We start from the raw sequence: 72089 nt of genomic DNA on the forward strand, positions 1-72089 counted from the left end.
AAGAGAGGGCATACGGGACACAAAACTCCTCAACAACTCCTCAAGAACTTTTTGTGATTTATGAAGTAAGTAGACAATATTGGGCATATGTAACATTTAATGGTCTAGTAACTTGTGTATAGCAGAAAGTAACTTAGACATAGTGAGCATTTCATTAAGAATAGATTCCTAATGAGCATAGCAAGGGTGCTTGGATGGAGAGAGAAACAAAATCATAACACCTAGTTAGATATGCATGAACAATACTTCAAAAAGAGAGAGAGAAATTAAGCTATTCACAACAGTTGAGGACCGGATTTACATGGAGCTGGTCCCCCCTCCAAAAGGCTTTGTATTATAGGTTTCCCCCATGAAGGGAGACATTTTACAATGCAATACTTTGTGTTCCTTCAACAACTTGCTGGTGCAATGAAGATGGAAGCTTCAAGCACCAAGCATACACTTGAAAACACAACATCAGTTCCCTCATGGTCTCAGACCCAAGACCTCACACACCTTCGAAGATGGTGAGAGCTAGCGGGGTATGAGAGTAGATCTAGAGGAAGTAGGAGTATTCTTACGAGAAATAAGTATGTCTCCTCACATAATCACTCATAATAGCTTAGCACAGCTTAGTAATTAGCATGGTAGAGGAGATGAGCATGCATTGAAGCTTGGGCTCTTGGTTGGATTTTCATCACAAAGCCAAGAGTTGTTGGTGTATGCCTCCCTTCTCAAAAGCTTGGAGAAGATGATGAGGTTTCCATTAAATCTTGGAGAAGGACAGAGAGTTCTTTGCTCCACACATGAGTTGTGTGAGTGTGTGTGTGTGTGTGTGTGTGTGTGTGTGTGTGTGTGTGTGTGTGTGTGTGTGTGTGTGTGTGTGTGTGTGTGTGTGTGTGTGTGTGTGTGTGTGTGTGTGTGTGATAATGCCTATGAAAATTCAGCCCCCTCTCTCTCTCTTGGTCGACCCCTCTTGCTATTTCCTCATGCTGGCATCCCATTGGCCCCTGTAAAGCTTAGCCAATCATAAATTAGAAGCATAATTGCTAGTCGTGTCACATGTGTCCCCATTTCCCCTTTTGTGAGAGCTTTAGGTATTTAAATATCTCAATTAAACTCTCATTGGACCTCTTAGTCTTCTGGCCAATAAGAATTAGGCAAGCCACTGGACTGCTGAATGTTCATTGGAGCCCTTGGTAGACTGTCCAATAGTCTTCTACAGAGATTAATTTCTATTGGTTCTTTTATCAAGTGTTTTTTAATGAATTAAACTAAATTTACTCTAGCTTAATTCTCATTGGTCCACCTCTATGGCCATCCAATAGGATTTGAATGCATTTTGGGGGCAACTGGGCTAGGAATCTGACATGTGTCCACTATGCCCTTTGTGTAAAGGGAATCCTTGAGTGTGTGTGTGTGTGTGTGTGTTCTCTCACCTTTTCTCTCTCTTCCCCTACCTTTAGGGCTCGCCCTCTCCCATCTAGGGATATGTGAAGACTTTATGATGTTCACAAAAGCATCCAATTCTGTTTAGCTTGACCATTTGGACTTTACCTTTGAATTTTGGAACCTTAGCATTTTGGAAGTCTTAATGGACTAAACCCTAAGGTCTTTGAAGCACCATTCATGCAATTTTTCTTTTGCATATGGCCCCCCTTTGAATCCCTATTTTCCCTCATTTGGATCCCTACTGTGACCGGTTTGCCAGCCTAACCAATATTCTAGCTTTTTCTTCCTTGGTACTTCCCCATATTAAATGATCAGTTTAACATGAGAAAATCATTTAGAAGAATTAGATATTAGTTATTATGATAGCATACATGTGGACTAGGGCTTTGTTTTATTTCAACAACCCCTCACTTACAATATGATCATGAATTCTTTTGTGTCTAGTGTAGCAGAATTGAAATGGTGAAGATCTAGAATTTACACTTCCACAAAATTTTACTTCTTTCCTTGTGTTGAGGATTGCTACTTAGCCTGAGAGATGGTTCCTTTCATTTCTCTGAAGAGAGGGAATGAGAGAGAGAGAGAGAGAGAGAGAGAGAGAGAGAGAGAGAGAGAGAGAGAGAAATTGAAAGGAGAATGGCACTCGATGGGGTCCCAACCAACCTTCTCAAGGACCCCCACACAATTGTCGATGAGGTATTTTCAATTGATGACATAAATGTAAAGTACACACATGCAATACCTCAAGTGCAGACTCTATTGATTTGGATGGGGAATGTCACCGTGGTAACTCTTCAAAATGATGCAACTCTAGGCTGATTTGATGCACCTTTGGGTCCATCTCAATGAGGGTTTGTTGATGGTCACTAAGGGGTAGATGTGGGGCTGATTTATGCTCCCGATGTGAGAGGAAACAAGGGCTTAAAGCTGGCTGCAAAAACACAAGAAATTTTTCGCGTAAAGTAGGGATACAAACCTAGATTTTATGAAGTAGATGATGGGCAGCAATAAGAGCACTCGATGCGGAGACAAAATGGCCAAGGAGAGGATCAATGGATTGTTGAAGGTCTAGGCAACAATGGAAACGCTAGCAGTGACAGATCCAGGTTGGGTCCCCGATGAGGGGAAGGGTTGGAATCTAAAAACACACAGTTGAATTGTTGATCCGAGCAATTTGCTTGTGGTAGAGTGCCAAAATACCAGGAAATTGCTCCTCGAGCAAGTACTGTGCTTTTTGAAGTACACCACATTTGGCATACATGTCAACCAAGGCATTGGCAAGCACAACGCTTCCTCTCAAGAGCCCAAGAATAACAATATCGTTGTGAATTCTTTTTTTTTTTGGATCAACATCTTGAGTGGTGCAACATACCTTGAAGATGCAAGCGAGTGATTGCAGGTGGAGAGATGCCATCACTTTGCATCTGCTGAAAAAAACCCACAACTTCATGACCTTGGCCCCAATTGTCATATCCTGCAATCATTGGATTCCAAGGGACAACATCCTAGAAAGGTAGCTCCTGAAGCACTACCTTTGCTTTTCCAAGCACGACATTTTATTTCAATAACCCATGACTAACAATATCATTGTGACTTCTATTGCTCATATCAGTGTCTTTGTATTGCATCATGCCTTCAAAATACGAGCGTAGGTAATTTCATATGGAGAGATGGCCTCACTTTGCATCCTTTGAAAATAGCCCAAAGCTTCCTAGCACTACCCCTATTTGGCATATCCCACAATTAGAACACTCCCAAGAGAGGACATACATGACATGGAACTTCTCAAGCACTTTCTGTGCATTCTAAAGTGCACCACATTTGGTAGACATGTTGACCAAGTCATCACCAAGAACTATGTTTTCTTTCAATAGCCCCTGACTAAAAATATCATTGTGAATTATTTTGCCCATATTAGTTTCTTGCATAGTGCCACACCTTCAAAATGCAAGCATAGTTAATTGCATCTGGAGAGATGCACTTAGTTATCATCCTCTTAAAACAGGCTAGAGCTTCCTTATCGTGCCCCTATTGGGCATATCCCACAATCAAAACACTCCAAGAGAGGGCATAAATGATAGGAAATTCCTCAACACTTTTGTGATTGTTGAGGTAGACAACATTTGGGATATATGTTGACCATGCCATTGCAAAGCACGATGTTTTCTTTCAACAGCCCATGATCAACAATATGATGGTGAATTCTTTTGCCCATATTAGTGTATTGCATAGTGCAACATGACTACAAGACAAAACAATAGGTAATTTCATTTATGTTTTCTTTGAGCAATCCCTGAATAACAATATCATCGTGAATTCTTTTGCCTAGATTAGCATCTTCAATGGTGCCACATGCCTTCAAGATTCAAGCATAAGGTATTGCACGTGGAGAGATTCCCTTTCTTTGCATCTACTAAAAATATCTTAGAGATTCATAGCCTTCAAGATGCAAGCAGAAGTGATTGCATGTGGAGAGATGCCCTTGCTTTGCATTCACTAAAATTAGCCCAGAGCTTTCTGGCCTTGCCCCCATTTTTGGCCTATCCTGCCATCAATGAATTCCAAGAGACAAGACTTGGGATAGGTAGCTCTTCAAGCACTTTCCATGCTTTATGAAGTGCACCACATTTGGTGTACATGTCAAGCAAGGCATTTCCAAGCACGATCATTTTGTTCAACTGCCCCTACCTAACAATATCATTCAAATTCTTTTGCTCATATCAGTTTCTTGCGTAGTGCCACATGCCTTCATAATGCAAGCATAGGTAATTTCATTTGGAGAGATGCCCTCACTTTTCATCCTCTAAAAACAGCACACGGCTTCTTGGATGGCCCTAGTTGGGCATATCCCGCAATCAAAAATATCCAAGAGGGGGCATCCCTGATTGATGGGAATGGGATCGTTCTAGCTAAGGTGGGTGATAGACAAACATTGTGCACACAAGTGAGTGTGTGTAGGCTAGATTGTTACTCAAGAAAATTATGTTCCAAGATAGATTAACTTGCACTCATAAACAAGATCTTGAGTAGTTTGCTAACCCATCACAAGCTCACCATACACAAGAGACATTTAATGCAAACTTGTACAATCTAGTGACTCTAGGACAAAGCCCATACCTTACAATCCTCCCCTTGAGGTTCGGATTAGGACAATACATTGAAGATTTTTTATCCTAAGGATGACACATGGGATCCACATAGAACGACAATACATATCCACAAAGGATGACATATCCATAAAGGATGAAAAAAGGAAGTCCCCCTCTTGAAGTAGAGAGGCTACAATCTTCAGATTATATCATCATAGTAGACAAGGTTGTTCTCACCTTTGTCTTTGTCTTCTTTTTTATCCTCCACCACCACATGAGCTGATCCTCTTACAGGTTTCTTGCCTTTGTAGCTTCTACTATTGCCTACTGCCACCACTCTAGCTTTCTCCACTTGAGTAGCATCAAGAAGGAGGATGCCCCTTCTTACCACATTTGTTGTCAGATTTTTTGGTGTAGGAATCCTTTCTATATGTCCCATTCTCACACAATCATAACTCTTCTTTATACTTGATGATGATGTTGAACATCCTCCCCTTGGTGATGATAGGACAAAATCTCCTCTTGATGATGTTGATGAGCCCTTTTTCTTCTTCTCTTCTACTTGAAGAGAATTGATGACGTCTTGAAATGCTAATAATACTGATGCAAAAGAACTATTGATGCGGATGATAATGTTGTTGTTGCCAATTTTCTCTCCCCCTGAAGTAGAATTCCCAAATTCCCCCATGGTCCTTGGAGTGGTCTTGCACTTGGAGATTTTCTAAGGACAGTGTCTTGACTCTGTACAAGTACACGATGACATTATTCTCCTTAATAATAGATGTAGTGACATGCATTGCAAAACATTGAGCTTGGCTGCAAGATTTTCAATTTTAATGCATACTTTAAAACTTCTCTTCAATGTGAAGTACCTCTTCACTTGTGTGAAGTCACCCTTCACAATCTCTAGTTGCTTTATCTCGATGCCTTCCACTTGGAGCTCTTGAGAGCTATGTACAAAAAACTACCTTTGAAGCCTCGTGCTTGTAGAATTTTGCTTGTGGGAGAGATCCCTTGGTGAGCTCTTTGAAGTTCTTGAATTTTCTTTGTTGCAGCTCGATGGGACTGGGCTCTAGAAGTGCCCAGACTAAAATGATCTTCCCCATGGGACTGCTCCCCTTGGAGGGTCTAGATTTTGGAGTAGTGGGGCCGCGCCCTAAGCAAAGGAGCTTTGGCGTGACTCAAGCAGGCAACACGGTTAGGCTCTAGCCAACGGGTAGGTAGTCAGACAAGTGTGGGAAGCGTATCGAGTAGACGGGTGAGGCTCCAAAAAAAGAGTTGAATGCGTGATCAGTCACCTACGGACCCGATAGTGCAACAAAGTGTAATTTATCACGTAGCTCAAATCTGCTCACCTTGCTCAATTGCTAAAATTTTGATATTGACCCCACGACCTTGCCGTGCCAAGGATAAACTTCCCAATTTAAGATAACCAACAAGGCTTGTGCCTTTAGGTGATGAAATCCTCCAAAAATATCTTCAAAGAGCCCGCTTTGGTAGTGTCTCACACATACAAGAATGCTCACAGAATAAGACACACACACACACACACCTAAATATAGCCTATTAAATGGATGAGGCCTGAGGGATCTTGATGTCCGATTGGAGTGCTTGAGGGCTCTACGGGAAGCTTGCAACAAGAGCTTTAAAGTGAAGTGAGCAAAGCTTGGTGATATCGAAGAGATGAAAACTACAAAAAATTGACACCAAAAGATTACCTAAATTCAAATGCACAAATGGATACTAATCATCTCCCTAATCAAGCCTACCTATTCATGTAGGGTAGTGGCCTCTTGGGGGTGCCAAGGGCATGCCCACATATAGCTAGATTATGCCTTAACAAGTGAGAGATGCAACTACTTATGGAAAATACCAATGGACCGTACGGATGATAAGAAATGCTAATCACTCTAATGGATATGCTAATCACTAACACACAAATGCATAACAAAAAACCTAGCCAACACACCATAGCTCTAATACCGCTTGATGAGAATGGGATCGTGCTAGCTGAGGTGGGTGATAGACAAACATTGTGCACACAAGTGAGTGTGTGTAGGCTAGATTGTTACTCTAGTGAATTAGGTTCCAAGATAGATTAAATTGGACTCAGAAACATGATCTTGAGTAGTTTTCTAACCCATCACAAGCTCACGAGACATGTAATGCAAACTTGGAATGGTTGTTTATTCATCAATGGAGCTCTAAGTAGCTCTATAGATTTGACGCCATTACATGTGTGATAACCCCACTCTTCTCTCATTCACTCACACTCTAGTGACTCTAGGACAAAGCCCATACCTTACACGGATAGGTAGCTCTTTAAGTACTTTTTAGGCTTTTTGAAGTAGTTGACCTGTGGCATACATCTCAACCAAGGCATTGCCAAGCACAATGTTTTCCTTCAATAGCCCCTAACTAACAATATGATCGTGAATTCTTTCGCCCATATCAGTGTCTTGTGTAGTGCTACATGCCTTTAAGAAGAAAGCGTAGTTGATTTCATGTACTTTGTCTTTCTACAATCCCTCATTAACAATATCATCGTGAATTGTTTAGCCTGGATCAGCATGTAGAGTGGTGACACATGCCTTCAAGATAAAACGTAAGTGATTGTATATGGAGAGATGCCCTCACTTTGTATTGACTGAAAAAAGCCCAAAGCTTCCTGGCCTTGCTCATGTTTGACATATCCTGCAATTAATGAATTCCAAGAGACAACATCCCAGATAGGTAGCTCCTCAATCACTGTATGTACTTTTTGAAGTACACCACGTTTGGCATACATATCGACCAAGGCATTGCCAAGCACGACGTTTTCTTTCAACAAGCCCTGACTAAAATTATCATCGTCAATTCTTTTCTCAATATCAGTGTCTTTCATAGTGCCACATGCCTTCAAAATGCAATTCTAGGTAATTCCATCTAGAGAGATGGCCTCACTTCGCATCCTTTAAAAACAATCTTGAGCTTCCTGACACTGCCTCTATTGGGCATATCCCACAATTAGAACACTCCAAGAGAGGGCATAGGTGATAGGCAACTCCTCAAGCACTTTTTGTGTTAAATACTTAAGTTTCAAAGCTTTTAAAAAAAATCTTCTTATTTGGAGGACCATTTGAATTTATGGATGAAAATTTTGGGACAATTGCTTCTCGAGTAGCCCATCAACTTTCATTTTGAGCTATATATTGTATTGTGATGGGACTTATTGGCAATAAATAGAGTACTTTAAAACATTGAAAAGTATATAAAATTATCACTTTTTAGTGAGATTGTGAATGGATGGAGTGAAAACTAAGCAACAAGTACCGTCATCGTTGCTATGCGTAGTAATTCTAACTTTTTTTTGTAGGATTGTGAATACATGAAGTCAATGTACTAAGCAAAGGACCCTTATTAGCCTTGCTCCACACTGGCTAAATCAAACTCCTTGAGTTCCTAGACCATGTTGTATCCCATGTGACAACATGTGCCAAATAAAACCCTACAAGTGGGTCCATAACTGCAAAATGCAGAAATTTATTGTGGACACTAAAGCCCAAATTTCTTAGCTCTTATGTGACCTTGTCATCTGACTAAAGAGCAAAAATGGATGAAAACATAGTAGTTGATTCGTCCAACTTGAAAAATTTAAGCAAAACATATGAAAAATGGAAAGAAACCAAATTATTTGCGCACTTGGAGGTTGAACATAATGTTCACTTACCTGTAGTCAAAGGCACCTGCCTAAATTTCCCGCCTGCAAAGGCCTGGGAGCACTAGTTTGAAAATTAGTAAAATGCAAGTAATATTGTACATGTAACCTTGGGTGTTGCCGTTGAAATCCAAACCCCTTGGTTAAAAACAACCTTGCCAAAACCGCTTGGTTAGATTGTTGTATAGAAATTGCTCAACTAGCAACCAACAATATCTTAATTCAACTTTGGAAGTTGAAACTATCCACGAGCCCTTGGAAGCTTATGGATTTCTTTCCTGGAAAGTACAAGTGTGAAGATCCAAGAATTGACTATAACACTTAATAAGTGCTTTAGTAATCACGAGATGAGTCCTACCCCCAACGTTGGACTCATATAGACACGCATAGTGCTAGAGGTAAAATAGGAGATCCACTGAAGTGGGAATCGTATTCTCAACTAGATATTTTTTTAACCCAAAAATCCATAATCTTGGGTTTTTGTGAACAACCGTGTTGTCTGAAATGCTGGCTTTATCTATACACCTTGGTAAAGATAAGCCCTTATGAGTTTAACACGTTCAAAAACTCAACTTGATTTTCACACTCAAAGTGTGTAGTGCTAAAAGAATGTCCAATAATGGCACGACTCTTGCTTGTCCAGTAGAATCGATGGGTGCTCAACTAGATAGAATTGTTCGATCTTGAAATCAATCACGGTTGGACTACAAATAGGTGGCTCTTAGCCATGCCAAAATAGGTGGTAATAGATGGCGCTTAGCCCTTCTTGTTGGCTTGTAGCCCTTCCTGTTATTGTATTGATATAGAAAGATTTCAATAAAATCATGCCTAGTTGCACCTTTCCTGCATAGAAGTTGGGAAGAGAGAGAGAGAGAGAGAGAGAGAGAGAGAGAGAGAGAGAGAGAGAGAGAATGATGTGGGCTGAGGAAGAACCCTTATTCGAATGTGTTGTATGCCCCTTGCATATGATCCCGTGCATACCATGTCTGTGTCTCAGCTTATTCTGTAAGCGTACAACTACACGCCCTCGTAGAGAGAGGCTTATCTAGTGTGATAGTGGAAGCGTATACAATGATGGAGTATCATACGTCCATTGTACTAGTATGCCATGCATACATATGAAAAAATAGAATAGTAAGCCTTGGGCTTCAATGACAGTCTCAACCATGTGAGCCCCTGGTATACGTGCCTTGTACAATTACACTAGCATGGATACATCACAGTGCAGCATTGCAAAATCTATGAGCTTATATCCACATAGTGCTAAAGATGTGTGCCATTATTGTTGATCAAAAGTCAATCAATAATATCTTTGGACATAAGATAAGCCTTGCTTCGCATGAAATCTAGCAAAGCACTTTGTTTGTACAACAATTGTGTATGTAGTCTGCCCAAGCACGTTGCTTTAGAGAGCAAAGAGATTTTTTGCAAAAAGAAAATTAAAAAATAGAGAAAACAAACATAACTTGACATTTACTAACCTTGTTGCGCCCTTGTGACCAGATGTTTGGTAAATCTCTTGAACCTGGCTCATAGCCATATGTACTGCTCAAGAGGTAGCGCATTTATCAAATAAACCCTCGTGGGATGTAAAAATATGCAAACATCGTGGCAAGTTTTCCCAAGTTCATATGCTAAGCACATAGTCAGAACTGTGGAAACCGTGATGCCAAATACCAAAAGGGAAGCCTTGCTTCACAAAAGTACTCATGGAGGTCTGGCGTGCATAGCTAACAGAAGTCAACCGTGTCGAACATTCACATATAATTGACCTTGTCGAATTGAACAAAAAAAATACTTGCAAGTGATATACCTCGTACCTGCTCGGCTTGCTTATTGTATTCCTGAAGATTTTGTAGACGAAGTTGTGCTCCCGTGATATCTTAGAAAACTCGTCGGATCACACATGCCGACAATGAATGGATCATATCCGCACCTGAGTGCATCATGGATAGACAACTTGCCTAGAAGTCAAGCTCTAACAACTTGCTGAACAACTTCTTGGAATTGTGGTTAATGGTCGGCCTTGCCGAGTACCTATGCCTCCTTCAACAAGGCTAGCAATAGGCCGTGCCGATCACCATGCGATTCTGCGGCCTACCATGCCTTGACCTTTGCTAGGCATGGGAAGGAGTCGTGCTTTTAAACGAGATCATTTCTCACTCAAGCCTTGGTTGACGTTTGACGTGCTCCTGGCGGCTAGCCTTGCCATCGTAATAATACATCTACTGTTTGTGAAGAGATGTCCTACTTCCATATGTCAATGCACCTTGTATGACGTGCATGCATAATGTGATTGCATGTTGAATCCCGGATTCAACCGATGCATGAAAACTTTGCCGATCATGCTCGTGTGCATGGTTGTGTTCCTTGGTCATCTTGAAGCTTGCAACGAAGCTGGAAAAATTTGCAGACTCAAACTGTAACGGCACCTTGCCAAATCTTCCATGCCACCCACCGAGCCGTGGGTACGGCCTCTACAAACCGCCCATGTTAACCAACCAACCTGCAAAAGCTTGCCGCGGGTGAGGGCCCTTAGTTGGGATTGCCCAAAGTTAGGGCGCCCTGTTGAACAATGAAATAGAAAACCTGTAAAACGACGATGGCGGCCGTATGCAGGATGGTGTCTCGCCTACACTGCTCTGTAGAAAGCTCGGGAGCAGGCGGTGTAGAAACGAGCCAGGCTGCCACGCTCCGCGTGCTCCCAACGAGCTCATCCTCGCACGATTCCATGCCGAGCGCGTCTCCTCTTGGTGCATGCAAGGACATGTTCCCACGGTCCTCGTTGGCCGATTTCGCACTGTATAACCAAGGGGCCATGCCCACAACGCCCCTGCTTTCATGTCGACCTCGACCTCGACCTGCTTTTGCAAAATTGAGCATGCATGGCATGCAAGCACGCTCTTCCTCCTCCTTCTAGGCGTGAGAGAGAGAGAGAAAGAGAGAGAGAGAGAGAGAGAGAGAGAAATCTCCATAGCCTTGCATAGACGAGAGAGAGAGAGAGAGAGAGAGAGAGAGAGAGAGAGAGAGAGAGAGAGAGAGAGAGAGAGATGAATAAAGCCATGCAAGGCCATCTTTCCCGCCTCCTCCATAGTTCCCCTCCCTTGAGATCTGAAACCAATGTAAAGCCCGGGGAACTGCCTTGGCTGGATTCACCGCCCAATCTCCCTTATATAGCCCCTAGCTACTGAATCCCCTGTTCCACACTGGCAGCCGACCACTTATTGACCCAGGTCCGTGACCTCGCCTGGATATGCCCTTGGCAAGACACCCTCTCTTCCCAAAGGGCATCCCCACCATCCTCATATCTCTATAAGCATCTTACATGCAGTACTTGAATCATGACTATACATATGTTGATTCAGATGTACTTGGCATATGGGTTACAAGAGGAAGACACAATTGTTGGTCAAGAGGAAAACACTTCAGGGTGGAATGTGTTTATAGCATAAAAATTTGAATGTGGAGTAATGGAAGAGTTCCAACGAGCAAGTCAACACTGCTTATTATTAGATGTGGATTAGCTATAAGAGAGCTTGGGTACTACCAATGCTATAAGAGATCATCAAGGTTAATAGCTAGCTAGGGATTTTTGACATGCTTGTATTGGGGGAGGGACATTAGTGTTCACCAAACACTTTTTTCGAAAGGAAACCAATGGAAAAAAGGAGAGGATTAGAAATCTCCCGATTTTTATTGAAAACTTTAGTGTTCCTTTTTGGTTTTTACACTAAAATCCTCCAAATTCAACAAGGTGACCCTTCAAACTAGCCAAAAAGTTTCAATTTTTGTACTTTCAAAATACACTAAAGATCGGTTTTATGTGAGCGTTGTTATGTAGACCATTCTTTCCAACAAGGAGTGGCAACATTCACACAACAAACAACACCTTCATAGCTTGCACATAGAGAGACTGAGCACATGCAATGTATCCGATGTCAATCACTATGCACTACCGGCAAATATTGTTGCATATATCGAGCGTGCAAGTTGTTTCTAGGTGTTGGAGAGAGAGAGAGAGAGAGAGAGAGAGAGAGAGAGCACTAAAAATGTCTTCTAACACAATGCAAAACATTGCAGGCCAATGAAGGATCCTCCCGCCAAGCAACCGGTGCATCACCAACAGTGAACGTTAGGACGAAGGTCTCTTAGTCTCGATGGCGAATGTTCTCTATTTTCTAAAATAGAAAGCACATTAAGCATTCATTCTCTAAAATTGAAAGCTAACTTGCATCATCTCAGATTCCTGTGATGTGGGTGTCTTGTTTGACCCTTATCTCAGTCTATAACTTTTTATTGTTTTCTTGATTATTGTCCTAGTAATTTTCTTGGTTACTAAACATAATTAGCCACACAAAGAATAGGTTGTTACTAATGAAAATTAGGAAGGCTATTAATTAAGATGTTTTCGTAGCTCTGTGTCTGTGTGTGTGTGTGTGTGTGTGTGTGTGTGTGTGAGAGAGAGAGAGAGAGAGAGAGAGAGAAGAGAAGCAAGGAACAAACGGAATTTTTCTCATCTAAACGCAGGAGGTAGCGAGAGAGTGATAGAAAGAGAAAGGGGACCTCGACGCTTGTCCTTTAAATTGTGTGTGTGTGCGCGTGTGAGAGAGAGAGAGAGAGAGAGAGCTTCTTATAACAAGGAGGGCGCCTGCGCCTGGAAATCGGTCAGTCAGGAGTAAGAGGAGGAGGACTAACTAGCATGGCAATGGGGGACTACATGCAGAGGGTAGGGGCGAGGACAATGGTGATGGGCGCGATGCTGGGAGTAGCGGCAATGATGTTGATGCAAGCGGGGCAAGGCAGAGCAGCGGCGGAGGTAGCGTCGGAGGCGGCGGAGAAGGCTGCGCTGTTGATCATCAACGAGTCGAAGGTACCGGTAAGAGTGAGCGCCGCCACCGCCAACGAGGCGGTGGAGGTGGAGGTGGACGGCGATGGCAGCGCCACTATGTGGGTAAGCAGCCTCAACCCCGTCAACCTCACCGTCACCAACCTCCTCTCCAACGCCTCCGCCTCCTCCGTTTTCAGCCTTCCCAACACTGCCGACATGGCTACGCTCATCATTGCCACATCCACTGTCCTCAACAACGCCGCTGTTCTCTTGGGCCCCTTTCTTCGAGCCTATGGCCCTCTCATCCTCGCTTACTTTCTCGCCTAATCTCGAGTGCCCTATCTTGAGCATGTAATTCTGCCCCCTTTAACAGAAGATTGCTCGTGTGTGTGTGTGTGTGTGTGTGTGTGTGTGTGTGAGAGAGTGAGTGAGAGAGAGAGAGAGAGAGAGAGAGAGAGAGAGGCATTCAGTGTATTTTGAAGTAAGTAAAATTGCCAGATCTCATTAAGCAAAGCTTCATGTTAACGGGCTACTCTTTGAGTGCACACTCGTCTATTCAGTTTCATACTTTCTTGGTACCATTGTCTAGTTCACAAAGTAAAGCAAGTAGGCAAACTTTGATGGTACAGGGAGAGGACAAGAGAGCCTCATGACTAAGTGGGGCGAAGGGGATCAAGAGCCGAGAATTCCCACACACGAGAGCGGAGCAGATCACAATCGTGAGTCATGTCACCTTAAAAATTAAACCTAACCATAAATTAACCCCTTAAATCCAGACAATGTCTTTTGGCTTACAATAAAGGGGTTTAAAAATGGACAAAGGCACAACATGTGTGCGCAGGTGAGATGGCTAGTTCAATTGGGTTCAAAACCGAGTGGTGGTAGCTTGATTTTTTATGCTATCCTAGTTTAATCTCGCCCCGGTTTTCGTGTTGCCCAGGTTTACTCCACCTCGGGATCCCCCCTTGGACTTCCGAGCCGTTGATCCCTTCACACACACACACACACACACACACACATCTTCTTTCCCCTTTAATGCTATGTGTCCTTAGTGTCATGGACAAGAGTAGATAGTATAAATATTTATATTGTAACGTAAAAGAGAGCTACCATAAGAAGTGTATGATTCTAAGACAGACCAGATCTAAGTGTATGATTCTAAGAAGTGTATGTCTTGGTTCGTGGCCTGGCTTGGGCTCAGCAGGTCCGGTGATGTATTTTTTTGGTTTTCTTAATATAATCTTTCCACCCACCTATTGTGAGTTTTGGAAAAAAAAAAAAAAAAGTGTATGATTCTCTCATCTTTTGTCCATAGATGTGCATTTTCTTAGTGAAAGATTTTTTTATTATGTGTGTCTTGACCATAAAGTGGAAAAAAAGATATGTGTCGTTGTTCCAAATGAGATATTAGGTCCATGTCATGCCATTGCTTCCATGTGAGTAGATAAGACCACAAATGGAGGCAAGAGGAAAACATGCATTGTTGGAATAAGCCCAAATACTTTGGATTTATTATAGACACCTTTATCCTGTTAGTAAACCTTCTAAATTTACCTCAAATATATAGCTAAAGTAAGGATAATCTAAAATTCACCTTGAGTGGGGCTCCAAATGTACTAAGTCCATTTGAAAACTCTCTCTTTTTTGTATACATTATCTTTGTGTTATTGGCATGTTAAAACATGCCTAGAGAGAGAGAGAGAGAGAGAGAGAGAGAGAGAGAGAGAGGCTATTTACATAGGTAGTGGTTTATTCGAACCAAGAAGATAGACCTAGGGCAATATCAAGAAGAAGAGACACAGAATCCGCCTTTGCTTCAATTGCAAACACCTCAATGTCCCTATTGTGCATATCTATATGAAAATTTTGAAATCAATTTATCCCATTTACCAAGAGGTACTTGAACATAAGCCAAAATGCTAGAAATTTCAACTGGGGCATGTGTAACGATCATTGGCAGAATCATTTTTGGCTTCTACAACACATAGCCAACAAACTTTCTTGTGATTTTAAACGAAAGAAATACATGGAACTTTTTCACGACGCATGTCACAAACAAGGTGAGGGATCACCGGGGCTTGCTAATGAAAGGAACCATGAAGATGGTAGGGGAAGGTGGCGGGAGTTGTTTACACGGGCAGGAAGTGAAAAGAGCGGGGGCTAATACACACATACTTAGGGTAGTGGAAGCAACAAGTAAATAGTGGAGTGGTCTTACCAAAATGTGAAGCTAGTCCTTGTTGCTATGCTAGGCAACGAATTTGTAGGCAACGCCAAAGTTGAATTGTAGATCGTTGTGTAGTGAGTTATATGATATGTCATGTTGTGTGTGGAGAGAAGGTTAGAAATAACAAGGTATCGGCATGGTGTAGTTTTGTTTCTTGGAGACAAGAATGTGTGAAGCCATTAAGTTATCATCATGAATAAGATTTTTGTAGTGTTTCTTAAGAGATACAATGTAAAGAATTGTATTCTCAAGTGATTGTCGGGTAGAGAGCGGAAGTCAAGTTGTGAAGGTTGCCAAGTGGCTCGTGTTTTGAGGCGGTGCAACTCATCTGAAATTGATTGGTCTACTTTAATATGGGTGGAAGTTAATTGTGTTAGGAGCTAAAGGTGACTAGGATCTCTTATGCGAGAGAGGGCAACATACACACGACCGTGACTTCAAATGTTGGCTCGATCAAAAGCCAAGGTGTCTAGTGTCAAGCCTTGTGCATGATGTATGGCCCTAGCAGCTGCAGGTTGAATTGCGAATTGTGTTCTAGTAATAGGGTTTAGGAAGTTTTATTCCTGTTTGAAATTCATGTGTTATTTTTTGGTTTGGTGTCCATTCTTTATCTATTGATGTATTGTATAATTGTTGGTTTTCATATCTAGCTTTCTAGTCTACTTTAGTGGTTTGAAAGTGAATCCAGATGGTTTGTGTCATGGAGCTACGTGTCATTGCTTTGAATATGCCGTCGTCCCCATTAACCGGGCCATTTAGAATGTCAATATTTCCAACACAAATTTTCCCAATAAGCCCTGGCTTTAAGTGAAGTTTTTTTTTGAAGACATGTAAGTCAACTTTGGATCTATCGGTATTTGAATAGTTTTGTTGCAATTTTTTGCCCTTGTGTCTTGTGCCTCAATAGACATTGGTGTCCATATGGTAGTGTTAAAAATATGTTGGTTGTGTAGATATTTATCTTTGTTTGGATAGTAAAGGTGGGATAGCATGGTTGGATGAGGTACTCTGTGCATGTATGATAGGTTTATTTTGATTATATACATCTTTCCATGTGAGTCCATCTGTTAGATGTTGTTGGTGGAAACCAAAGACATTGATCCCTATAATAATTATTTGGGTTCTTGTGGCATTATATTTGACATATCGTAGAATTTTTGGTTTGTTACATTTTTCGTATGTGTTGTTTGTTGTAGTGTATGTAGAGGCAAATTCTGCCAGTGATATGTGTTCAAGCCGTGCACGGTAATTGTCTATGCTTATTTTGTAAAATATTTTTGTGATGGTCGGATCTATGTGTTGTAGAAGATGTTTTCACTTGAGAAGCATTGTTCTTTTGTGAGGAGGGTTTGTGTTAACAAATATAAATTCTTGAGTTGCATTGTAGAGAGGTAGAGAAAGTGCAATATACACTGCTTGTTGTGAGCTTATTTGTTGTGTGTTTAGTATTGTGCTTTCTACTTTTTGAAGTCTATCAAATGTAGTTGCATTGTTTTGAACACAAGAAACAAATTACTCCTTGATTGCTTTGATGAGTGTGTTATCAAATTTTGTTATATATGAGGTGCAGTAGGTAGCTGCTCCATGTGCATTTAAAATGTATTGTATATCTGAATTCGCATCCCAAAGCTTTGAAATGGTTGGATTGAAATTATTTGCGTAAATATATTTGATATTTTTTTTCAATATAAGTGTGGGACATGAGATTGTGGATGCCATATCTTGGATGTATTCCTCAAAGCAAAGGTCCATAGATAGGAGCCACTGTTTGAATGTAATATTTGCTTTATAATCTAGTAGTAATAGAATATCTTTCATTTGTATATGTTTCTTTTTATTATTGTCATAAAAACTAATATCTAACCAACCCAAATGATTTTCTCATATTAAACTGATCACTTAATGTGGGAGAATACACGGGAACAAGGGTTAAGATATATACATGTGCTTATAGATCTATCCCAAGGCGGGGCCAATGGTAAAGGGTCCCAAATGAGAGATGGTCTATCAAAGAGCAAGGCTAACCAATGGAGCATAAGACCTTAGGGTTAGCTTCATTGAAGACCTCCAATAATGTGTGTAAAAGTCCTTTGACCTTAGGTAAGCTAGGGCTGAGCTTGAGGTGGGAACCCGGCCCAAGCTCGAGGTACTTGTCCTGCTTGAGGTGCTTGTCGTGCTTGAGGTTCTTATCATGCTTGAGGTGCTTGATTAAGATGCTTGATGTGCTTGACTGGCTCCATGCTTGAGGTGCTTGACTTGCTACATGATTAAGGTGCTTGAGGTGCCTTGAGATGCTTGCCTGAGATGCTTGTGGGAACACCCCCTAGTTCAAGTGCTTTGTCATGCTTAATGACTAAGGGGCTTGCTCATCCAAAGTCAAAAAGATCCCTACAAGGAGGGGGGCGTGCCCTACAAGGGGGGGGGGATGAGAGAGAACACACACACACACACACATAAGGGAAGCCCCAGCTTGAAGAGGCAGCAAGGACACTTGTCAAGTTCCTCCTCATGGTGTGCCTGAAGCCTATTGGTTGGCCACCCAAGGGGTCCAATAATAATTTAGGATATTTAATTAATTTATTTTTCATTTATCAAGTCTTCTCTCTCAAAGGGGAAAGGGGGACACTTGTCCCAAAGGCTACCCTTGTTGCTTGTAATGGCTCCTGCTTGTGATTGGCTAGGCCTGGAGGGGTCCAATGAGCTTCCATCATGAGCTACAAGGGGGGGTCGACCATGCAAGCTAGGGGGTTGCTTAGGGGGTATACTCACCCACACGTACACACAAACACTCTCATGGTGTGCTATGCAAAGTGCAAGAGCTCCATCTCCTTCTCCAAGCTCCTTGAGAAGTTGAGAGCCTACACCAACTCTCTTGGCTATGGAATGCAAATCCAACCAAGAGCTATGCTTCAATGCTTAAGCTTGTCATCTCCTTCTTCTCCATTACTATGCTATTATGTATGCTAGCAACAAGAGTATGATAAGTGAGGAACTACTTCTTTCTCCTATGAAATGTTTCTTCTTCCTCTTCCCTACCCTCATTCCCTGCTAGCTCTCCCCACCTTCGAAGGTGTTTGAGGTCTTGGGATTGAGGCTTGGGATAGTTAATGCTTTCTACAAGTGCATGTTTTTCTTATTGCAAGAAGGCTAATGGTTTATTGCAAGTAGATTAATTGTATTGCAAGGTAGATTAATTATTGCTTTAAGCACAAGTTGATGCATAAAAGTATACATCTTCATACATTCAAATGATTTAGGGAACATAAAGATTAATGATGTTCACAAGTTCTTGATTGTTTTCAAGCTAAGATTGATTGTTGAAACTATGCAAAATCTTGGTGTGTGAACCTTCCATCTCCATATTGCCAAAGAGGTCTCAAGGAACACAAAGATTGTATTGTACCAAGTCTCTCTTAATGAGAGAATCTATAATACAAATGCCTTTTGGAGGGGGGACCGGCTCCACATAAATCCGGTCCTCAACTATTGTCATATTCTCTACACTCTCTCTCTTGCAAAAGTATTGTTCATGCCTAGTTAATTAAGTGTTATGATAGAGTTGCTACTACCAATTAAGTTCACCCTCTATGCTCTCAAAATTGCTCACTCTAATTCTCTTAATTCCGCTATTCTCTAAGTTCATAGGTCATTCCCATTACAATTATTGTATTGAATGTTGATATGTTGAGAGTGAAAAGGCTCCAAAATCATAGTTAAAGGCATTGGGTAGCGAGGAAAGTCAAATTGGCATCCTTTGCATCTTCTGAAGCAAGCTTTCCTATGTTTGTGTGCTTGAATTTCTTATAAATCTATAGGAAGAAGCATGGAATCATTTGTTATGTACTTATCAATGAAATGCACAACATATTCATTGGGATGTTTTCCATAAATAGGATCATTTTTATCCATAGTAGCCCATGATCATGCTGGCTACCTCGGCTCTGGAACTCGGTTACAAAAAAGTAATCTTTGAGTTTTCCTAATATTGTTGTATCCTTGGCCAGTAAACTCTCCATTCTGTTAAAACGGTTTAGGTAAAAGCAGGCTATTGTTACACGGCCACCTCGGACCAACTCTTATATATATGATGTTGTTTGTGTGCTTGTAGGCACAATTGGGTTGAGTTTAGCAAGTGCTGCAATCAAAGGTTTCCAACGTTTCTCACAGCTGCAAAAAATGTAACAAAGAATGTTGGGGCCCAAGTGTCTAATTGTAGCGAAGGCACTTTTTTTCAATTTCTCTTTATAGTCAGATGATGTTCGCAATGCCTCAAAGTCACGATATCCAAGTTGAGAAGACAAGATCTTCTCAATGTTAGTATCTCCAACAACTTGTGCAGCCACTAGTTGATTGTGATTTAGCTTGCCTTTGCGCATACGGATCCAAATGGACCCCATGTTTTTTTGAGTCATTACTTTGACTGTTTTGAAAAAAAGATTCTCTATATTTAGGAAAAATCTTCTATCGCTGTGCATAAATTCCCATTGAGCCACATGCTGATACCTATGCTTAGCAAGTGTGTGGTATTTATGGGACTCATCATAAAAATAGTAGGAAAACTAAGCTCTTCACAATATTCATCTTTGAAAATACTCAAAGAACTATTTCCCTCAAAAGGAGCTACAAAGAAGACTTTGTCGTTATGATCTACTACTTGCACGATGACTCAATTCCATGGAGCATGACATCTGTGGCTAGATAATCTTCTTCTGGTGGTTGATTGTCGTTGACAAAGTCATTAGGTAGAGGGTACTACAGACTATGAAAATGACTTAGCCACTCATTATTTAGAGTAATTCTTTTGTTCTTGTATAAAGATGTTTGCAATAGTTGAGTAGTGGCTTTCATGGTAAGCAATGGGCGAACAACTTCCGAAAGGTAGCAATGGTTGTACTCGAGATGGTGCAATACCCACTAGTATCGAGGCTTCATCATGAATGAACCTCGGCAATATTTGTTGTGTTTTCTCCAAGGATGCCAAAATGTTAACAATGCTACCTCGTAATCCAAACTGACCATCGTATGTAAGCTCCCCAATTTTGGGAAAAGGTAGCTGATACTAATAAAGAGACTTTCTATATGATTTAAGTTGTCCATTGCATCCAAGGGGGAGTTAAATTCTATGGATTCAATTGAGTGAGAAATGCACCATGGTCTTGCCTTGTACTCCCGTAGGAAGTGCATACATAGTTCTCATGTATCTCGTTGGTTCTAGATCTCCCAAGTGTTGATCTAGGCCCCTTTTGAGCTAATTATGAAAAAACATTAAACGGCCACATTTAGGACATTGATATAAAGAGACATTGTTCACTATTATTATATACTATTCTATAGCTTTGTCTGGTGGGGAGGCTTTCTCAATGTCTATGTGCAAGGCAATCATGAGGTGTAACTATTTTTCAAGTTTTTTTATTTTTGTTGTTATTGCACCTATTTCTAGGGTGGTTCTAGCACCCAAGCAAGCAAATTTCCTCGTCGCGATGGAAATAGGGACTTCATTTGGTTGTTGGAGAAGCAAAACTTTCAATGATTCTGTTTCTTTTTTGTCGATACTTGCGTTTGCGTGAGTACCAATTCTCCCCCAAGTTAAAAAATAGGCAATTACTTCTATCGACGATGACAATTTTGTGAAATGTTGTTGAATTGGCTCCACCATTGAATGTTGTCCTTTTTTTGGGTGAATATATTGGCACACCATAAATATGAACCTCGCATGGAATACTAAATCTGACGGAGAATACATGGATAATATCAAGCATAATACCAATAGATGATGTATGACTATCCAATACTTGAATCAAAATCGACGAATCATGTCTTTTGGAAATCAAATGCGCCAAAAAAGGTAACATTGGCGTTCGCTCCAAAGATACTCTCATCGCATCTATTATGGTGCTCTTAATTTATTGCAATGACGAGTGCGACTTGATTACTTTATTGAACACGAGGAAAATGTCATTATTGTATGGGTGACTAGCTAGGAAAGCAATATCGATATCATTCTGAATAAGTGATTCAAAAAATGTATCTTGGTTGCTTGAGGAACCCATGTTTGTATATGATAGCTGGAAAAAAAAAAAACACACACACACACACACACACAGATGACAATCTACAAGATGAGTAATGGATGAAAGCAATATAATATAAAGAGTGTTGTTTTTTGTGTGGTGGTGATGGAGCTTCAATATTGTAGAGGAGGAGCGCTACTTTGTTCCTTCTACAAAAGACGTGACAAGACCTAACTTGTTGACGATGAATTGACCAGTACGAACAAGTGAGCTAGCATCTCACACACATCTAGTACATCAAAAGTGTATAAATCAACAAAGTTTTTGTCAAGATGCAACACTTTGTTAACTACATCACCCACTGAGAAAACATCAATTGGGGAAGCCTTGTTGGTCAAAATCTTTCCTTCAAGCTTGGGCACCAGAACAATAGTTGTAGCTTCTGAGAAAATAGAGCAAAAGTCTGCCTCTTATTGGTGATGAATCTTAGTAAATTTGCATTGACCACAAAAACGTTCCACCAAAATAGAATTCACATTCACAAAGTTCCAGGTACCACTCACCTACATATAGCCACTTGACAAGATAGAGCTTTCTGTGACCTATTATGGTAAAAAAGGAAAAGTCAGAGCAATACTTACTTCTTGATTGTCACCAACATCAAGAATGTGGGCCTTATATGCTTCCTCCAAACATTTCTTTGAGACGAGGACTTTTGACGCGTGATAGTATAGTAATATCCAAGACTGAGAGTGTATTGCTTTGACCTGTGAAGGAACCAATGTTTTGGGCAACAATCGTAGGATGCACATCTGTCTTAAGAGTACACAAGATAGTGTGGTAATCGTGTTTGTATGCATTCACAAAGCTAAGCTACGCTGGTAAGAAAGGAAAAATATTAGAAAGCAACAAATCTATAAAAGGGAAAAGATAAGGTAGGCTTACAACAATGGCACGATCCTCAGCTGAAATCCCATCCGTAACTCAAGATCACCCTGGGAAACACCAGCTTTTAAAGTGCTAGCATGCCTCTGTATAACAAAAAAGGCTACAGTTCCAAAGTACATATGAGTACCTTGTGCATGCAAGGATTGTGCCTCATCCAAAAATTGATGCACATTAGTCTCTAGGTAGAAACTAAGATTGACTTCAAAACGCTTTGTCTTCTCTACAACCATGGAATTGTTGAAAAGTCTTGTATACTTACACATTGTCAATGTGCACAAAGTCTCCTATACTAATATTGTCAATGAAATGTGAAATAAATTGGTTGCTAACAGCACAAGTGATGGTATCAGTGTTGAGTGTATCAACTAGGTCTACCTTAAGGTAGCACATATACTTAGCCGCCTTTTGAACTTTGTTTGTAAGTCCGATATCCGTTCAATATGCACCCCTCAAATGCGAAAGGAGGGCAAGTCTAAGTGATGTCAACAATGCGCAATAGCGGAATCTTAGTGGGAATATAAGGCACAAGAGAAGATGAACTAGTGGGCACTACATCCTCATGATGGCATTCAACAATAGTATGAGTGGTTGGCTCATCTAGTTTGGTAACCTCTCTAAAGATATTGTTTTTTAGAGCTATAATCGATGGACCCTCCACACAAGGTTTGGCTGCCACAACAAAAACAAAACTCGTAAGGGATGGACACAACAGTACAATATCTATGCTACTTAAGCAAACCTTACTTAGTTCTGTGATCTCCTCATAAGTTTTGAAAAGCATACGTGCTATCGCACCACTTTGGACCACATGTTTGAGGGATTTGGGCCCAATGCCAAGAGCTTAAGAAACATCAAGCTTAGGTAGGCTCGAAGCGGCTCTTGTGTGGAGAGGAAGCACGTGATCAAGAATGAGGCCACTGCCCACTTCCAAGAATGACACAGCTATGTCATGATGCACTATTTTGTTCAATTTTGGAAGAATAGAAAGTAAAATTGCATTATTGCTAACCATACATTGAGTATTTTCTATAAACTATCAAGCTTTTGAATCACCATCTTCAAACTCCATCAAGTGGACATCACTAGATTCATCACACATAGGTTTCACGCTGTCATCATTGCCATCCTAATGTTCATAGAGTGGATTTGGTGAGGAGTAAGAAGCAACCATAGTAAGCGAGAATGATAAATAACAATCACACAACTATTACTTGATTTGTTTAAAAGAAGCAAAGGGAAAAGAACATCCTTTAGCTAAAGGGTAAATAAGTTCATATACAACTACATTCACAGGAACCTTAGGATCAATACGGGAGCGGGATACTCTAGAACTAACTTTTGCACAAACATTACCACTTATCAAAACTTTTACATGGATTTGACACATATTTAGACACCTGCAAGCGAAAGAAACATCAAATTCAAAGGCATTAATGAACTAGTGGATAGAGCTAGACCAATGAGAAGGGGTGCCCCTACTTTATCCATTCACACTACTTCTTGTCCATCCACTATGCAATTTGAGGTGGCAAGCTGAGTTAGGCCCAAGAGTGTGTGTTGGTGGTCTAGGCTCCCCATGATGTCCATGGGTTGAACACTAAAAATTTAGCCAATGAATGAGAGAGAGAGAGAGAGAGAGAGAGAGAGAGAGAGTAGTGGGTCGTCGTGACGGACGTCTGCAGCATAGCTCATTGGTACTAACATAATGTCAATACTCAGGGAAGTGACTCAAATGGGGCACGGAGACTCTTTGAGATCGTCAATCTCAAGAAGTGAACCTTAACAAGCAAACACAACAACTCTACAAGCAAACCAACACTCAATGATCAGGGAAATCTGCCTATGTCCTTTCTCACAACTCTAGGTCATCACACCATTTGGACACTCGAATGGACTCGAAATGCAATGAAACTTTAGGAGGAAGTATAGGACACCTAGGGGCACAATCCTACCAAGTTTGGTCGCAATTTGAGAAGGTATCAAAATCATGATCCAAATTGCAACAGAACTATCCAGAAAGGTCACCCTATGGTCTAAGAACACTCTCTGATGGTCAAAATGACTATAAACAATGATTTAAGCACTCAAATCTGCATTTACATCTCACAGACATATAGTCGTGAACGTCAACAAAACTGACAATGCTTACACTTGAATTAAAGAGCAAAGAGAGAGAAACACAATCTAAGTGTCTGAATCGAAAACGGATTACCAAATCATTAGCTGTAATGATTACAAGTTTGGAGCAGCTTATAGCTTGAGCGTACGTTTTTACAGCTCCTTGTTCTTCTCTAAAGATAAGCCCCTTTTTCACATTAAGGTAATTGATCTTTATACCTAGGGCATTCTAAATGGCCAATGGCTGGCCGGCTCACACGGACCTTTACAAATATCATTACAGCATTACAACTCAGGGGATTGATCCACTACTTTGGAATTAGGATTTACACTGAGTATTACTACACTAGCTCGAACAATTAATAGAGTACAAATGTGATGTCCAGCTACGTGTCCAATCAGGTGGGCGCCCATTCGGTTTGTCCTCAAACACACACACACACACACACACACACACACACACACACACACACACACACACACACACACACAGATAGAGAGAGAGAGAGAGAGAGCAAAACTAACTCTCTCTCCCTTGTGTTGCTGCAGGTGTGTCACTGTGTGTGTATGTCTGCTGATCTCACCACCGACATGGCTGTGATTTGCACTCTCTTGTAGAGAACTTTGAAGCCCGTCTTCTCCACAATATCGCACAGGTTGATAGCCCGCATCACCATCGTGCTCTTAATGCTCGTGGAACATCACCACCGATCTAGCTCTCACTCTGTGTGTATTGCCGACCTCACCACCACCTGGCCACGCATTGTGCTCTCACAGAGAATTATGAAGGCCGCCTTCTCCACAGTCATCACACAGCTTGCATCACATTCACGTTGTTAATGACCGCCTTCACCTAAAGGTTCTAAAAATATTCCGTAAACTGTGGCCGTCCACATGGACGCTATCCGTGAATTTTGCCTAACCCAGCCCAATACTAAGGCCTTTCTTCAACAGGCCAAAAGCTTAGCCCAACATTGTTGGAATTAGGGTTGCAGGAAAACACGTACAACTTGGAGAAGATGAAGAAAGCTCAAGGCACACAATAGAGAGTGTTTTACTTAGTGCGTAATGGAAAGATAGATAGCCCTAGATTGATGGGTGTATATACAATGCACGGGGGAAAAAACCTCCTAAAGAGGGAAAAAATGCCCCGGCGGTCCTAGTGTGTTCACACACATCACTACCACATTTATATGGTAACAAATCTCCCTTTGAGTGATCCGGTGAACGAGAGCTGGAACATGAGTAAAGGGAAGTTCCATGCCCTGAGGACATGATCAATCTACAAAGGGGAGTAAGCCCAAAGCTTTGCGAAAAGCTTTGAGCTTCTCACGATCTGCAAGGTTGTCCTATGTTGGCACATAAGCCAAGTTGGTCTCTCCTGCTGAGAGCCTCTCCCTGACATAGTGGTAATGCACCTCGATGTGATTTGTGCAAGCATGAGAAATTGGGTTCCTCGCAACTGCCAATGCACTCTGATTGTCAGTGTAGATAGTGTTGGTAGTGTCCTATCCAACACCCTAATCAGTCATAAGGCGTTTGAGCCATACACACTCAACCGTAGCTGTGAAGACTGCCTTGTACTTAGCCTCACAACTAGAAGTGGCCACAGTAGGTTTCTTCTTGCTCAAGCGTGATATACATGAACTGCCAAGCATGAAACAAAAACAACTTGTGGACATTGTGTCAAAACAACCAACCCAATCTGAGTCTGAAAAAGCATGTAAGTCTAGCGGAAATGATCCCCCCTTGGGATAAAGCAAACCAAGATGTAAAGTGCCACTAAGATAGCAAAAAATCCTCTTGACAACCTGCCAATGCTTAGACCCTGGGCTATGCGTAAATCTGCTGACCTGTGAGATTGCAAACTAAATATCCGACCTCGTGTTGCATACATAAATGAGGCATCCAATAGTAGTTTGGTAAAGAGTGGCATCTGCAGGATCACAAGCATCATGAAGACTCAAATTTAAACCTCTTTCCATGGGAGGGGCAATAGGTTTTCCATCCTCAAGTCCAAACTTACATACCAATACCTTTATGTAACTTTTCTGACACAAGGCAATAGCACCATCACATTGCTTAAACTAGATACCCAAGTAATGATGCAATATCCCCAAATCTTTCATCTTGAAAGTAGCATTCAAATCAGCCTTAAATTCAGCAATGTGCCTCTCATTTGGTCCAGTGATCAACAAATCATCGACATAAAGAACCACAATGAGAAGTACATCACCCTCACGCGTTACATACAATGTGCTTTCTGTTGGACTGTTACGAAAGCCTTGTTTGACCAAATGAGTGTCAGCTTTCTCATACCAAGCACGAGGAGATTACTTCAACCCATACAAAGCCTTCTTACATCTGCACACTTTGTCCTCTTGTCCTTTCTTGACAAAAGGCTGCGTTACATAAACTTCCTCAAATATGTCACCATTCAAGAAAGCAGTAACAATGTCTGATTGATGTACATCCGAACCAAAATGAGCTTCCAATGCACATAGAAAACGCACAGTAGTCATACGACAAGTGGGAGCAAAAGTCTCTTCATAATCTATGCCTTTTTGTTGTGCATAACCCTTTGCAACAAGTCCAGCCTTATGGCGATCGATCTCACCATCCGGCTTGCATTTCAACTTGTAAACCCACTTCCTACCAGTGGACTTTTTGCTAGGAAGAGAATCACATAAAGTCCATGAGTCATTTTCTATAAGTGCATCATATTTTGATTGCATGGCAGCCATCCAATTTTTTGAATTCTGTGCTTCATCAAAAGACAGAGGCTCCTCAACATCATGTAAACTAGACACAGCCAAAGCATAACAATCTGTTGCATAAGATGCATGGCGAGAGCCTGAACGAGTACGACTAGACAAAGGTGCATCCAATTAACTGTCACGCAATGTATACATTAGTCATTTTGGCATACCTCTAGCCTGCTCATTTTCAGCCCTTTCCTCATCAAGTACATCATGTACATCTGCATCAGTAATAGGCTGACTTGTAACATTTTTGGAAACCCCCCTAGGCTATACATTTGCCTCATTGGAATTTACATTCGAGCTTCCACCATTGAAAAGAGGCAACAAAGTGTCATAAATGTCCTGTGAGCTTACATTACTATCTCTAGTACATGACAGCAAGGGTAACATCTTCTACAAACACTACATCCCATGAAACCAAAATACACTTTTTTTGTGGATGATACAACCTGTAACCTTTGCTTTCAGCACTATAACCAACAAAAATACATTTGATAGGCTTATCATCCAAGTTTTTGTGTTGTGTTTGTGGCACCAAAGCATATGTCAACAACAAAAAACACGCATGTGCTCAATAGAAGGCTTTCTTTCATGCCATGCTTCATATGGAGTAATAGACTGCAAAGATTTTTTAGGACACCTGCTAAGTACATAAGTGGCACACATGATGACCTCAAGCCAAAAAGAATGCGGCAAAGCTTGACTTTTGACCATACATCGTGCCATTTCCCTGAGTTACCTATTTTTCGTCTTAGCAACACCATTTTGATGAGGTGTATAAGGCACTGTACATTGGTGTTTTAATTCACGACTAGCCAAAAATGCATTAAATTCATGAGACATATACTCCCCCCCTCGATCGGAACGGAGGGTGCCCATAGTACATTTCGAGACATTTTCAACCATAGCCAGAAATCGTTTGAAGCACATAACTTTGGACTTTTCTTTAAGAGGAAATACCCATGCATGCTTGGAGTAATCATCAATGAAAGTCACGAAGTAAAGGTAATTGCCCAAGGACGGAGTTTGCATGGGCCCACAAACATCACTATACACAAGCTGCAATCTGCATGTGGCCTTAACTGAACCATGCTTTGGAAACTTCAAACGATACATCTTACCCAAAATACAGCCTTCACAAACATGTTTGACAGGTGCTTCAAGAGGCGGCAAAGAAGCAACCATATTAGATTTCTGCAAACGCAGCAAACTGGCAAATTCAGATGACCATAACGTGCATGCCAAAGTTTTGCATCTGAAATTGCTCTTGAATCTACTAACTGCATTTGCAAAATTTTGTCCACACTTGTCATACAAAGTGAGCTTATACAGCCCACAACACAAAAGGCTAGATTCAACAATTTCATCACCAAAACTGAGATCATGAATTGTACATCGGTCATCCATAAATTTGACTACAAGTCCAAGTCTAGCAAGTGCAGTACATACAAAAGATTTTTCTTGATCCAGGTACATAAAGTGATTCAACAAGTGTGAAAGAACTGTTGTTTGTAGCAGTAAGCACAATCTTTCCAACTCCCTGAACCGGATAAGAGGCATTGTTGGCACAAGTGACTAAATTCCCATGAGGGACAGACTCGAGAGAGGTGAACAATTCACGATGTGAGGTAATGTGCTTTGTAGCACCACTATCGAAATACCATGCATGTGAATCTGCAGCAACTGACATGCATGAATCATGGACAACAGGATTGTAAGTGCACTCTGCACTAAAAGCCCATTCTACATCAACATCAACATCACAGTCTCTTTTAACAGAAGACTCAACAATGGCTGCATTTGTAGTGGAACCAGCATTTGCAGTGGAACCACCCTCTTTCTTCTTAGCCACTTTGGCCTTCAACTTAGGACACTGCTTGATCAAGTGATCATTAGCTTTACAATAATGGCAACACATCTTCTTTTTGTCCTTATCACCAGAATTTCCAGACGAATTGCTGCCAGCAGAAGCATTAGGAACAGGTGATTTTCCACTCGCAAAAGAACCATAAGAAGTGGTTGCATTGCTGTTACCACCCTTTCTTTGAGAAGCAATAAAAGCATGTTCAACTGCACGCTATCTAGTCTTGTTTTTTTCTGGAAAGTGACTCTTGCAACAGCAATGTGCACAATGCATCAAACTTGACAACTTCAGGATTTGCTTGGGTCAAATCTCTAAGTACTAGCAAAAGTCTGGTAAGAATCTGGTAAGGCATCAAGAACAGTCTGCACAAGTAAACTGTCTGAAATGACTTCACCTCTAGAAATAAGTTGCTTATTGATATCCTTAACACCAGCAAGAAAAGTGTCCATATCATCTTCCTAATGCATAATCTTCGACTCCAGCTCTTTACGCAGCAATGAAATTTTTGCCTCGTTGCGGCTTGCATAAAGAATCTTCATAGGGCAATTATTTGCAAAGTGCTCAAATTTGTTACATTCAAAGCACGTCCCAAAGTACGTCTTGAAATTAAGCGGTATAGTAATAAGCCCAGTTCCGACATTAATCACCATGCTCTTTGGTGGTGACTTAGAAATATTCCAACCTATACAAACTTTTTTGGAGTATTTGCCAAGTCCTCTCTTGTTAGAAACAAACAAGGGGGTTCCTAGTTGACTGGAAAGCAACCTAATGTTATCCCAAAGTCAACTTGGCAGACTTGCAAACTCGACCCAGACTGGATGGATCCCCTGAGACACTCCGCTAAATCAAATACTGGTTTCCAGGGACCACACACCCAATGGTCTTGTTAAATATCAAGGGGCCTTTCTCCAGGATCTTTTACATGCCGGAGACCTCCTTGAATCTAACTGAGCAGAAGCCCTTGGCTAGGTAAGTGGTATTTCAATTGCACCCCCCCCCCCCCCCCCCCCCCCCCATGTCCTTGGATCCGTTCAAATCTATTAGGGACTCTCCCACTAAAGCCAAACACAAGCATAAGCTTAGTTTGCATGGCTAGCGGAATCGCGACAGTGATAGCCTCCGCAACCTCCACTTGATGTTGCAGAGACTTCTTTAGAGCACTATAGGCTCGATCTGCCAGGCCTTCTTCGAGAAGCCCAATGCATTCTGCTTGGGAGCAAGTTCTTTAGTTATCGTTTGGGCTGCATTCTAACTAACATTTTACTTCTTTTAGCTCTTGTTCAAGCTGAGCTTTAACATTCTTCAATTTTTCCAAGCCTCCCTCACTTGATGCCTCAATAACCAAAAACTAAAACTAAAAATCTATTTGCCAAAAACTACAATGGATAAAAGGGATGAAGAATCAAAGCCAATTCAAATAGCCTCTGAATTTTGCTTTAATCACAAAGGTGATAAATTAGGAAGCGATAAAGTTGCAAAATTGACTATCGAGATATTTGCAACGAAGTTATCCTTCATATGTACAATATTTTAATCAAGCAATACGACCTCGTGAAGGTACATGGAGGCAACACCTTCCCAGAAGGTCGCCCATCCCTATACCGTTTCTATGCATGTGCACATAACTACAATTTTCCACAAATTGATGTAACCATCCAAATCTCAACACCTTCCTAAAAGGTCACCTATCCCTATATCATTTCTACCCATGCGCACATACCTACAATGTTTCATAAATTGATTCAACCATCCAAAGTCCAAAACTTGTGTTAGGAGTCTAATCAAGATATGTAAACCTCATAGCTAAGGACCAATTATGGTTCCCCATCAAAGAGAAGTAGAAAATTTGTAGCGCTAAAGCTTTTGCTTGTCAGCAAAATAGCAAGAATATTCCATTTTCTCAATAAAGTCTTTAGCGCTTTCATTCACTTTACCATGAAACTCTAGAAAACTAACTGCCATATCTCCCAAAACTTGCAAAGTCGAGATAACTTGAAGCAATTCCTCAATGGCAAGGACCAAAATATTGTCAGGCAAACAAAAGGAGAGGCACCTCTATAGCAATGTCTCCCAAAAGTGCTCAACACATCAACTTAGCACCAAGAACACACCAAAAGAACTTTAACCCAAAATACTAAATATCAATGATCCTCTATGAATTTATTGGCAAACGCTCGCCCAAAAGACACACTGGAAGGTTGAAATACTTATCCAAGCATAAAAACCACAATTTCAAAATGTACACATCCCACTAAACATGGAGGCTTTCACAACTCTCTGTACTATATAGTAGGAAACAATTTTTTCTTTTTAAGCCACAACTCCAAAAGGGATGCTTAAAGGCTTGAAAAATATTTTTCTCTCTACAAACATAAGTACTAATATTATCAAATTCAAACTTTCATACAACTATGAACAAAATTGACACGAATAGAAGCTAATATAACATGACTACACGTAGAGAAGGATAGTCAAGGGCAAAAACTAGCATGAGAAAGCAATAGAGAGACGCAATTGTGAGTGCGCGGATGCGGTGCGTGTGCGGAGAGTGAGAAGGAGAGAGAGGGAGACAGAGAGCAGGACACAAGATGTGGGTGGAGCTCCCAAATCTCACTGTATGAGCACCATGTGAAAATGTGAGTGAGAGCTCCTTATTCTTTGTAAGTATAAAAAATAAGGAGATAAATGTGGGCAGTCGGACACTGGTCGGCGGACATAGGCAAATCACGGTGAGGCACACCGCCTTACCTAACATTCTCCCACTAAAAGTTGTGTGCCAATAAGTGGCGAGAAAACTAGCCTACAACTAGTATATACAAGAGGTGAGAGAAGACGACTCTCAACCTATGCCCACTGGCTCACTCCAAACATGCTCTAGTGTAGATGCAACATGCATACCACTAGGACTAGAGCTACGATGACACTCATGATGCAGGTATCAAGTGACGACCTGCATGGCTCCACAATGCACAATGCCAGTGTCAATCATTGCACGACTGACAACTCCCACTGCAGATGCACCAACCGCATAAGCAAGATCAGGTCTCGAGACCAAAATTCAGACATGAGAGACCCAAAAGCCGATGAAACATGCACTATGTGTACCAACCTATCCCTGTCAGCAACCTCAGTGCCATATGCATCCTCATAAGGAACCACCTGACTATGTATCACCATGTCAGCATCATCTGACAAAGACATGTTCGCTGAGAATGACTGCAAAACCGAAAAATCAGCACCACTGCAATCACACACAGTTGTTTGAAGGACAATGTCGCCCTCAAACGTATCAGACGCATCATAGAACAATGCATCAATCTCTGGCTCAATTGATGTCACCTCAAATGATGACTGACAAAGCTGTGCATCCCCATAGATACCACTGTCTGCGTGAACATCACCACAAGACAAATGCACAACCTGCTCTCCATGCAGCACATCCGCAAAAGAGACACGTATCGTCTCTCGCTTCAAACATGGCTGCAAATACACAGAGACTACACCGCCTCGTGTGTCAGAAATATGCAAAGGGTATACTAGACCACTCCTAGCACCTCCAGCTATCACCAGTGATCCCCTATGCATCTGAAATGATCGCTCTCTAAGTAGTACACAATGTCCACTACTTTGCAACTGACGCACTGAAATGAGACTCTGACTGAGTCCTGGTACATAACGTACATCTCGTAGCGTAAGGAATTCACCGCTAGGCAAGGACATGCATACATCTCCAGCACCCTGTATGTCATATGCTGAACCATCAGCAAACTGCACACAACCAAGTCTCCCACGAGAGAAAGAGCAAAACAAATCACGACGTGGCGTCACGTAAAAAACTGCACACTCGTCTAGTAGAAAACGCGTAGACAATGTGCTATCCCAAGACACAAAGTAGTCTGAAGGCAAACTAGACTCAAAAGTGACATGCCCGTCACATGCATACTCTCTAGCATCTGTCCTCATAGTAGCACCATGCATCTGCCTCTTTCGCTGCCTCATACACCTGAAGCAACGACACCTAATATGTCCATCATGGCCGCAGTGCCAACATGTCAGTCGCGATCGTGAACGAGAACCGCCTTTAACCTAAAGCGTCTCCATGCCAAAAGTATGGCAAACAATGCTCGAGATCACAAGACTCTCCCACCTGAGAGCAAACCACTGTCTCAAGCAAAGAAAGATACACAACTCCTCACTCTTGCGAGAGTGGATACAAAAACACAAAACTGTGTCCAAACTGACAAAACCTGTCAAAGTGAGAGTAAATACTCAATCACAAACTATGGCGAGAATCTGGAAAAAATCCAGCAGAGTTTCCCGTGAAAACTGAGCAAAAACTCAAGTACAATCTCTACCATAAACCATAACACTACTCAATGCCAATGAGTAGAAATGCCAAAATGGCTCCACATTTTCACATACAATGGCAATCCGTACTCAACGTATATCAACGGAGTGACCGCGCATAAGCAAGCGCCAAAAAAATTTGCAATCCGAAAACTTGATCAATGCGAAAACAATGCTCTCAAAAGAGCTCACTGGCACTTGAAAGTGCTCGCCAAAATGCATATATAATGGGCATCAACTATGCACCATAACCATATGAAAACCCATTCACAAAGACCATGAATCCAAGCACAAAATCTATGCCAAAGTATCCTGTGAAAACCAGTGAAAGAAGCTCCACCTGTGTACTCCAAAAAATTGTGTCTCTCAAGAGACCGCTTCGATGGTGTGTAAACGCCTCCGTACTTCGTTGCCCAAATCTACCAAAAAATCCTCAAACCACAAGCTCTGCACAAGCTCAAATTGCGTCTTCAGCTCAGAATTTATACACCTAACTTTGAGCACCTACCGTGCTTCCAAAAGTGCATCAAACTCGCATACTATGCGAAAACAAAAAACCTACAATTTCTATATACAGTCAGTCTGAGCTGAATATCAACAAAACGGTGAGGAATTTGCAAAACATTTCTTCTGCAAAGTTGTAGACCGCGTCAAAACGGATGAGCATCGTGGACAAAATTCTCAAATCTGCATTCTACAAGGAGAAAAAAGAATCTGAAAACAGTGCTGCTGCGCACACAATTTTTAGGGCAGCACCTTCACTTACACACAATCTTCTACACTCCTTTCTGAGCTTCCACAAGAGCATACATCACTCTCAATTGAGCTCACAAGCTCCCATTGCATTTCAGAAAGCTTCCAAGCTGTCTTAATCTCTCCACCGCCGAGAGCGAGCGAGCTATCGCCTCGAAGCTCCCGTCGTGCTCTCTGTGGTCACCATAGCTCTGATACCAATTGTAAGTGCGCGGATGCGGTGCGAAACAATGTGTCCAAAATGCACACGAAGTAAAAATTTGGACCATGTTGCCATCTCTTACATAATAAACCAATGACAATGCTATGGTGGATATCAAAACATAGAAAATTTCATGCCATAGAAATATTATATGCACATCTTCTTGTAACTTTTGGTCATACATGTTTTGTTAGCTCAAGGTGAACCACTCATTTGTAGGTGGTCTTGCATGCTTGCCCCTCTCCAAATGCTTAATTCATGTTTCAATTGCTTCACTTACTTCTAAATCTTAAAAAGGGAGTGCCAAAACATACAAACTTGGCTTCTCATGAAACTGAAAATCTATTAGCCCAACAATATCCCAAAGGGTGACCCAACCGCGGCTCTATTTGACACCATCATTTTTAAGAGGGGATCTACGGTCCCAAATAATTGTTTATTGTGGGTCGTTCGATTCATATGGAGGAAAAAAGAAGAGTATGGTAGGATTAGACCTCGTAACCTCCCCCTCCCAATTCTATTGCTTTACCACTACACTATTGCACGCATTTTGAAAGGCATGGAGGATGATAGCATTACATTTTGTAGTCCTAGCTGCCCGTCATGATCTCTAGTTCACATTAAGTTTACTTCAAGTTTACATCTAGTTTACATGCAAGTTCACAACGAGTTTACATCTAGTTTACATCAAGTTCACATTCGGGATGAACGGCTGTAATCTTCGCCGAAAAGCAAAGCCGATTGAAAATCGTACATCCCCTCAAAAAAAATGAGGGTGTCCATCGTTGCTACGCATGGGCACATAACTACAATGTTCCACAAATTGATTTAACCATCCAAAACCCAAAACCTTTTAGGTGTTCAAGAGTCCAAGCCTCATAGCTAAGCAACAGTGATAGTTCACAAATTGGGCGTACGCCAACATCTCTTTAACTAATTAGTCAGTAGGGGAGAAGAGAGGGCAGAGGATCAAACTGCCCATTTGCAAACATGGGCTCATAGCTAAACGGTAACGCCATTGCCCTCAGTAATGCATTAGAGACTGAACAATCAAAACAAAGAATCAATGATAAAATGAGACAAGGCTCTTCATCTTTTCAGTTAGATCTGCTCTTCACCATCATCGTCATAGCCAGTTCGCTCTGCTCCTCATCAGAGTTATTATGCTAAATTTTTTGTCATAATACAAAAGCATTACCATGTACATTAGCTGAAGTATGGGCCTAACATCAAACAAATCTAAAAGACATCTTCAATTGCAAGTAGCTCGCCAATTGCAAGTATAAATAGACAAGAAGGCTGTGTGATTTCACTTTTGCCAACCCTTCCTTACTAACAGGAAGGCTTTGTGATCTTAGCCTGCTAACCTAACTTGAACAGCTTTGAGGGACTGCCTTCGTCGCCGCCGTTTCCCTTCGGGGGTGTTAGATTTGGCAGTGGGAGAGGCTATGCTGAAGCTTTCCATTACCTCTCGCTCTACCTCTGATCGCCCTATGCCCCCTGATAGCCGTCTACTTTTGCCAATTGCGAGGAATGGCCGCGGTGACATGGCCATGAAGCTTGCTTGCCCTTCACCAAAATTTAAGTGGATTGCCAAGTTCTCATCACCGTCGTCAGCCAGCAGAGGCACCCCTTTACCTTTCTTTCTTGCTGAGCTCTTCTTTCGCCTGCTTGAGGGAGCTCTATAATGCAGCATTTCCTCGTGCGGCTTTCTGCAGCTCAGCAGCTTAACTGCAAATGGGTGCTCTGCAGTAAAACATTCGGGCAGGTTTGACTCACTGCCCTTCATGAGCGCAACGTTGCCATTATTTACCTGCACACGGAAGTTGAACAATACTACCAATCTTAAAGGCCAACTGCTTAATCATTTGAAAATGATGTACAGGTCAAGAAAGGGAGGCATTACCAGTTGCAAAAGTGCAGCAAAAGTTCTTGCAACTTCATGTTTTTCAAGCCCGGCTACTATGTCGGTGAACGGTTTTTGAACATCACTAGGACCTTCATCACCATGATCCTCCAAGGACAATCTATCCAATATCCTCTCACCATAAGCATGTATGTCAAAGGGTGGATGAGCCTCCTGGTTGTGTACATGAAAGACGATTAGAATGTGTATATGCACGACTGAATGCATATACTTTACAATGTATGAGCAATACTTTACCTGTATAGCAAGATGTTTCTCGATCTTTTTGTTCCAACTAACAACCCGGTTTGCTAATTCAGTAAGCTTTTCTGACTCAGCATGTTTTTTCAGCACAGCATCCTGCAAAAGATTATGGAAGGATGAAGACACTTCACAATAAAAAAAAGGCAGTGTCATTCAAAAACGTAAAAACCCATGAACTCAAGAAAGGAATTTATGATGCAAGAACCAAGAGAAAGTGCTCTTTAAACTCTTAATCTGTATCAGCTATGGTTGTTTTCCTACATGTTGGCACACATGGCATAAACATGATAAGCTTGATAGCATGGTTTTTCTCTCGTTATAGTTGTAATATGGGTACTTTGTCTGTGCTCATGAGTCTCCAAGTAGGCACTACTAATCAAAACGGTCCAGCGTAAAGAAGCAGGGCATGATCATCTTTCTTGCACTGAACTCGCACCCACAAAACAGCAAGAGTCGAGTCGTTGAGACAAAAGAGGATTGCATTTCAGATCTCTGCTTTTCCAGCCTTTAAAATAAAATTCAACAAGTTAAAATTGAGGCACAAGGGATATACTTCAAACTGAAAGCGAGACAGTGGCACCTCTTCTTTTGTACACGACTCGGTCACAAAGTGGATGGTAACATAGCACCATTACCTTTTGTGATGGATAGGTAATTTACCAAAACAGAATGAGATGCTAAGACAGTAATTTGAAGAGCTACCAATCTTACATGGTGTAATGGCACAAGATATTAAGCAAAAGGCCTACAATAGTTGACTATTTTAAAAGACGAAAAACATTAGTGTCCTTCAGGACCTTAGGCTAGCAAAAGGAGCAAAACTTCTGATTTGTTTATGTTATGTCTCCCCCACAAGTCAAGCTCCAAAACATATATCCTAGAAAAGCACATCATCCAATTTATAGCCAACTCCATGAACAAGAAATTGCAAGTGCACTCACCAGCTGTGCTTGACAGAGTTCCTCTAGGTTTGATACTTCATTTAACTCTGTTTCTACATTGATAGCATCAAGGTGTTCTGTAACATGGGAAGTTTGCTGCAACAAATCACCAAAAGAATATTGGTTGGCAAAAAGAAACAGCATTATATATGCTCCAAAAAGAGCATTAACATGATCTCGGCACCAGCATTTACCTGACTGGGATCTTGCGACCCAAAATCTTCCACAGCATCAGGGTGATATGTAGCTGGCTCCTCGAGGCCCTCATCATCAGATCGAGAATCCTCATTGTCGCTATCCTTGTCGGACCTATCAAAGCTCCATTCTGAACCAATCAACGGTGTTCTCTTTGCAATAAATGAGCTTCTGAGCTGATGGGGCCACACAAGGCAACCAAGTGTCAGACCAAGCCAGAGGGCGACGTAGTGAGAGGGACATCAAGCTAAGAATCTCAAACCTTTTCATAAGGAGGAGGCTCTTCTGATTGCTTTGCACGCCATGCTTCTCTTTCTAGACTTTCCAGCGCTTGCCAAACCCTTCCTAATTCAGAAACAGCTGGCTCAAGCAGTGTCTCACGAAGCTTTTTAGCTTTTCTCCTCTTATTGGGCCTGCCTGGCAAACAAAGCTGAATAAATCAAGAGAGCTAGAAATGTAATTCAACACGAGGAAACATTCATCAGTACCATTACCTCGTCTATAAGGAACTACTGGAAGCGTTCCAGACTCGTGTGGGTTCAAGGGTGCCCATGGGTCTGGTACTTCTTCACCTTGGTTGCTTCTGTCACAACCCTGATTTGTATGCTGGGGACCTCCGTTGCCATCTATATCCTGAGCAGCACCGGCATCATTGTCCACCCATGCATCATTTTCTTCGTCATCATTATGCCAATCATCCGCACCAGTATCAAAATTAAAAGCTTCAGGTGGTCTGGGACTCCTTTGAGCTGTTCCTGAAGGACCAGCATCCTGATTTGCATGCTGATAATTACACCCTGGAGTCTGAACAATGGTCGGATTCCTTTGCCCCGGTGTATTACCGGGATAATCTGAATCCCTTGTCACTTGTGATTGTGCTTTTTCCCTCCAATACTCATCAACAAACTTTGCATCACAGGGATCCAATAGCAAGAAATCTCTGTGCAGACTGCTGATAGATATCTGCATAGTAGGGAAAAACTATTTAAACACGATATCAATCAAATCAGGTTAGAGGAATGAGAGATTCCTGCTGTACCTGGTATGAAGCAAGCTCTCCAGCATCGCCAGGTATATCAACATTCTCTCCTTCAACCACAAGCAAACATGCAGGAGGTCGTACTGCCGGTGTAATGCAGGATGATTCTTTTTGTTCATCCACAATATCAATGTTTGTCTCCTCTGCACACATCGTTGCTTCTATTTACAACATCAAAGAACATTGCCTATGAAAGCCACAGCCAAAAGCCAGCTTACCTGGGACATCGTCAAGATTTAAAAAATCTTCTTCCTGATCTTCAATTATGTCTGCATCTTTCCCATTCTCTTGAATAGAGCTGCTTTCCCGTTGTGCTTGCCTGGAAAGATGTGCTATTAGCATAGAAGTTCCTAGATAATTGCATATGGGCAGCACAGAATTGAATAGAACAGATTACTTCTTATTCGCGATAAAATCCAGTGCCTGCAGCACAAGGGCATAGAGGTATTCCACCTTCCTGCTGTAAATTTGTATGGAGCCCTGTATCAAAAGGGCAGCTGCAGACCATGCGAGTGTGTATACTCATAAGCACTTGACATGATGAGGTATATTGAGTTCTAATCTCTTCACCACAAACACCAACACTGTCAACACTAAAATCCGCACGTATACAGGTACAATATATGTCACATGTGTGATAGCACGTGATGGGCTTGGAACCCCCTTACAATTTACTTGAATATTATTTGAAACTTCTATGCTTCACATTGTAAAGCAGCTGGATCATTCTAAGAATTTGCAATCTTTCAGCCAGCGTACAATCATTAATTCCTCTTCTTTCCAACATGGCTCATAGTGCCCTCTACAAAATGTGAATCCCTTTTGCAGCTATGCTGATCCCAAAAAGCTAGAACAAAATTGCCTCCTGACCCTGTATGATTGTCCTTTTGTACAAATGGGCACAACGCAGATATGCAAAATTCAGCAAGCACACGAAGTACAAAATTACCTTCTGCAAAATTGAAGGATTCATGGCCCTCCTCATCTGGAATGGACACCAAAGAGAGCCCTGCCAGGTAGCTTTCGAGCTCCCGTGCAACATCCACAGCCCAATTCGCTGCCAAGTCTCGATTAGGTTGCAGCAGATGAACATAACGAGGTTCTTCATCTTTTTCCATGGCTGCAGTTCAGCTAATGCCGAAAATTATGCCGCAAACCATTTAATGAGCTTCCCATATCCAAGATTCTAGCAGCGGAATTACATATAAGCTTCGTCTTCTATGGTAGCTTTCTGAGAAATCTGGAGACTCCAGCAAGGCCCTCTTCAGCCCCTGTTCCGAAAGGGAAACCCTAGGAGACGGCCCCTTCCCAGAAGACCCTAATCAGTCCCCTTCGTATGCTCAGCCCACAGATACTCGACTCGCAAGCTCTCTGCACCTGCTAGCAGCAAAATTCAAACTGCTACCTTCTTCCCGCTCGCATCAACGACAACAAAGGCCTTACACACTTGGCCACATTACGTGTTGATGTGCAGCTCACAATGCCCATCGCAAAAAAATATTGTAGGTTTAAACTAAGGTTGGGACTAAGGCTCGGTTGAAGCCATTGAGAGCATTGAGGCAAAGAGAAAGGTGGTGGGTAGGGTTCCGGCGAGAAAAGGAGAAAGGATTGCAGACCCACCTCTTCTAGGGTGATGCCCCCTTGAACACAAGCCACTGTTGAGAACTTGGAAGTGCGAAACACGGGATGCATTTCTTGACCTTTCATCAATGGCTACCAATGCCAATACTTAACCAATAGGATAGTTTACATTTGCCCATTGTGATCAGGTAGTCCAAACTGGCCTCTTGACTAATCTATCCCACTTTGTTACCTTTGGCGACAACCTCATATTTGTGCAGAGATAAAGGGGGAGAGATGCATGCACGTACACACACACATCCCAAAACACAGATACCTAAGGTCCCAAGATATCATTTACTTGTATGCATCCCATTAGTCTCCCTTTATATGTGTTATGAAAAAAAAATTGGCGGGTTCACATTGTGTTAAGGAGTTTCCATGTCCCAACTCTCCATCCACTCACACACATCTTGCAATTCTATAAGACTCTTCGATATAAGTGGCAGAAGAGCACTGATTTTTCTTTGTTGCCTACAATCTCAAGTATGCATGAATTATGTGAGGCTTGTATGATGGGCAAGCAACAAAAAATTTGTTTCCACGATAGAGTAACAATAGTTCCCTCAAATGCTATATTATGTATATACTCTATACCAGCAAATGGTTAATAGTGTTGGCCAATGGCCAATCGATGGTTGATGGTCATGGCCAGTGGCCGTGGATGGTGCATAGTGAATGCCACCCAAAACGCCCATGTTGTATACATTAACCTACCATCCTTGCTCAACACCATAAATGGAGGACATTGCTATGAGCCAAAGCGTCCAATGTTGTTATATTTAGCCCGTGCTATTTGTACACCCTAATAGTTTAAGTTAATTAAGTCACTATCTAAGCTCTACCTTGAGAGCTCATGGGTGTAAAATCTTGTCACATTGTATCAAATTGGTCATTACTCTCCTTTGGGTTTCCATTGTTTGTTTTGCAATGTTTCTCTACTTTTGTTTACTACAAGATCCTACTTTGTTGTTATTTTATATCACAAGAAGAAGGCAAAGGAGAAGAGAGTGAGAAGAAGAGGCTGAGGATGAAGAAGCTGGAGAAGTAGCCCTCAAGCAAGTCTTCAAGATGGAAAAAGTGAACAAATTTGATGGAGTTGAAAAGATGAGTGATGATCTTGAATCTTGGATTGAAGAGTGAGAATACTATTTTGCTATAAAGACTTTCTCAAAAGAGGTCAAAGAAAAAGTTGATCTGGTACACTTCCAAAGCATAGCAAAACTATGGTGGAAGGTATATCTATAGAAGAGGACTAAGAAAGGACCAATTTTGTGGGATGGATTCAAATTTTAAGTAGAGAAAAGGTATGCTTCTCTTGACTATAACATGGACAAAAAGATGGGACTCCACAAACTTAAAGAATATGGAGAACATAAAGAAAAATTATGCTAACATATTACGGTAGTGATGTGTGAACACACTTAGGAGGTTCTTCCTCACTAGAAGGTTTTCCTTCCTTGGCTTGTATATACACCCATCATTCTAGGGAAAGCCTTGTCTTTGTATTAGCACACTCAGTAGTACGACTTCCTGTGTTGTGTGCTCTTGAGATTCTCCTTCATCTTCTCCATCTTGATGTGCATTCCTGCAACCATATTTCCAACAATTGGTATAAGAGCAAGCTTTGGCATCTTGAGCAGCATTGCCAACACCCTTCTAGCTCACATTCTTAGATTAAGTTGATTTTTGGTGAACATTCATAGGGTGACATAACCTTTGGGAATCTCATAGAGCTTGTATGGTTTGAATTTTGATTTGGGCTCGTTTTCGCCTCTATTTCTACTATTGGAAATATTGCACATCCAATTTTGTCCTTTTATGAAGATTTTTTGAGATGGTGCATAATTTTAAAAAACGGTCACTTTGTGTTCTTGTGCTATATAGCATTGGTCAATGGCAGCTTAGTTAGCATTAGTTTTTTGCTACAAAGGCAACTTTTTGCATCAAGTGCGCCCACCGGCCATGGCTAACAACAATTATGTTTTTGCATGTTGTCTATTGTAGTTCAATTGGATTGGGACAACTATACATTTTGGGTGTACATGATGCACCCCTCTTAAGACACCATTGAAACATTTTTTTAAAGACTCTGATGAAGGGTGGTTTTGTGCCAACTACTGGCGAATTGCATCTTGTCCATAGTGACGTTTGTTGTCCAATGCATACTCCACATTTGGGAGCCATTCGTGCTTTGTGACTTATATTAATGATAATTGCAAGCATGCATGGGTGTATCCGCCTAAGGAAAAGTCCAAAGTGTTCTTGTGCTTCAACAATTTTGGCTTATGGTGGCTAAAAATGAATGTGAATGTATTGTGGACACCCTTCATTCTAATCAAGGGGAGGAGGTTGTATAAAGGATTCGATGCTTTTTTGGCGATATGTGGGGTAATACACCAATGTATAGTGCCATTTTGCCACATGCATTTTGGCTTGAGGAAATTGTGTGTACTGCATATGTACTAAATAGATGTGTGGGGTAATACATCAATATACAGTGCCATTTTTCCACATGTGTTTTGGCTTCAGGAAATCGTGTGTACTGAATATGTACTAAACAGATGTCCTATTAGAGTGTTGCAATCTATCACTCCATATGAGACTTGGCATGGCAAGAAGCAATCTATTGGTGACTTGCACATGTTTGGCTGCTTGGCTTATGCTTTTGTGCCTAAGGGGTGACTAAGCAACAATACAAAAAACTGGATGATAAGACTGTGAAATGTATTTTTGTTAGTTACAGTTTAATAAGCAAAGGCTACAAGTTGTAATATCTGCAAAAGAGATGTATCTTGATTAGTCAAGATGCTATTTTTGTGGAAGATGTAATTCAATCCTTGTTAGCATGTACCACAAAATAGATACGAGCTCACAAAATGTGTATGATATGTTGCTACCGCTATTTAGTGATGGGATTTTAATGTAAGTCACATTTGTAGCCTGTGTAATGAAAATGGCCTATGAACATTGAGAATAGCGGAATTAAGAGAACTATAGTGAGCATTTTTATGAGACTACATTGAGAACATAGAGGGTGAACTTAACTAGCGGTAGCAACACAACCATTATACTTAATTAACTTGGCATGAATGATACTTTTGAAAGAGATAGAATTAGAGAACATGACAACAGTTGAGGACCGGATTTATGTAGATCCGGTCCCCCCTCCAATAGGTTTTTGTATTATAGATTCTCCCATAAATAGAGACTCGTGTTCCTTGTGACCTAGGTGATGCAATGAAGATGGAAAGCTTCATGCATCACGAGCATAACATAAACTTTGTAAAAGCATTAACCATCCCCGGCCTCAGTCCCAAGGCCTCAAACACCTTCGAAGGTGGAGAGAGCTAGCGGGGAATGAGGGTAGAGAAGAGGAAGGAGAAACATTCATAGGAGAACAAAATAGTTCCTCATTTATCATCACTCTTCTTGCTTGGCATAGGATAATAGCATAGTAATGAAGATGGAGAAGATGGAGAAGATGGCAAGCTTAAGCATTGAAGCATGGCTCTTGGTTGGATTTGCATTCCATAGCCAAGAATGTTGGTGTAGGCTCTCAACTTCTCAACAAGCTTGAAGAAGGAGATGGAGCTCTTGCACTTTGCCAAGCAAGAATGAGCATGTGAGTATGTGTGAGAGAGAGAGTATACACCCCAAGCACACCCCCAGCTTCCTTTGGTCGGACCCCCCCCCCCCCCCCCCCTTGTAGCTCATGCTGGAAGTTAATTGGACCCCTGCAAGCCTAGCCAATCACATGCATAGTGTAAGACATCTCTCTCTCTCTCTCTCTCTCTCTCTCTCTCTCTCTCTCTCTCTCTCTCTCTCTCTCATCAACACCCCCATCTCTATTAGATCGTCAAGCCCTCTCAAGGGCCTCATATTCTCTTCCTCTAAATGCTGCAAGTTAAGGTTAGGGCAAGTAAACAACTAAGGCAAAAGCTAGCCCAACTCTCAATCTTCCTCGGCCTTTTAATAACAGTATTCACGCCAAGGTATAGTGTAGCATGTGGTCAAGGGAGTTGGCCTAGCGATAAGGGCGAAGGGCTTTAAGTGTGCCCACTATGGTTCAACCCCTGCGACAAGCGGGTGTGGATGTCCAAGCGCAATCTCGTAAAACTAGAATCTGATTGCTGATTCAGATTTCATGAAGAAGGGAAGGGGAAGCCTCATGAATTGTTTACACTCATTTGGTATAACAATTGAAGAAAAACAAAATAGAGTACTTACACAATTAAACACACAAAAAGAGTTTATTTAGCCTATTAGCAATTTTAAATGTGTCTAGCCTAAGGGTGGGATTAGGCCATCCATTTGTTATAGCCCTCAAAAAGAATGTCTTGGCACTTTTCACCATCCTACTTTTTTTCCAGTCTACATGCATGCCCCAAGGATAGTTGTGCTCAAGGATAGTGAGGGCACTCATAGATATGACAACGATGGTTAATCGCCAATGCACAATGAAGTTCATTCTCCCATGATCCCTTTGTAAAGTGCCTACATGCCGATCTAGAGTGAGGAATTCTCTCAAGCTATCATTACCTGGGCATGCGTCGAGTTTTCAAGGCTCGAGTGGGTAGCACAATCAGCTATTACAAACGAAGAGGATGGATTACCCAATCATGGATGCCAAAGACGTGGTATAATGCATGATGTTGACATGGGCAGCAAATTCATGATCAAATCAATAGTATGGGGCTACTAGCAAACAATGTCATGCTTGGTGGAAGTTTGCTCAACAAGTCTCTTCCTTTCCCTATTTCTCTTTAACACAAACCACTACCAAAGGCAACTTAGCGAAATAGATCGGCTTTGTATATAATAGAGCCCCACTTGTCAGCCAAAAAGATGAATCAATCAATAGGTGTACATGGCCTTCCATATAACCAATACTACTGAAAAGTGCTAAGGTTGACCCAATGTACCACCTCTTTCTGACCAGATATCCTATAATTTACTTCACATTTTAGAAATTGGCCAGTTGCTCCTAGTTGCCAAAAAAATTGTTGCCGAGTTTATCTTTATTTTCCAACTTGAGGCCATGGAGCTTTCATCTCATGTATAGCTTTGAATTGATAGTCTTATATACTAAGATTTTCTTACTTCGCATGTATCAATCATTGATGCTGCTAAAAATCTTCATAATGGGTGAAAGAATACAATAAATCAAGCCCAAGAATGCTTTTGGATCCTTTTGCTTTAGAAGCTTTAACTTTGGTCCTTAATTAGAGTTGTTTGTAGATCATCTTCTGTGATTGCCTCCCTAAGATTCTCCGATCTTCTGTATAATCTTCCAAAGCGCCTCCACTGAGATGGAGTCTCATCTAGAGGAAAGTCTTGCTCTAAAAATTACTCAATTGACTCTACTCCATGAGAATTTCTAATATGATGTAGATGATAGTGCCAATGTAATTCTTCACATGCTAGAGATGTGCACACCTCTAATTTTCTTGTATTGTGGTAAGAGATGTGTCCCTAGAGAAACCTGAGGCACATTTGTATGTGAAGCTCCATTGTTCTAGTAAATAATGACCAAATACGTCCTCTCTGGATAAAACATGGACACCTGTAAAGAATGGTTGTTGCATACATGGAGCTAAAATGCATAGGTAGACATCTACATGGTGCCTAACATAACTAGCCATCTTGTGTATTTTGCTTTCTTTAATAACCACCCACACTATCTCCTCACCATGGTCATCATGGTAGACTCCCACAGTGGTGGGGGTGGGGACGAGGCCTATTCGGATTCGTTGAATAGGCCACTTCAGCATCCATAGCCTCAACCTGTCCTCCTCCTCTCAAGAGAATAAAGAGACGTTCTTTGGGGCACATACCACACCTACCTTTCAGTCCCACATATATCAGATCACCTCATCTTCCTTGATGGCTCAATGCAAATCTCTGACATCTGAAGCTCTACACTTGGAAATTCGGTATCATATGCCGCATGAGTGACAGCAGCAATCCAGTAAAATTTTGTGATGGTAAGATCTAAACTTCAAAACAATCACCTCACTCCATCCAATGTAAGACTCAGCAATCATACCCAATGACAAGCTTTGTAGACACCTTAGAATATTTATGTCATATGGACCAAGACAGCTTATTGCAAACACAACCCCAGCTTCCTGAAAGTACATTTTTTCTTCTACAGTATTACAAGAGCAATAATCAGCAAGATCACAACCATGTCACAAACATCCGGGGTTGGCACCACTCATATCAAATCTCCAAAGTTTGTCCTTGTGATCTCTGCATTCATTGACGATATGGCAGGCCAGTATAAGGATGTACATAGGTCTCAATCATGAATTCACAGAATGTTTACAAAAAATTCTTGTGAAGGAGCGTACCTTCGTAAAGAATGGATACTTAACATATGGGTAGAGTAGTCTCCTGACACGCAGATCTTCAAACTGATAAGAGGTTACCTATGAGTATGTTTTCGCCTGCGAAGGACCGCATTGCTCTGTCTATACAATTTGTGAACCATTCATCCAGGCCCCCACAAAGCATGAAGGGTGCTTGTCACATCCACGTCCTTAGGCTCACTATTATATGAGAGCCAGCAACGAAAGAAGGCCCACAAATGTAAACAACCATACTAATGGACAATTGCGAAGGACACGGCTACCAGCAGATGATAATCTGCAGAAACAAAGCCAGGAAAAAAAGAATGAGAACCACGAAAATGGCCTACTGTAGGCCGTTTGAATTTCCAAATTAAGAATAAGAAAGACATACATTACAGATTTCTCAAACTTTTCCCACAAGCACACAATGGACTAGCACTCTTAAACCCAAAATCAACTGCAGTATAGAGAGTACAGTTTAGAAGCAAAAACTGAGCTTTTGCCAATTCCCAGAATACCCTCAAAATTCAAAAATTCGCAACATATTGTTGTGTCCTTTTTGGCTGGATTACCCCAAATTTTGCAGGGTCTAATCTTTTTTGGCAATAGAAATCTATCTTTAAGTTCTTGGACAAAACTATTCACCAATGCGTTCACAGATAGAGGCAAATGTGTCTAAAAATAATGACCGATATCATTTTGAGAGCCCACAAGACCATCTAGATTCTAAAAACCCAGCTCCATCATCTTCTATCGAGGGAGAACCAATTTTCCCACGAAAAGTTGCAAAAATAATCTGTCTTTGGATATGTTTGCGAGGTTAATGATGGGAATTTTTGGCCAAAATTGAGGGGTATATTGGGAATTTTCACAAATTTCAGGGGTATTTTGGTAATTTTCCATAAGTTTTATTTAGGCTGTTAAAAGCCGATCACTTCTTTACATTCAAACAAAGAACAAAAAACACATATACTGCTCCTAAAATATAGAGCAGCACTGCATCCATAAGTCACGTACTTATTGACAATTCTGCAAGGATAACTTGACTCAAACCTTTTCATGCATAAACAGCCAGAAGTTCCACTACGAAATATCCACAAACTTTCCTTCTGAAGAAACACGAGCACTTACTTGTCAAATGGAGTATATAGCATCTTTTGGAGGCCACACCCTGTGTATGGACCTGCATTGTCCCGTCCCACACCAAGAAGATCCAAGAATTCCAAGTAGTGCGATATACGATCAACCATTCTGATGTCATCCCCATGTCCACATTCCACAAAGCCATTAAGGATATTGATCGTCATCCCAAAGCCTGGGTAGATGGCGTTGTAAGTGTCATTCTTTGAAGGGACCCACTTGCCAGACATAACATCATGACATGATGGCTGCTTGGGCTTCATGGGGAGCATCCAAGTCGCAAGGGCAGCTTGAAATGCAAGGGTGGCATTTGATGCAAGCCAATCTGGGCGGTGTAAGAGATCCTTCTTCAGGTATTTGCCCAACCTTCCATAGTTATAATTCCTGACAGCAATCAGCTTCAAATCATGACAATACCATGTTGAGCCTCATAGCAGGCAAGTTCATACGATGCTTCTACCGCCCAATCCATAAGGAAATTGGTTCAAAATTATCTAATAGAGCACGCTACTTTCACAAGAATGTTACAACCCAATATCAAGCTTGTGAGATCTTACAAAGAAGCAAATTGATTACCAGTATACAGGCAAAGCCCCTCTGCCGTGGTAACTGATACCTTTGACACAAGGGTATTCAAAGCTTGGCTCACAATAAAGTGAGTCAGGGCTCAGCTCTTCCTTATAGCACAGTCCCCAAGCCAAGGGGCCCTTGGGAGCAACGGACCAGCCACCTGCCATTGATACGGTTTCACAATTCAGCCTACAATTCTACAGCTTAACAGCAGCAATGTGCTCAAGAAACCCGGTCTCATGCACAATCAGCCAAAACATAGATGAACAGTAAAGAAGGTACTTACATGTTGTCTCATGGGCGACATGGGCCAAAAAGGCTGCAAGCTCTGTCCTTTGCACCAACTCGCCCCCTGTTGTTGCGAACCCAAGAGGCTCAAACATGGCAACTGCTTCAATGAAGGAATGGTAATCCCAAAAGCCAGCAGCATGTGCCACAGGCAAATTCCTCTGAGGAAATAATGCCTCAAAATCTTGATCTGAGAAGATCTGTGCAACCGTCAAATTCTTCTCGCACTTCTTTCCTTCCAAACATATTGCATTAAAGGCTGATGCCCTGGACACGAACACAAGGGCCACGAGGACGAAGATAACAGCCCCCAATGCCCTCATTTCACTGCACATACAGGGAAAGCCTGTCACTCATTCCATACTACATATCTTAATGAATAGGGCAACAGCAGGCCTGCTCACTGCTAAAAATGCGTAGCATCACAAGGAGAACCCCTATGATGATCAATCACTCCACTCGGACAGATTACATACTGCCCCTAGACTGCAATTCAACTACAAAGAGGAGAGAGCACCCTTCTGAGCAGAATGCCTCAAAGCCATGGATCGCAAGTTGCAACAATGAAATACTGTGACACAGAAATGGTCTTTAAACACCGGAAGAGTATGCTCCCAATTCTCAACTTGAAGGGGTGGGAAGTCCATCTGCATATCTATTCGAAACAAACAATCACAGGTTTCTCCTCTAAAAAATGATAAGATCCTGGAAACAGAGAAAGCTAAGTGATGGCAAAATTGACGCAGAGGTTAATGGTCACATGATGAACCACAGTAGATCAGCCAGAAAACCCCATTGCCAACATAGCGAGGAAGATGTAGTTAAAACTCTGGGCACGGAAGGAGGCCTGCATTTGCAGGGACAACACAAGCGGGTATGGGCAAGCCATATACATAAAACCAGAAGCCCACGATCTGCACAATGACGCCATGATCTGAACAATTGAAGCGCTACAGCATCAATAGAAACCGAGGGACCAATGCAAGCAAGCTTCAAGCTTGCAAGCACCTGTAGCAGACTGTGAAGCTCGGGGGAGGACAAAATAATGAAGAAGAAAAAGAAGGCGAGGAGGAGGAGGAGGAGCATACCTACTCCTGCGCATTTGCAGGTGCTTACAGAAGGAGCTTAAACGCACCAGACAAGCTGCACACAATGACCAAGAAGATGAAACCCTGAGAAAGAATGCACACAGTCCCTAAAAGAGAGTAGCATTACCTGGCAAGAGCTCTCATGGAAGCAATGCGAACGGCATTGTGGAAAATTTTGCTTCGCTTCGTGGTGAGGCGGGGAGCTCTTCACACATGACTAACAGGCTGGTTGAATCCACTGGTGACCGGGTCCACCGGCGGGACCGGTGATAAAGCCCCTCATATATGTGCACTCTACCGACGCTAAAAAGTGACATCTTACCCATATAGTGTGTGTGTGTGTGTGTGTGTGTGAAGACACACACACACACACACACACACACTATGAAGACTTAGCCTTACTATACAAACTAGTGTTTATGCAAGTTTGTGAAGACTTAGGCTGGAAAAGGCTATGTGTAGCATGGGCCAATAAAAGGTTTCCATTTGGCAACTTCTGTTCACAAAGGGCGGTGGAACTATGAAAAGTTTCTTCCACGTCACGGCAGAAAAGGGGTGTTTCTCTTCCACCCCCCCAAATTTTTGTGCCGACCCCCCCCCCCCGGCCCGAACTTCTCTTCCACTTTGACACGGTAGCCTGCAACCAATCTTAAGTCTCCACGCAAGATTTTTCCCCTCTCTCTACCACCGCTCTGTGTGAACGGCTGCAGAGTGGAATCCATGGCTACGTACAAGTTCCGCCTGGAAGCTGTTGAAAAGCTCCCTTTCTTTCGCCACGCAGTCTGAATTGAGCCTTACAGCCTTACAAACTAGTGTTTATGCAAGAGTAAAGAGCTTGTAGCTTTATTCCTACTTTAGCATGGGGAGTTTAAGAGCGACATGTTGTTCAAATCTCAAGCAGCAAGCTCAAGAGATGGTTTTGCATGGATGACTTCTTGCCCACATTGATCATTGGCACAATGTAGCAAACACGAGGATCATCGCTAATGAAACTATAGTTGGAGTTCACTGAATGGTCTAGTTACCAAAAGTGTGACCCCTTATCTCGCTAACATGTTAAATGAGGACGGACTCTAGAAAAAATAAAACCTACTCTTGGGCTTTGGAGGGGAATATTTTTTGACGAACGCTTTTTGGAATCCGACGAGCAGATTCCAAAAAGATTTTTTTCTCTCTCAACCCTTCATAATTGAGGATCCGCTCCCTTTTTCTCTCTCTTGATCCTCCATCGGTCTCGTCCTCTGTCTTTCAGGTTTTTCCCCTTGGCGAACACACCTCGATCAAACATTGTCGTCATCGTTGCTAGATCTCTCTCTCTCTCTCATACACACACACACACGGACAACTATACACCTAAATCACTAAACACCAAGATTAACGCTAACAAGCGAAAAGACAAAACGATTTTTAATCCAAGATAATCCAAAACCACTTTTCCCTTATGGAGGCTCTCTCTCTCTCTCTCTCTCTCTCTCTCTCTCTCTCTCTCTCTCTCTCTCTCTCACACACACACACACACACACACACACAATGTCTCTCGCTCGATTTTTCTTGATCTCCTACTCTCTTCTTCCCATCCACCAACGCACAATTTGATACAGGCCGGCAAATACACATAACATCGTGGCAATCCGGATAGAAACATAGAGGGAGAGAGAAGATGTATGTGCACGATTTAGGACGAGTCCGCATTGTGGTTGCACTCATTTGTTCGTTTCCAACTGTTTCCACTTGAAATCCTCCTTCAAGCAATATCTCAACTTCTTCATTAGTGAGATTTGTTCCTAGATCAACCGGCCAAATTGTTGGAGGAGGAGCTAGCCTTGGATCTATGTTATGATCCACCACATAACAATGAATAACATGTTTGGACTAGAACCAAAACCCATGCATGAGTAGCCCATTTGGATGTTTTCTACACCCCTCCAAAGGATAGAGCAGGAGTACCTTTACTACATGCCACTATATTTTATCCACATCTTTTTCCCACCGCTGGGGGTGCCACTACATGTTACACGACTATCGAGAGGGGTCTTCTGATTGCCCACATAGCTTCATTGACCTTTTGTTGCAAAACACAATTTTGTCTTCTCTTTGGAATTCTTACCCCCATCTGCTGTCCCTGAATCTTCCATGAAAATGATCTTCTTGGGCCTTCCATGTGTTGTGCGGTCACGTGTTTTTGCATTGTACTCTGGTCTATGTGTCGATTCATCCTCAACATCAATCACAATCAATGGCCCTCACTTTTACCGAACGGTTTCTTTGTCTCCTTCAAGCAAGGTGTGAGCCTTATACATGGGTGTTCCAGATATAGCCTCCTTTACTACTCTTATCACTTGTGCTCGACTAGAGAAAACTCTCTCTTTGAGCCTCTAGTGAAGGACCCTTTGCAATATGTTTACCTTGAGAGTAAGAAACTGCCTTCGTGCTTTGTAGTATTGCATTTTCCATATCTGAAGTACATGCATCATATAATGAGTTTTTTCTTTTTTGAATCCCTCGCTTGCAAGCCAGCTCCCATGCTTACTTTTGACCAAGTTGGTTCTTGGAGTGTTTGCCCCATTAGTACTTATCTTTCTTGTTGTCATGATTCTCCCCCAATGTGCAATACACACCTCCCACCAACTCAACCAAGAGTCCATTGCGGGGATGTTTCTGCCTATGCAATTTTCTGCGCGCCACCATTGTCGAAGGAGACGAGACTCTGCTATAGCTGCCTCTCTAGAGGGGGCTAAACGCCACTTTTCGCACATGTCTTTTGAGCTTGTTGAGATGAAGAAACAACGTGTGCGCCATCATGCATTGCTTCCAATGAAAAAGACAAGATCGCTCTCAATGTTGTAGAACATTGTCTTTCCCACCATTGAACACGGTGCGAACTACATTCTTGTTTGCTTGAGCTTGGTTGGATTTCCATGAATCCATGGAAATCCACTCTCTCACTTCCATGCTCTTCCATAACTTCATTTATGCACTGCTAGAAAAGATTTGTGCTTCCATGTCTTTCTCTTTCATCTCACGGGTTGCAATAGTGAGGAGATCTTGCATTCTGTAATGTAAGACATTCGTATTAGTTACATATTGTTAGTCGTTTCTTAAGATATGCCAAATTTGAGAAATATTTTTCTAAAATAACAAACCTTGGATCGTAAATATGGCATGCCATGGTCACCCAATCTGCCACTCGGTGAGTGTAATCAAATTGCACCCAAACGTGCCAAAGATCTCTAGTTCCACTTCGTCGCATTCGATTAACCAAATCCAATCCAGATGTTAGGCCAATCGTAGACATTTTGAACACAAAGCACTGCTCACCTTCTGCTCCTTGCCTCAAAAACCTAGTTTTGTGAAAAAAAGCATATGTGCAATTCCTTGTTAGCTGCAGCAAAGAGTCCACACCAAAGCTCTCCTTTGTTGGCCCATCTCTTGTTGCTGCCAGGACCTACGAAACCTGTATTACATAATTTAGCTACTTTGAAATAATATGCACAAACAAGAGAAACAAGTAATCATTCTCACCAATTGTAAGTTGTTGTCACAATTTCCTTTGCCACACATTTCTACCTTCGTGCACCTGCATGTCTATCAACACTGAGGACTCGTGCAACCATTTCTTTGATTTTATTGGTGAGTCCTTTGGATGTACCATCCCTCATGTCATGCTGGTGAGTTCCTTGATGTACCATCAATCCGCCATGCTTTCATCCCTTGGCATAACATAATATATGAAGCAATCACATGTACACAAACAAATGGGCGACTATCCACAATAGTTGTAAGTAAGCCTCCAAGTCCATCACAAAACTTGCCCATATAAGGTACCATTGAAATGTGTCGTGTTTGACTTTCCAAAATTAACCAATTTGGGATAACTTTCATTGAGACACTTTAGGGCACCTACACAATGACTCTTGCGATACACTCCAGGAAATGCGATGTTCAAAGTTTGTGGTTTGGTCCAGTGGTGTGGATCATACTTATGTTCCACAACATCCATTGGATGAACTTTACCTAAGATCGGTGGAAACTCAAACACCATGTTACCATTGTACACCTTTGGAATTTTTGACACTTGTTTGGTTTCCACCATCTTTGAAAAAATATTTATCAAGGTGTTGGGGTCGTCATTCAGTTAACAAAGGACAAAATACTATTTTTTCTTCTTACCTCGGTAGAGTTTTGCAATGCTTGCTTCCCATAGAGTTGCTCCTTGCTTGGGCTAGTAAAGTCTATAGTATCTACGAAATTTCTTGGAAGTATACATGGATGATCTTTGTGTGCACTCCACAAAACGAGAAGTCATTTCAAACATTTCTGATGTGTTTTTGAGAAATGTCGTTTATATAGGATTTGCTTAAATCCCGAAAAATGGATTTTTATGGTTAGACAAGGCAAAATTATTGGACATATTGTGTCAAAAAATGGTATAGCCACAGACATGGAAAAGGTGGCACCGATCGCGGAAATGGCTAGGCCAACAATCGTCAAAGAAGTGCATGCATTTATTGGACATTGTGGTTACTATCGTAGATTTATCTACATGTATGCAGTAATTGCTCGGCCCATGTATGGCGTTATCACTCACTTCGAATGGACTAATGAATGTGAGGAATCCTTCCAAAGCTTAAGCAAGACTTAAGCTCAGCACCAATACTGAAAGCTCCAGACTGGAACAAAGTGTTCCACGTACATGCCGATGCTTCAAGTTATGACATTGGCTACATCTTAGCCAAGCCGAGAGAAGGAACAATGAATTTTTCTATCTCCTATGCTAGTAGACAGTTAAACCTGGCAGAAAATAACTATACAACCACGGAAAGAAGTTCTTGATATGGTGTATTCGGTCAAAAAATTTCCACACTACTTGTTAGCTAACAAATTCGTCTTCTTTGTAGACATCAAGCCTTACTCTACTTGGTGGATAAGCCATGCAATACAGGTAGGATAGTAAGATGATTTATCATCCTACTTGAATTTGACTTCACAATTTGGTCAAAAAAGGCACGTCTCACCAGCGAGCAGCTCACCTGTCAAGGCTCATCACGAGGGAAGCACCTAAAAGGGTAGACTATGACTTACCCGACGCATATCCGTTCTGTGTGGAAATGATTCCAAGATGGTCAAAAGAAATCGTGTCTTTAATGACTATAGCACAAGTGGATTCTCAAATACCAATTCCTATTACATCAAGCAATCGTCCCTATATCAATTGTTGGCGGGAAGATTGTATCGTAAAAAGGAGGATGGAATCGTGCTCTTGTGCATCAATCCTGAGGAGCAAGACGCCTACTTGAGTCAAGCTCATACCCCAATCATAGGTCTACACTTTGCGCAAGATCAAACTCTACAAAGATTAACTTGGTTGGGTGTTTACTGGCCAACCATAAACAAAGATGCACATCATTATGTGGATGATTACTCTCAAAGTAAAGAAAAAACCCCCATACGCCATGCCACATTTCAATCACATCCTAATGGAGCAGATACCTAGTTGAGTATCTGCCTAATAGAATATTCAAGAAGACATGAGTAAATGGAAAAGAGCAATAGAAACCGTGGCAACCAACTATACAATGATTGGAAACCAGCTCTATCGACACGAAAAAGATCAACTGCTCAGACTGTGCGCCAATGAAGAGGAGTATCTTCCTATTATGGAAAAAACTCATGCACGTCTAGCAGGGGGCCACTTCTCTCACAAGACCACAGCCAACGCCATATTGATGGCAGGCATATGGTGGCCTACTTTATTTGTTGATGCGAAAGAATTTGTTTGACAATGCTATGCATGTCAACGAGCAAAGATGCCAACAAGAATGGATAACATGCCATTGCGACCTATGATTGAGCATGCACACCCCATTTGCTAAATGGGGTATAGACTTTGTAGGTCCAATACAACCACCAACTTACAAAACAAGCACAATATATTATTGTGGTAACATATTACTTAACCAAGTGGATTGAGGCACGAGCCACCCGGAAGAACGATGCTAGAACCACTATTGCATTCCTATACGAATGCGTTTTCCTATTGAGCTTGTGAGTAATCGTGGATCGCATTTCTTCAATGAGGTGATAGAATATCTACTAGATGAGTTCATGGTAATCCATAACAAATCAGCACCCTACCACCCTCAAGAAAATGGTCAAGTAGAATATACAAACAAAATTTTGAGCTTTGTACTAACCAAAAGTTCAGGCAGAATGGATTGGGAAATGCATCTTCACTCTGCCTTATGGCTTATCGAGTTTGCTTTAAAACGGCTTAGAACACGACTCTTATTAATTTGGTCTATGGCATGGATGCATTATTGCCAATGGAATTCTTGTTACCCACACTCAGAGTTGCAACTAAGTTGGAATGGAAAAGGCATAAGTTGTCAGAACGACTCGAGGACTTCGAACGCCTAGATGAACAACATTTAGCAGCCATTGCCCACATATATGCACAAAAAAGGAAACAAAAATAGTTCTTTGACTCGCATTTGTTGACTAAAGTTTTTAAACAAGGGGATTTAGTTCTAGTATACTCGTTGAAACAACATATACCCCCCCCCCCCCCCCCATATACCCAAGTTCAAAGAAATAAGGACATGGTCCTTTTGCCATTGAAGATGTTTCACCAAGTGGGGCTATCAAGTTGGCCACTGTAGATGGAGAAGTCGTGGGAAATTGGATTAGAGGATGTCGACTCTACAAATACAACCTTTCCTTAACTAATGAACTTCTGCAAAGAATGCATGCATCCAAGGAAAAGAAGCTTAAATGACAATAGTTTATTGAGGAGACTAAAAAAGAAGCTCACATTCGAGTTCTAAAACAAAAAGCTGCAAGACAATCTGTTCTCCAAACTGTCCCACTCAGTACTCTCCACATTCAAACCTTAACAGAGGTTAAGGTCGAGATTGATGGCGAGTGGCTAGATGGTCTTAATATGCCAGTCAATGTGAATTTGAATGACGATTACAAAGTCAAAGCTTTAGCAGATTTAGGAACCCAAGTCAATGCGGTAAACTATTCCACTTACCGCAAAGCAACTACTCAACCACTTGAGTTTTATGGAGCCACTGTCAAGGGTTGCAACAAGAGCGTCACTCCAATTTTAGGGAAGATCCACTTGAATATTATGGTTCATGGATTCTCTTGCCTGCATGCTTTCATATGTATAGCGGATGAACACATGAATGAGGACCTAATCTTAGGTGTTCCGTGGATGAGAACCTACATAGCAATTCAGGATTGGGATGCCAGAATTCTAGAGCTCACACTCAAAGGAGGACAACTAAAAATACCATTTGCATACAATAAAGAGGAATGGAAAGAAGCTTTGGGTGATTTCCAATCAAACAAGCATGAGTCATCCACCACAATTACAACTACAGCTCCAATAAGGACTTCTACTACTCCACCAATGCAGAGAGCCATGCAAGTTTGGATACCCAAAAGTCAGCTTGTCAATCGATCTCAACAAATCTGTGCACTTGAAAGATTGCTATGTACCGCCAACAACCCTGAGGGAAAACAATTGTATCCATCTTTTCAACAAGAACCACCGCTACTAAAGATGGATATGGCAACCAAAGGAGAAATGTGCAGCTTAGAGTAGAAGACCAACTGTGCAAAGCAGACAAGTCAAATTATGGGTACCAAAGACCCACCACAATTCAAACCAACCTCCATCAGGTACAAGTGGATACCTAAAGTCAAACCACCAACCACGATTGGACCCGCCGGTTCCAATCATAACACGTCAAGTGCATATTGCACCATAAAAGAACATGCTCAAGTGCTACAAGATTTACTCTTCAAGAGAGTTTAACCACAATATACCTCGCCAACAAAAGCCCTTGAGTACAATACTCAAGACCCACCTCTTACACTTCATAGCGTGTTTAACTGCATTGACATCAATAGCATTATAGGGACAATTAGGGCCATGCATAGACACGACTTTGTAACCTACGCACTACACAACCAGAATAATCTCTTATTCCGACGGACTGAAGCAAGGAAGGGGGGAGACAATTTGAAAATGGATAAAGCATATTGATGTGAAAAAGATATGGGCAAAGTTTTAAAGTAATTGTGTGTTAATGTACGATCTTTCTTGAATAAATTAACCGATTGCCCTCGTAACATGATAATTGGGGAATGCAATAAGTTAATCCCTCGATATGTGTGTATATTGTACATAACTGCCAAAAACCATGAATAGTGCAGTTTTTACTTATATTGTGTTTTCTGGCCAAAATCGTTATGATAATAGAGTAGTCCACAAAAATATGGCCAAATAATAAATTTTAGGAGTGTTTTAGAATTTTTTGCGCATAGGATGGAATTTTTTAATCAATTAAGTTAATTTTCCTTTAGTTTTGCTAATAAGAGCTAATAAAAACCAAGAAAATAAAAACTAATGAGAAGGAATATCAGAATTGGATTTCAACTTCAACGACAAATCTTGAAGCTCAATGGAAAAACCAAATTTATTTTATAGTCTCAAAAAAATTGACCTAGTATCTTCAGCGTGTCGAAGATAAAGGACCTAGATATGAACCAAATTTCACATATCTATTGGGACTATCGTGTTAGGGTTTTCTGGAGAGTTAGGAGTGCAATGAAGGTCCAATCATTAGAGAACAACAAGATGACCATATCCTTACCGCAAAGCGATATTTTGCACCACACTGCAAAATATTGATCCGTTTAACCTCAAACTCAAAGGGAGCACTCTATACCTTACAATGGAGCTTTACTAACCTTCAGTGGGCAGACAACTAGTGACTAAAGACTCCAAGTCAAGCTCATCTTGAAAGGGAACTGTCAACCTAATCGGGGATACCAACAAGTACAAGAAACACAACCAAGGTCTTCACCCTTCATAATTAACCTAGCAAAAGCAATATGGGGCAAGATTAGGACCTAAATTGCACTAATTTGTAAAAATTATCTTAGGCGTGCCAAAGATAATCTGCTAGGATGGAAGCACATTTTACACACACTTTCACATTGGCATGATTCCCCTACCCCTCACAGAGCCCACATCACACAGGTACACTCATTTCATGCACAACTACTCTCAAATGCATTTTACGGCACCAAATAGACTCAAGTACCCCAAAAATGACTTTTAGCCTATCAATTCAGAACCCAAATTTATGTGACATCAAGAATTTACCCCCCACTACCAATCAGGGTGCCAGATACATAAAACTTGCCCAAATTAGTCAATTTTATCTTAGGTGTGTCTAAGATAGAAATGCTACAGGGAAGGTCTGACTTGCAGTTTGATGACACAGATGTGTCTACAATGGTCAAATAGAACAGCTGACAAGTTTCATCAAGTTTGGCACAATAAACCCCTATCAATCACCAAAATCTCTGAAAGTGGTAAAGTGAACACAAATTTGTGCACAATTCTCACCACAAGTGTCCAAAAGCTAATCCAACTCCATGCATATCACCAACAACCTATACACTTCCTATGCATACACTTTGGCACAAAACTGCATGCACCTACACCTTTCTGTATCTTAGGCAGGCCTAAGATAAATTTTGCCAAGATTGTGCTTTTTAGAGCTCATTTTTGTCTTATTGGTTTCTCTACTTGATTTGACCAATGAACTGGATGCTTCCCTACTAGGTTCACTCTCATCTACTTCGGGAGCTCCAAAGAAGATAATCATGAAGGAAAAATTTGTTGAGCTTCCACCATACTAGTTAGAAGAAGACTCCCTGAAGGAAACAAATGTCACACACCTGGTTGTCAAAAGAACAACAAGAAAGTCATCGTGTTACTATGTACCATGGATCATTCAAAAGCACACATGAATCTAAAGTGGAAGTTCAGATATTGCCAAAGGAAGCTCAAGGTCTTATCAAAGAAGAGGCAGTCATGCAACTTTGGAAAGAATTGGCCTTAAAGACTACCTTGAACTGGAGCCTTGTGGTGTAGACTACAAGAGGGATTATGAGCTGCTACACAGCATCACAGAAGAAGGAAGGGCAACCATCTTATATTTGAATGACTCTCCAATAGAGGTGCACATCACAAAGGACCAGGTTGCTGAAGCCCTAAGGCTACAAAGAGGAGGAAAACTTGTGAGAGACCGAGGGTTGCCCACATCCGTGGAATTTTCACGAGTCGATCAACCTCCTTCTCGGATCTAAAGAAAAGAGGGATAGAGCGGGCACTTCAACTCTATCATCATCACTTTCATTTCAATGCTAAAAGACCTCCTAGATACACAATTGCAAATCATGCCATGGCATCCACATTCACACATGCCTCAAAGAGAGAAGGCATGATAGAAGTAGACCACGTCCGATATATTCACACAACTCTCTCTTGCGTGAAAAATCTACAGAACATCACCTTCTTGGGAGCTCCAAAAGTGTTAACACAGATTGTTTACCATGCTAGCGGCCAAGCAGAGCATTTATCGCTTGCCCCACAACAAAATCTATGGCTACTAAACAAGAATGAAGAATAATAAGTACACAAAAGAGCCCCACTAGTGAGGACAAGGCTAAGGACAAAACTAGTCGATGTCCCTAGCCATGAAACAACTACTGTAGCAAGAGCCATGGAAAGCGACAAGGAAGAAGAAGAGATGGCGGACGAAGACACTGCTCTCGAAACAAAGAAAAGAGAAAAAGGGAAAGCAAAGGTAGAGGACACAAAAGCCACAAAACGGCCACGCCCTACCGCAACAGCAGAAGGACCAATCCAAAAAGTAGTAAGAGTAGAAAGAGAGAAGGGGGCTTTTGAGCTAGAAAGGGGACTCAAAGGGGATTTTGAGGAAAAATGGAAACCATCTCCAAGCAAAATCAAAATCCAAAGCAAACACCCAATGTTCAAGGAGAAGGACGATCCTCAAGCTGGCTTATAACATCTCTATTATAAAGAAGAACGGCAATGAGAGCAAGCCAAGGCACAAGAAGAAGGTGATACACTGCCTATGGAGGATTCACCCAAGAACAAGTCAACTCTAATGCAGAAGTTCCACATTTCTCTCCTCCAAGTGCACCACCACAGCTGGAGGACACAACACAACCACAACCACAACCAGAGGAGACCACTCCCATTGCTAGCAATATGGAACCAGAAACAAAACCTCCCAAAGAAACTGTCAAAGAGCAAGTGGATGAACCAACTAGCCCAACGAAGACACCAAGTACTCAAGCCAATTAGTCAGATGAGCCAATGACCGAGGCTCATGACATAGAAACGGATGAACCTGAAGCAAGTAACATGAGAAGAATGGAGAGTCTGGAGGACATAGATGAATATCCAATATGCACATGATGTGGTGGAAAAAATGAAAGATGAGATCTATGCTCACCACCAACAACTCCATAGCTTGTATAAGTAATTGCGGCTCTCAGATGAAAGGCTCAACATGGCCAATGTTTTTGTTGAATTGTACAAAGTAGCCATGTAATTCAAAGAAAAGGAATTGGCTAACTGCAAAGTTAGCAATAGATTTGGAAGCTCTCCAGATAAGGAATCAGATGTAGGAGCAACAGGTCACAACGGCCACCGTAGCTCTACAAGAGTCTGCTTCAACAATCAACAGGCTACAAATTCAACTCAACATTGCAAATAATTAGTTGGCACAATCAGAATCCAGGTGCCAAGAGCAAAATACATTGCTAAACAAGCTCAAGGACAACCCTACAATAGCCACACTACAAGGCACATATCAGGCATACAAAGGAGTGGAACAGAAAGTTAAAGACCTTGAGATGGAGCTGAAGCTAGAACAAATGTAGAGAAGCGAGATCTCTATCAGTTTCATGTAGCAAGAGTAGAGATATCAACAGGCAATAGACATGCTAAAAGTAGAATTGAGCAAAGCTCAAGCACGACATAGGTTACCACACCAGAGGAAGGACAAGTAGATTCCGCAATGCAAGATAAAGACACCCTACAATTTATGGACTTTGAAGCAGCTGCAATCGGAGAGACCAGTCTTTCCTAATCTAGATATTTCTCATGATGAAGCTAGACCCTCCGCTCAACTAAAAAGCTTAACTGTTGAGGAAGAAGCGGCATTAAAAAGGCAGGTGGAAGAGGAGACATAGACCATATGGAAGGAAGCCATGCAGTGGGAAGAGCGGATACTGCATTCCATCAATGTCAACCTCCTCACACCACCTAATATCAATGAGGTATGGCATCAGCAAGCTCTACCCTTTCCTCTCATCAAATTTGAAGTACTCCAAATCAAAGAGAGATTACTCAAAGATTTCCAAGCCGACCCAACACTCGTGCACCCCAAATGGCAGAAAATCTGGCTAAACTAACACCCCATGTATCTTGTCTTGTATACAAATACACCAGCTCATATCAAACAAGATCCTGTGCAGTGCCCGATACCAAGAGTCCAAAGTTGACAGCAACACTTTCTCCTCTAGCAAAAGCAGCCTACTTGGCTCAACTACCCAAGGTTTCCACCCCCTTCAAATAACCAACCCATAGAAGCATACATGGTGGACACATAGTCCTCGGCCATTCAGCTGTTTCACGGAATTCTGGATTTAGCAAGCATCATGATGGTAAAGATTGCAAAAATGCTCCTAACCTGTTTGCAGACTTTTCACCATGAAAAGCAAACAGATGCAGCATGGATGTCCTTTCTCAAAGGCACCAAGGGCTTATGCTATGATTTATAAGGTCACCCCTCTGAAGAAGTGCTTCATGGATTCTATGCTAGGGTGATGTTTCTCCCATCCTACTACATGGAGACATTTGAAGAAGCATTCAACACAGGATTCTTCCCTTATAGGTCCAAGATCTTTGGCCCCGTCATCACCAATCTGTAGGCAAGATTTGTCAGTTACTCCGCAGTTGAGCAAAGAAAAAAAGCGACCATGCAGTTTATGTCCACTGAAGATAAAGAACTCCGCCTCAGATGCCAACAAGGTCTCGAGAAGCACGCACAAAGGATAGCAACAAGGAAGCCCGCCGACCACTACTTAGCACCCTAAGTAGCTGTGTCACAGACACACATGCAAGGAGGGGAGGAATGTTAGCTACTTAGCTAACAAGAGCCGGATAAGGAGCATCAAAATGGATGCCACTCATCTTTTAAAATGCCAATTGAATGTATTAAATCCCTTTGTATCACTTAAAAATCCCACAAAGTCCAAAGCCATTGTAATATTATTGATTCCAATGAGTCTAAAGGGGTTGAGGGCCTCCAAGTTTGTAATCATATGCAGTTTCTAAGCTTTGTATTGAGCCCAAATAGCTAGAAATCCATTCTTTGAACTTTGGCTAAGGTATAAAAGCCAACTTTTGTAATTAAAAACCTAAGCTTTTGGATAATAGAGGTAAGCGTTTGCTACAGAAGCTCAACATGAGTCTACTGTTTCTTTGATTCTTCGTGTCTCTCTCGTACAATGTTGCATTTCTATTTCAATCACACCAATGCATTCGCAGGTGAAAGCTCTTCCATTCAACGTAATTTTCTTGCGATGAAAGTATGATTTTAGTTGTGTTGTGTACAAGCTGATTTTGCTCCCTATGCACCATACACGCACCAAAACTGGTTTTTGACCTTAGGAATAGGTAGAGCACGTCTAGAGGAAGCTATAGAGTGCTTCAAAGTCCGAAATTGACTGACCTAAAATAGGTTGTTTATCTTAGGTGTGATTTTGTTGTAGTGTCAAAAATGACATTTGACTACACAAAAGTGTTAAGGATACTCTGCTCATGGTAGGCATAAAGTTTCATTGCATTCGGAGACTCGTAGCTATACCAAATCATCAAATCAAGTTTAAGATAAGGTAAATAGCTTTTGAAGTTTGACACACATTTGAGACTGGGATAGGTAGGAACAACTTAGACTTGGGTTTTCCAAAAGATTAGCTATCTCTTGTAGCCTCCATGCACTAGTCGGGTCAACGACATCCCACGGATTGACATTTTATTTCTATGTTTCTCACTTTGCGAGCATCGATATGGTGAAGCTTGGCAGTCGATCGACAAAAAATCCTCTTATATTATACAAATTATTAAGAGGATATTTTTAAGTATTTCTAAGAAAAGAAAAACAATAAGTTTTCTTTTAAGCATTCAAGATAATACAAGGAAAATAAAAAACGAAGAAGAATTGGTCATAGAAGAATGAGTAAGAGGTTTGAAAAATTAGGGGGAAGTTGAAATGCAAGGTAAAGGTTTTAAAAACTAGGAGGAGGTTGAAATGCAAGGAAAAGGTTTGAAAATTAGGAGGAGGTTGAAATGCAAGGATGAGGAAGAAGAATAAGTGGGTAGAGGAAGAATCATTCCTTGGATGTCTTTCCTATATAAAGAGTTCCTTTATGTTACTTACTTAGACATACTTAGACAAATTGCTCATTTTATTCTCACTCTCCACTTAGCCTTATGCAAACTCATGAAGCTCTTTAGTCACCTTATGTTGGAAAAATTCTCTAATCCATTGCCATCCTTCTAACCTCCTTTCCCCCAAACCTTCACCTTGCCAACTTTTCGCCACTAGAATCTTCAATTGCTCTTCAATTGACGTGAAGGAGAAGATCAACCCTTCCAAGAAACCACCATCAATCCGACAAAGGAAGTGAAGAGAAGAGAAGAAGAAGTTCAACCTCTTTCAAGCACCCACCATCAATTCGAACAAGAAAGTAAGGAGGATTAAGACGCTAAGCATCTTGTCTCTTTTCCAAGTTTCTTTTACAAGGTAAGTTTAATCTCCATCTTCATATATTAGGAAGAGTTACACTCACACATGAAGCATTGTATTCACACACACTCATTAGGAAGAGTTTCGCTCACACATGAAGTTAGGATAATGTTGTACTCACACACACTAAACCACAAAGCAAAGCATAAATTAATCCAAAGGCATCTTACACATTCAACCATCATTTATACCCTCTATCTTTGGAAAACTAAGATGAGATTGCACTTACTTTATGCTTAGGAATTGCAATATTGCATAAAATATCATGTTACTACATAGCCCTGCACCATTAGTCAATTCATGTTTGATTCTCAAATATTTTATCGTTTTTCACGGGGTTTCTAGGGGGAGCAGGGAATGGCTCCTATGGAGATGTCCCCTAGGCGATCGGAACTGAACTCCACCGCCTCCATGGAGATAGCCCATGGATTGTATTGGATGTGAAAAGGGATGACGAAGTAAAATAGGCAAACACAGGGTTAAACTATATGACGGAGATGAAACAAAACCATAAATCTTCTTGAGATACGTTGTCAAGAAGTTGGCGGTCTTGCCAGGAAGGCACCGGGCCTCTTGCTATGAGAGTTTGTGAGCAAGCTCAAGGGTTATGATCAGAAGGAGCTAAGATGTAGATAACATAGCTTCTAGAGCTAAAGAAGAACTGTAGCCAAAGAAGCCGCTCACTTTCCCTTACAAACACATACGTGATGGAGAGAACTTATGAAAGATAGTCAAAACAAAACAAAAATGAAAACATCGAGATTACGATCATATCGTATCATGGGTAGGATAAAAGGGTTGATGGATGAGTTAATGATATTTAATCTTTGTTGTCCAAATAAGCTACGGATTGCTCTTTGGAACTGTAGATTTGTGCTTACTATAATATATATGTTTTGTCTAGCGATGGGGATTAGTTGTGAGTACAAATCCTCTTGATTCATAATAAAATAACCACACTCACATCAAAAGAGAAGTTATAGTCAATAATAGGTAGTATGATGGGATCTGGTGAGAGAAGTATTTCGTTGAGCCTTTCAGGACCAAATAGAAACACTATGCGTTGCTGAAAGTGAATCTTTCGACTAATCCAAATGTTGACCCTAATAGATTGCACATAATGGAAATGAAAGAAATTGCCTCTATGTGGATTATGGTTATTCATCGATGATATACTTAGTATGTTCAAAGATAAAGGTGTGAAAGAAGTGAAAGGAGAAGAAGAAGAGAGTTTCTCTCCCAACCCCTATTGTTGCCCTTGGGTAATAAGGATATTGCGGGGAGAGAAGTACCTGTAGCAAGGAGATTCTAGAGTTTGTGGAAGAGAATGAGAACCTTAAGAGAGAGAGGTGCTTGTGAAAGATGAAGATATGGTTACTAACCTTGTGCACATAATTGTTTCCCGCAAGAAGGTTGTGCCCGTTACATTGACAAGATTGCTGCTTGAATACCTTCCAATGAAACAATTAGGACACAACAAGAGAGATGAAAGGAGGAGTAAAGATAGAATTAGAGATAGATCTAAGTGTGGTGGTGGTATTAAAGATAAATAATGAGAGATAGAGAAGGAGTTAAAGACAAGTATTGGACTAGATATGCAAATGAAAGAAAAACTAGCAACATATATCTTACATGAGAGCAATCGCCACCACCTTAATGGAGAGAGAAGATGAAGCAAGACTTCAGCCTTTCTTCAAGAGAAAGTGTGGCACTAAGATGAGTGTGACACTATGGATTTGAGCTATTCTCACTCACTCATAACTTGCCTCAATGAAGAGAAGGTTGCCCTTTTTATAGGTGAGGGAGCCATGTTTTACATAATCACTTGATTAGGCTAAAGAGTTAGCCCAAATCAAATGTTCTTTGGATATTTCTTAAAATGGGCAATATTAGGACTCAAAATATCATGAAATTCAGTATTTTCGGTCGTTGAGGCTCCATGTGGGTGCATGATGTATGTGGGCCCCACCTAGGCATCTTCTGTGTGGCTCCTGCAGGGGGTCCCAACTTGTGTGTCTTGTCCTTCAAGGCATCTTTGAGGTGTCACATTCACATGCTTATGTCTTTTATCCTCCAAATATCTTATTCTATGGAAAAAGACCAAGATTACCTCTTTTCACTTGATTCACCTGTTTACCATCTCTTCTTGCAGTGTAGTTGTGAGAGGGTTTTTCACTGGTTTCTCTGTAACTTTTGACCTGTAGCTCGGATTGACATGCTTCAAAAGGAAAAATTGGCCTACTAAAAGAGATTGACTTGGTTTTGGCATTTTCTCCACACCCTTAGGTCAGGATTTTCAAATTGGGATGGTCCAAGAAGCTTTGGATCTTTCTTTTCATAAAGTCTTCTAGTAGGCCCTTCCCTCTTGTATGTATCCAAGAAGGTATGCATTATTGAAGGGTTATATTATTAAATAAATGTGAAAAGAAGAAAATAATTTATATATGGTAGGGTATAGCTGAGATTTTAGAAGAAATATACAAATGCTTTTCCCCCAGACAAAAAGAGGCACAATCATTGATACTTCTCTTGCAGTACTTTCTAATAGTAATGTACATTTATATTACTTCAAAGGTAATACTAAGGTATGGTAGAAAGCTTTTCTTTATGCATATGAGTATTATATGCATAAAGAAATAAAGTATACTTATGCGTCAAAAAGTCACAAGATAAATTGTTTAATGCCCGTTCCCACTATATACGTGCCATAACACGACAACGTTGTTTTCTTATGGGACACTATTGTATAGATTGAAGAATTTAGGAACAAGTAACTTGCTAATTCAAGGAAGGTTATCAAAGTCTTGTACTAGGATTAAAAATAACTTGAGAGGTTGGATAATAGTTCATGCAATACATAGGAACAATTAGTATTATTCTACTACCTTTGATTGGTTGAAATAAGTCCAGACCAAGAATACTGGGGGGGCCTGGACCATAGCACCACCTCTCAGTGAAGTTTAAAAGGAAGTTAAAGTTAGAGTTAAAGCATTTTCCATACATAAATCAACTGGAAATTATCTGTTCTTTATGCCCTATTCTCGCCATGTCGAATGCGAATGTGGTGGCTTCTTCCTTTGTATAGCCTGCAGCTAGCAGGTCCAAAAATGCGTAGTAGGCCTCATCTAATCTTTTTTGCTCAGACTCAGGCTTGGCCTCTTCCTTTGGCTCAGGTTCCTGCCTTTGCTCTTGCTTCTCTTCTTGCCTTTCGTATTGTTTGTCCTCAACTGCATTATCTTCTTGTGGAGGGCTGCTTGGAGGTGGTGAGGGTGGTGGAGATGGCTGTGGGCTGGGTTTAGGGCTCTCTGGTAAAGCTGCCGGTTTGCCCTTTAAGTCCCTGTCTGCTTTTGTTTTTCTTTCTCTTTCTTGGCTTTCCTGTTCATCTAGCAGTTTCTGCCTTATCTGCTCTACTTCCTCCTCTGTGAAAGGGACATGGGGAATGTTTTCCGCTGCAGCATCAAGAATCTCGAAATTCTTGATATAATCTTCAAAGCGGTCTCTTTGCACTCTTCGGGAAGATCCGGACATAGACTCGGGAGATGGCTTCCAGAGTTCGTTTAAATCACCCTTGAGGGCTCTTTCTGCTCAGAAACTCTCCATCAGCCTCTCGAGCCTTGCTGCTTTCTGAGACCTGGTTTCTTTGGCCGGCACTTGAGCAAACTCTTTCTTTCCTTTCTTCTGCTCGGGTTGCTCCTCTTCAATTGGCTCCAACCGTCTCTTCAATCTCGTAGCCACCCTTGGTGCCCTTTGCGGCTCATCTTCCTTGTCTTCTTTTACTCTCAGCCAATCATTCTGAGTTGGGGGGTGAGGCCACCTTCCTTTAGCGTGTAGTGCCCCATATACCACCTTGGTGAGCTCTATGTAGGTTGGCTTTTTGTTGCCCATCTTTACTAAGCTGTCATGTATGTATGCCGCATAGTTGATTATCTTTGGGGTGCCTTTTGTCATTGCCCAAGTAAACGTTGTGGCAATTGCACCTGGCGGCATCCTGTACTTCTGTGGCCTCTTAGTGCACATGTGGAAGTACTGGTTGTACAACTGGCTCATTATTGCCACCTTTGGGTTGGCAATGTCTTCAAAGGTGTAATTTGCCTTTTTCTCCTTATACACCTTGACTTCATCCCTTCTTTTTGTTACACCGTCCCCCTCATTGGAGAGGTCGAGTGCATGGGCTACAACCCGCTCCGTGATTATGATCTCTGTATCTGGTCTGCCTTGTAAATCTGTCACCTTGGCCACTCCATCCTCTTTGATGCTTGTTACAAACTCCCATACTCTTTTGATGTCCACCCTTGCTGGTATTGCTTCGAAGTAGTTATGGAGGTCAATTTTCTCCAAGTAGCCGGCCATTTTGCTTCGTACAAATTCATTGAGCTCTCTTGGCAGCATTGGCAGCTCTATTACATTGCCTTCATTGTCTTTGAACACTCCCTGGTAGATCTTTAGGTCGTTTGACTCTAACAGATCTTCTTGTATCCAGGTGCTGGTGGGCTTTAGTGTTCCCTCTGGAATGACAAAAGGTTCCACCTCGTCCAGATAATCTTTGATTGTCATTCTTTTCTTTTTTGCCGGTGACTTCGAGGCTGCCATAGATCCTGTTGCACTCAGTAATTCAAAGTTAGCGTTTTTTCCATATTAGCTGCGAGACTGAGTTTTACTTATCCAAATGACTTGAAAATTGAAATTACAGCCTAAAAGGAACTTGTGAAGCTGTGCATGTGCTCACAGTGCAAATTTGGCCAAAAATTTCCATCTAGACATCCTACGCGTAGGATGTCTTTTTCATCAGAATTGGTTCATATTTGACATGCAGGTAGTGCAAGGCTCATGGAACATGGCTATAGGCTTGGATTTGAATTTGGATATCAAAAAGTGGATTTTTGGGCTGATTCAGGCTTTAGGTCACAATTTGGGTAGAATGTCCATCATAGGTGGCAATTGATGTCCAAATGGGTTGAAAATTGGTATATGGGCTCATTGCACCATGGTATTGGCTCCCATGATGTCATTCTTTGCACAGAAGGTTAAATTTATGCTGGAGACATCCTACGCGTAGGATGTCTTTTTCATCAAAATGACATCAAACTTGTTATGTGGGTTGTCCTTGGCCTATGGAACATGGCCATGTTCTTGGATTTGAATTTGGACAAGATTTGATGCTTGTAGGGCTCTGTGAGGTGTTTTAGGGCTCAAAAAGTGTATCTTGAAGGTGTTGGGGGTCAAAAGTGTTTAGAATTGCTTCAGACTTGACATATGGGCTCTTGATGATGAGGTAATTGGATCTGGAATGATGAAACATCCTTTGCAAGCCAAAAAATTTCATTAGACATCCTACGCGTAGGATGTCTATTTCATCATTTTTTCTCCCTGACCACACAGATTGTTTGCTGATGTGTTAGTGAATGCGTTGTGCAAGTTTCATGGGATTTGGACAAGATTTGGTAGGTCTTTGGCCCATTATTGCCTCTATGCCATAACTTTGCGTTTTTCAATGCATATGAGGTCAAACTTGGTCCAAATGTGATGAAACTTGGTGTATGGCTTGTAAATGTCATTCAGAACATGTGCATGACAAAGAATGTTGGAGTGTGTGCCAAAAAGTGCCCTTGAGACATCCTACGCGTAGGATGTCTCCTGGTGATGTTTTCAGTGCTGGTGCTCCCGGTGCTTGCCCTTTGCCCCCCTAAGTCCCTTTTGAGCCTAATTTCAACAAAAAAAGTCAAATGGATAGAGTATAACTCCCTGTGTGGACTTCAGAGCCTCCGAGCCATTTTCTGACTTTTGGAGTGCTTTTTGGCGATGAAATTTCTCGATGTTGGTCTCCATAGCTTCCCGATCCCTTGGGGATCCTTGCCGTATGGTTTTCGTCGACTTTGGCTTCACCGGAGCTCTATTTGGCAATTTGTCACTCTAGAAGCACCCGTGGTTGCGTTTACATACCTTTGATGATTTGTGGTGGTCTACTACCATAGGACTTGGTTCTTGATGGTCTAGGAAAGCCGCTCGTGAAGTTTGGTGGCAAACGGACTTGCCGTTTGGCCGCAAGTGCATTTTGATGCTTTGTGTGTCTGATGCCGTTTCTGAGGTTTACTGCTGCTTCGGGTCACTTTTTGGTCATGCGGGTCATATAGAATTGTCGAGCATGTCGAGATGCTCCTACCCATGAATTTTGGTAGCATTTGGTCGCCGTTTTGCCGATTTCCCATTTGGTGGCCTCTTGCGGGTTTCTATGAATTAGGGTTTTTCCCGATGGTTTCCCATCGCCTTTGGTTATCGAGGATTGGTCTCCTAGACTAGGGTAAGCTACCGATGAAGTCTTGTTGATTTCGGGTTAGCCGTTAGGCCGCCGTCTCTACTTGTAGGCTCTATCGCTCGCTTTGTGTGTGACCCCTACGCTAGTTTTCGCGACATAATGACAAACATACGCGAAAAGCTCAAGGTGGTGAGCCTACCTCTCATGTCTGGAGTTGGTCGGGTAGACGTGCGCGTCGTAGAAGCTGCTGGAAGGTCGATCCGCTCTAGGTGGCAGAAGCTCTCTCCACAAAGTCAATAGTGAGAATGAGCTAAAAATGGGGTGAAAATTTCTTATAATGAGGGTCCCCGAACCACTTTTCATGAAATTTGACATGTGCTCCTATCTTCTTGCGAGATGTGGTTTAGGCTCAAAAATTTCTTGATTTGGACTCCATTTGCTCTGTTTACCAAAAATTTGGCATTTCGGTCAAAACCTGGCCAATACACGCTTTCCGCTCCAGTCTCATAATTACACCCCCATTGTACCATAGGTTTTCCTATAGTCACTGATCATCCCCATATTTTTTGTTTTTCATTACGACTGTTTTTCACCTGCTTTTTGTATTTTTGAAGTTTTTCTGCCGAAAATTAGCAAAATTAAAAGGAAAATAGCAAATCAAACCCAGAAAATCCCCAAAAATCATAATAAATCACAAACATCACCGCAACACATTATATACACTCACATGCAATTTTTATGGCCGGATTTCTCCGTTTTACCAATATTTTACCTGAAAAATGGCTATTTCTACTTATACACACACACACACACACACACCTAGGGGCTTGATTTGGCGTTTGGCCCCATATACCTGTAGCTTTATGCTGTATAAGGGCATATGTACTTGGGTTACTCCAGAAAATTTCGCAATCAAACAACACTTTTCCGGGTTAAGACAGATTTGATATGTCCTGCACTTTTCAAAGACCTTTTGCAAATGGTCCATATGTTCCTCTCGCAGAAGAGAGTGTACACACAGGTCATCCATGTAAATTTCTAAGAATATTCTTAGGTATTCCTTGAAAGCGTGAGTCATTAACCTCTGGAAAGTTGCTGGTGCATTAGTTAAGCCAAATGGCATAACTCGATACGCATAAATCCCCCATTCTGTGGCAAACGCTGTTTTGTGTTGATCCTCCCTTGCTATTGCCAGTTGGTTGTATCATGAAAACCCATCCAGAAAGGAATAAGCCCGTTTCCCGGCCACTCGCTCAAGTACATGTTCTGTAATTGGCAAGGGATAATTATCCCTTATGGTTGCTGCATTCACCTTCTTGAGGTTGACACACACTCGCAGTTTTCCATTGTTTTTGGGAACTACCACAATGGGTGACAGCCAATCTGTATGTTCAATCTCATAGATGAATTCCACTTCCATCAGTTTATCAATCTCTTCTTT

At 41.5% G+C, this 72089-nt stretch overlaps 3 protein-coding genes across 4 annotated transcripts; all 3 read right to left on the reverse strand.

Moving 5' to 3' along the window:
* Positions 1–12819: 12819 nt before the first annotated feature.
* Positions 12820–13566, reverse strand: LOC147428471 (uncharacterized). The gene has a single exon (XM_086496936.1). It carries the CDS (start codon positions 13394–13396, stop codon positions 12908–12910), a length of 489 nt encoding a protein of 162 aa, XP_086353062.1. The 5' UTR covers positions 13397–13566; the 3' UTR covers positions 12820–12907.
* Positions 13567–35344: 21778 nt separating this feature from the next.
* On the reverse strand, positions 35345–41101 carry HEB2 (condensin-2 complex subunit H2-like protein). Its single transcript, XM_086497682.1, has 11 exons — positions 39572–41101; positions 39020–39119; positions 38841–38941; positions 38623–38765; positions 38078–38546; positions 37846–38000; positions 37583–37759; positions 37389–37484; positions 36442–36543; positions 36184–36357; positions 35345–36090 (listed from the first exon to the last, which is right to left on the reverse strand). Exons 1-11 carry the CDS (start codon positions 39738–39740, stop codon positions 35632–35634), a joined length of 2145 nt encoding a protein of 714 aa, XP_086353808.1. The 5' UTR covers positions 39741–41101; the 3' UTR covers positions 35345–35631.
* Positions 41102–46288: 5187 nt separating this feature from the next.
* Positions 46289–49935, reverse strand: LOC147428473 (chitinase-like protein 1). Of its 2 annotated transcripts, XR_015186079.1 has the most exons (7): positions 49812–49935; positions 49685–49739; positions 48595–48923; positions 48315–48468; positions 47730–48122; positions 46599–46893; positions 46289–46497 (listed from the first exon to the last, which is right to left on the reverse strand). XR_015186079.1 is itself a non-coding variant. In XM_086497683.1 (6 exons), exons 2-6 carry the CDS (start codon positions 49696–49698, stop codon positions 46800–46802), a joined length of 984 nt encoding a protein of 327 aa, XP_086353809.1. In that variant the 5' UTR covers positions 49699–49739; positions 49812–49935; the 3' UTR covers positions 46289–46799. The 2 variants fall into 2 exon arrangements, 1 of the variants encoding a protein (XP_086353809.1); XM_086497683.1 differs by having other exon boundaries at positions 46289–46893.
* Between the last annotated feature and the right edge of the window lie 22154 nt (positions 49936–72089).

Source organism: Adiantum capillus-veneris, chromosome 23 (assembly GCF_014529385.1).
Source record: "Adiantum capillus-veneris isolate H3 chromosome 23, ASM1452938v2, whole genome shotgun sequence".
Taxonomy (NCBI): Eukaryota; Viridiplantae; Streptophyta; class Polypodiopsida; order Polypodiales; family Pteridaceae; genus Adiantum; species Adiantum capillus-veneris.

Coding starts and splice junctions, on each gene's coding strand:
- LOC147428471 (XM_086496936.1), bottom strand. CDS start 13,396: ATGCTCAAGATAGGGCACTCGAGATTAGGCGAGAAAGTAAGCGAGGAT.
- HEB2 (XM_086497682.1), bottom strand. CDS start 39,740: ATGGAAAAAGATGAAGAACCTCGTTATGTTCATCTGCTGCAACCTAAT. Junction 39,120..39,571: donor ATCCTTCAATTTTGCAGAAG/GTAATTTTGTAC, acceptor CATGGTCTGCAG/CTGCCCTTTTGATACAGGGC. Junction 38,766..38,840: donor AAATCTTGACGATGTCCCAG/GTAAGCTGGCTT, acceptor CGATGTGTGCAG/AGGAGACAAACATTGATATT.
- LOC147428473 (XM_086497683.1), bottom strand. Junction 48,469..48,594: donor TGTCGCCCATGAGACAACAT/GTAAGTACCTTC, acceptor TATCAATGGCAG/GTGGCTGGTCCGTTGCTCCC. Junction 48,123..48,314: donor GGGGCTTTGCCTGTATACTG/GTAATCAATTTG, acceptor GATTGCTGTCAG/GAATTATAACTATGGAAGGT.